The sequence below is a fragment of the Paramormyrops kingsleyae genome, chromosome 19, assembly GCF_048594095.1.
Source record: "Paramormyrops kingsleyae isolate MSU_618 chromosome 19, PKINGS_0.4, whole genome shotgun sequence".
Classification (NCBI taxonomy): Eukaryota; Metazoa; Chordata; class Actinopteri; order Osteoglossiformes; family Mormyridae; genus Paramormyrops; species Paramormyrops kingsleyae.
Window position 1 is genome coordinate 18,540,692 of NC_132815.1, and position 67,023 is coordinate 18,607,714.

The window sequence follows — 67,023 nt, forward strand, 5'->3', positions numbered from 1 at the left end:
TATAGTTAATTAAAGAAGCCGGCAGTTTGGGGACACAAAATCCAAACAGAGAATAAAACTAAAATGCATACGTTTGTTCACCCAATGACTGGTTATGGTCTATTAAGGGGCCAAGGGACAAATCCTTAAATGCCTTGATGAGACTGATGTCTTGATGTTCTGAGAAAAGATATTTAATTAGTTGCAGCCAGCTGGAGCAAAGGTTAGCATGGAGAGCTGCGACAGGCGGCACACAAACACCCGGTGACAGACAGACCTTTAGTATAAGAATGCGGTGACACTCATCACATCACACTTGACATGGAGTGCAGGTGCGAGGGCTGCTGGAGTAGTGCAGGCGACGTGAGTAAGAGGGCTCTGAATGAGAGCCGGAGCACGGCGCACGGAGCACGGCGTGGAGGCTTTCAGCGCCGTTCTGTGGGTCGTGCCCCCGCCGCCTCTGCCCCCGGCATACATCACGCGCCAGCGAATCGTTAACAGCAGCACCGAAAAAATGAGGTAGGGGTCAATCAGTTATTGATTGCGCAGCGTATTGTTTGAAGGAGACATTCGGAAATGAATTTGAAGCAGCAAATTTCGAGGAGCCATTTTTTTGCTACCTGGATATGTGTCTGGATGGATGGATGGATGGATGGATGGATGGATGGATGGATGGATGGATGGATGCACAGATCAATCGATTGATTGATCAATGCAGGAGCACCACTAGAGATTACGAGCCTCATAAAAGTATATCATATTGGGCCTGAACCCAGACCAATTCAATTGTGTTCCAAATTTTTTAGCGCTGCTTCGGCTCAAAGGCCCTTCAAATCTCCCCCCCCCACCCTCCCTTTACAGCACCCCTGGATGGAGGGACAGATGGATGGGTGTTTTAAACCCCTTGTCTAACCCCTGGCAGTTCAGTAAACCTGAATTCCTTCAGTAAGCAAACCCAGCTATACGAATGTTACACTACGAGCTGTAGCAGTTAGTACAGCAGTGGGCTTTCGCTTTGGTCGTTAGCTTTCCCACTAAGCTGGGTCTGCTTTGCTGGAGGGCCACAGGACCCATGTGCCGGTGGCGACCCACCCCCCCGCTCACCACATTCTCTTCCTTTCTTAGCACCCAAGGTAATCACGGGCCACTCTCTCTGCACGCGTCTCATTCCACATGCGCCTGATTAATAGCCAGGAACGGGGTCGGCCGCACCTCTGAAAGCCACGAGCATCCATTCAGCAGCCATGCTGGGGCCACATGGTCGCCAAGGACAAGATGGATACTGTGGCAATGGGTCGATGAGGAGGACTAAATACAGCCAGCGTCATAGTCTACAGTCCCCAGCCCCGTCACTGTGTCTGACACACCTACGTCACCGTCACTTAAGTCTTTGCTTTGTATTCAAAATACACGTGATTGTTTGGGGTCTAATTCATGGGTTTGTTTGGGGTCTGATGTGTGTGGTTATGTTGGCTTCTATTTCTGGTCTAGTATGTATGTTTGTTTGGGGTCTGATTTGTGCAATTAGCAGATTTCTCTCAGAAAGATAATTATGAGTTTCTTTCAGAGTCATGAGGGTGGTGCTTGGCTTGGCGGGTTAGGACGCCGTGCCCAGACTCAGAAGGCTGTTGTTTCTAATCTTTTGGCTGGCAGAGCAATTTCGTCTTTGGACCCTTTAACTGCAATTGTTGTAGGCACTGGCTGACCCTGCTATTACAAAAAAAAATGGATCTTGGCTTTGGATTAAAGTGTCTGCTTAATAAATAAATCAAATAATAGCCGAAATTGAAAGCCCATTCGTTTCCATGTATCCAAACTCAGGGTTACACTCTGTACGCGTTGGCTGTCTTTAATAAAGCTGGTAGACCCCCGCTGAATCTTTACATACGAACGGTGCACAAATGAAAGGGAGCCCAAGACAGTCCCTTCAAATGAGGAATTAATTCCACTTTTGACAGCCACACAGGAAAAGCAGATACATCCAGAAAAGCAGATCGAAGGAGGAGAGTTTGAGCTGTCTGTGGAAGCGGCCATGCTAGCTGAAGGCACAGACTCAGAAACCGAGCACGCACACACACATGCGCACACACACACGTGCACAAACACACGCATACAGGTAAGCACAGGTCGGGGGTGAACAAGAGGCCCAAAATCATCTCCAGGTGGGGGGGGTGGCACAGCAGCAGGAGCGGCTCACATGATTTTAAAGCATCATCTGATTTGCAGCAAAGAAGCCAGATCGTCTAGCAAATTATGACTTTAATAAAGACAGAGTTTCCGGCTGCATCATTTATGGGCGAAAGGCTGGACAGCTAAGTGATATAACCCTGCAATGGTGCTCTGTAAATTGCGATTGCACCCAGGGCCCTTCCGGTGCAGAGCAGCATGTGACGCAGGTCTGCACCGGGCAGCCATGACGGACAGCCCCGTGATTGGCATAGGAGATACATGTCGGTCTATCCCTGCCTTTTGTTTAATGGGGCAAGCCCCTCCCTCCTGTGTGTGTGTGTGTGTGTTTGTGTGTGTGTGTGTGTTGGGGGGGGGGATTTTCAACACCAAAAACTCACCCCCCCAGCACACTCCAGGCACACACTCCAGCGCCACTTTGCATATCTTTTCGCGTCCGTTCCTTTTCGATTTTCCCCGCTATTCATAAAAAAATGGAACTACTTCCACCCCCCACCCTCTTTCTCTCCCCCCGCCGGCACACTCCAGGACGAGCATCGCTGCAATTTCCGACGCTCAACTCGCACTTCCTGGCAAGCGAATTAGTGCGGCATTCTGCGCGGGCCCGTGCGCCGTTCTGCGGACCTTTCACGGGTGATTGTAGTGGGGGCTTGTCGCGACAAAGGCCTCCAGCTGGAAGTACTTCGCAACTTTTCCCGCGGCAAGGTCCCGGACGCGCAGGCACAACGGGCACCGGGGAGGGGGGGCCACCGTTTGATTAGCCGCCTTTTTTCCCGATGGCAGCTTGTCGCCGGCAATTCATCACCCCCAGTCCTTCGCGCAATTAATGCGACGCTCGTGATCAATGGTGCCCGCGCTCCGCTACGTCTCCCCGATCTATCGCGCCGCTTGTTTTTGTTTTTACTTTTTATTCCGCTTCTGTTCTTCGTCAGTCGAATATCCGCACGCTCTCTGCGGGTGACAGACGTGTTCGTGTGACGTTTGGGCTTTTACAATGAACGGCTGAATAACAGAACCCGTTTAATGCACCCGTCAGCAGCACCCGGTGCAGTGTGAGGACCCCTCCCTCGCGCCTCGGCTGCACCTCTGCAGGGATCTGCCTGAGTGAAGCACGGTGACACCAAAAACCCTCTCGTCATGCCAAAAAAACGACCACCTCTCACAAAGAGGCTAAGGGCCTCGCCGGGCTCCTCCCCCCGCTTATTACTTTGGCACGGGAGCGGTGACTTTTACCGCACGCACACATGCCCCCCCCCCATGCGGGAATGGGGAGGACGGCTAAAGAGGGAGAATCGCGGCCGCTGAAATTTACATGACGCTCAATTATGAATTAGCAAACATCACTTGGCAATCTGTTCGTTTGGGCTTAATTGGATTTTAATACCGCCTCTGATCTCGTTGTCTAATTACGGCAGCGGCTGGCAGCGGAGCGCGACCATGCAGCCGGCGCCACCTTTGATCTTGACCATATGCGGCTCGTCGGGACGAAAAGCAGCCACCTCGACGTAAGCGGGGGCGGCATGGCGGGGGGGGCGGCACGGCGGGGTGGGCGGGCCCTGGGCTGGTTCTACCAGCCACTGATTCATTCCTCCTCCTATTGGCTATGATCTCAGATAAATGAAACACAAGCTCCGGTTTCCCCACCCTGACTTGGAGGACCTGCTGGCTGCCTTATCGAGCACAGAGCTTCACGCCGTTGTGTAGCGCCAATTGGATGCAAGGTCTTCACTTTGTTTGCGCCGCTGCTAATGCTCTCTGCTATAAGGCGAGGATATCGTCCCAAATCAGTCATGGTTCGTTTCATCAAAATTAATTTAAAATGAATAACTACATATATTTCTACATATTTAGAGCCACTTCTATGTGTCTTTATATATATTCGTTTATCCCCATAATTTCCTCCTTCGTGAAGTCGGTTGTCTTTTCTGCAGGAACGCGCGTTCAGCACTGTCCTCCAGGAGACCATAGCCGGAATGTTCCGAGCCTGGGAGCAGAATGCACATGCGTAGCGGGGCAGGGGGCTGCCTGCCTCATGTGCTGCCCTGCCAGGGAGGGGCTCCACTCTCACGCTGACGCCTCGCAGGATAAACACCCCGCCCAGAGCACTACCACACCCATCCAGGTTATCCCTTCTGCAGCCCGCCCCCTACATGTATGTAGGCATGACATACAGCAGCCCCCCAGCCTCGGTGACCAGCCTTTCCACTCGTGTAATGTGAGACAGGTGAGAGAGGTGTCCCATGGCCTCCGGAGGTCTAATTTTCCAGACGATGGCTTAATTAGTCTGAATACCAGGAGACAGCTTTGTGGGGAAACAAAGGCAAAGGTTTAACGTGACGAGACTGGACAGCTCTCGTCCGTCAGCCTGAGCCCCATTTACTCTGTTATTCAATGACCAGCATTCAGCCTGCAGGCTCACTGAAACCCTATAGACTGTAAGAGCTTATTGGACGCATGCATGGGTGCATGGATATATGCATGGACTGATGCATGCATGAGTGGACGTTAGACTGTAAGAGCTTATTGGACGCATGTATTGGTGCATGCATACATGCATGGGTTTTACAGGTGAACCATTTGAGTAGTCAATTCTGTGAAAGTCTCTACCACGGTGAACATAAAAAGGGTACATTCACATGACACTGTTTTTGAAGCAGTTGTCTAAGTCTTATGTAAGATTGACTGTTTAGTTCAATACAGATAGTAGATAAGCTGTAAAAACGTTAAATGCAGAGGATGTGGCGATCTCTGGATGACAGCCATGCATGATGTGAGGTCACAGACATAAAAGGGCTGTCCTGCTTCAGCAGAATATGACACTGAATCACTGTCTGCCCCCCCAGGCTTCCCTAGTGCCTCCCTGCAACCCCCCCCCCCATGCAAAGTTTACATGCATCCATCCCCCCCAGCAAGGCAGGCTTTTTATGCAAAGTCAATTAAGGAGTGGGAGGTGTATGCGGGATGCGTGGGGGGGCTAAATGAAAGTTGGGCTTGGCAAAGTGGAGTTCGGGGGGGTCCTGTGATTGTTTCGCACACACACCGGGGCTCATTTTCCGACCCGCTTTCGAAGACTTCATTTCAAAGACGCCGCATAAATCTGCATCCCGATTCTGCCTGGATCGCTGCTCTCCGCGGCTCTTTCCGAGCGAAACGCTGCAAAAAAAAGGGAGAAAACCCCACGCTCCTCTCCCCAGGAAGACGGCACGCGCTCGGCAGGGCCGTCATTACTCAACGCAAACCGCATGGTGGAGATGTATTAGTCACCAGCATGATGGTCTTAGATAGAGGTGCTTTTCGAATGCGTAAGGCAATACCACTAACAGAAGCTCATAAAGGAACAAAGAGAGATTTAACATAATTGATTTTATTATTATATCATTATTATATTTTAATCTGAAGGTGTTTCAATCACACCGCAATGTGATTGGGTGGAAGACCTGTGTCTGATGCCAGAAAGCAGCAAAATAACCAATCAGATCGTTCGTAACATTACAGTCGAGTTTCTGGCCTGCCTGATGGCATCACTCTGAACACGTGGTTACAGTACTTCATGTTTGGTGCCTGTGTATGACTGAAGGTCGTTCAAATCAAATGTTTCCTTCGAGGCATAATTGTTTTATCTAATGTCTATTAACAAAGCCAAATTGTAGCCTACTTCTATGAATAAACAATTCTCTTGTGGCTCGTATGCTGAAAATTCTTTATGAGTGAAGTCGCATAGTTTGGGCGCTCAGAGAAGCCCCTTCTTTCGTATTCAATTTAGCAGTATAAAGAAATTGTAGTTTTTCATTTTCTCGATTTAAAATCTTTTCAATAGCAGAAAGGGGGGAAAATGAAACAGTCACATTAGCACTTTGAATTCCAGTGGTATAACATGTCAACAAGATTGATAGAAAACAAAGGGAGGCAGAATTTTAAAAAAAGTTTGAAATAATAAGGATATTTTCAAGAATAAAGAGGGATTGAGGAATAGCAAAAGCAAAGCAATTTAAAAAAGGGAAGCAAGAGTTTTTTCCGCGGATTAAAGGTCCATTGTATTCACAATTACGGATTCAGAGTGGCTTTCTTTTTCGAATAATTTAGGACATTATCATCGTAACTGACAATACACAGCTCACTCGAAATATACTTTCAAAAGGCGGAGGGTCTTTTTCCTGTGGAAACATGATGTCTGTTTATAATAAGGAGCTTGAGTTTATTGCGGTAATGTTTTTTGAATCCCTGCTCCTTGTACTTGTTGGTTCAATTCTCAGGAATGACCCAATGTTGCATAATATTTTAAGGTGCATCTGTAAAACCTCCTGTTTGGAGTAATAGGTGAATCATGAAACCTTTCTACACCATCTTGGATAATCAGATCAATGACAGAATGTCAGTGATTGCCAGGCGGTGTTTTGGGTGGAGTAGCAGTGTAGTCTTGGATGGGGGGGGGGGGTCCCTGCAACCCCCAGCATCCCACACTGCGCTCTGTCATCCCATTACAGAAACAAACTGAACGAGCTGCTCCCAAATAGCTCAGCGTTATCTTTATTTTTAGCAAAACTCATGCCGTTGGCCTGCGTCGCATTAAGGAAACCCAGTAATGAAGTTACTGCGTATGTGTTGGCACTGCATTGATGCATGCAGTGGAGCAGTGCAGTGTGGTAACATCATGCAAAGTGGCAAAGAATTCCCCACATCCCTGTTTCTTTTTCCTCTTGTTTTTTCACATTTTCTTCTACATTTGTTTGCTAGTTTGCTTTTTATGTTCATCTTTAAATTTGCAGCTTCGTTCCATCTTATTTTTACATTATTTGGGCCAGTAGGAGAAAAACAGGGGGCTGAAGTGGCGGTGAGATGGCCAGGCAGTGCAGAGAGACCCCTTGCAGTGTTAGGGTTAGGGACAGTGCTCTGTGCAGAATTCATTTATTCTGAATAGCAGTCATTTCCCTGGCTTCTGGTTTTGCATTTAGTTTATTTATGCAGCCAGACATTTATTATGGAACAAAATCTCTACCCCCCATCCAAGGCAAAGAGAAACTGCCAGGCAAGTCATTGTCCCCTCAGAAGTTAGTATGCTAGGCGGCTTCCTATGAATAAGACTGAACGGTCCGGAGACTCATACGGTAGAATTGCCTTTTTGCTTAATCTTGTCTGTATATGGATTATAGATCATTTGAAAATAAATCGATTACCAATCCTTAGCAACCAAAGGGCCATTTCTATTGGAGGGGGAGCTGAAGCCCAGTTGCTGTAGGTGGGAGCCCAAGAGCTTGAAAGCCTTGAGCAAAGGGGCGTTAGCGTCAGCGTGCTGAGAGAAGCGGAGCAGGACCCTGACAGGTGGAGATGCTTAGGGTGGGGAGGGGAGGGGAGGCTCTGCCACTGGAAAGGGGGGTGCTCCTTGTTCCCCAGACCATCCTTTGATAATCCCCAAAGCCCCCTTTTAGAAACCCGCCCCTGCCCGCCCCAGCTCAGTGCTGGGCTCCCACACCATGGAGGACAAGGGCCCCGCCCCGAGTCCTTTCAAAAGCGCATCGTAAATTGCCTTTGTTCCCCAGCCTTCCAGGCTTCTGGCCCTTTGTGGGGGCTGGGAGATCAAAAAAAAAAACCCTCTTACCTGCCCCCCACCACCCCATGCCCCTTGGCATTTCCCATCAAGTCATCCCTCCCCGGGACTGTCCCCCCCTCATGTCTGTCACGATAATTCGCTCTGGCCGTGCCCCATCCTTAAGAGGCCTCCTCCCCCTTTTCATTCACCAGTCATGTCATCCCTGAATCCCCCCCCCCCCCCCCCCCCCCCACAACACACACACACTTCAGTTCAGAGCCACCGTGTCGAGTTCTGTTGCTCCAGTGATATATTGTGTGTAATACACCATACATGTGTGGTACACACGGTAATAAAAACATGCTTTAAGAGGTTTATATTGAACTCTCTGGTGACAGCATTTTATTTCCTTTTTTTCAGAAATAAGCCACTACCACCAGACTGAAAAGAATATATAAATAATTATCATTCCATCCCGCAGCGTGCAGAACTCACGTCACAGGGTTAATGTACATGGATGACAAGCGCAGAGCGGCCTATTGCGTCGCGTGTAAACACACCAGCAAAATCGCCACTAAATCGAGTTCGCATCAGCCGGAAACCCGCGCTTGGTGGTGTGCCAGAGACGGACACGCCAGTCTGAGGGATTCAGGCTTCAAAGACGGACGACACGGTGGGGAGGCGGGATAAATGCCAGCAGGAAACCATATTCCACTGTCACGTCTTAATGGAGGCCTCGTCGATCTCGACGATGTCGAACGCTGCGAGGAAATGTCTCTCACTGCAGCGCGTGCCATCGTATCACCGTGAAAACACTTACGGCCGTTAAAGTCGCCAGCAACATTTCTGACTGCAAACGAACAGAATGCATCCGGAGGGTCGCCGAGGAAGTAGCAGACGTGAAACACACGCGGGATGAGGCTCTGGTTCGTTAGCGCCGTAATGAGAACATTTTGATAAAGGGGGAAGTCAGGAGTGAGCGAACGAAGAGTGTGTCCAAATGATCCCCGTCCTTTGCATCTCCATCTAATCCACACGATAGCGATCTAATCTCTCGCCGTGATGCGGGCAGATTCACGGTGTCGCAGGATAAGCCCAGCTCGCCAGCCCGGGAGGACTCGCGCGGCCCTGATTTTTTTTCCGAAACAGCTGCCAGAGGCCAGATGATTACAGTGCGGCAATTTTGTTAAAAAAAAAATGCATGGCTAAATCAGCTATGAGATAAGTCCATTTTCCAAGCGTGTGCAACCTCTCCACGGAGATAATGTTTTTCTTGTTCATTTGGTGTAACTGAAAGGGTAGAGTGGAGAAGTGTATCTGCATATCAATAATGCACAAACACACACACACACACATGTGTCCACGTGTACCTCAAACTCCCGCAACACACACAGACGCACATCCAGTATTTCTTAGGCTGAACTTCATTGCCTCCATCCATTCTTTCATCTTAAGACAATGATTTATGTAAATCTGGGGACCCTGGCATTAATGCGCGGCACGGTGTGAGGAGCAGCATTCCTAAATCGCGGCATTGTTGTTGGGAATGACAAGGCCGGCTCTTGATCCCACAATGCAATCATCCAAATGTGTCATAATGCCCCGTGTAGGCAGCCCAATCTGAATATCAAAGCGGATCCCACACACCTCAGAGCGCCTTCACTCTTTCCGGGTGCCGTTTTTCAATAAACCCAAAAAAAGGGGGGAAAAAAGCCAGCCTGAATGACTGTTACTGTTTGTAGTTGGAATAATAATAAAAAAATAAAATAACCTCGTTTTCATCTGCCGATGCCAAAAGCGGAAGAGCGGCTTGTGCGAGAGCGGCTCGAAATATGTCCCGATAATTGGCAGCTCTATGGGCTGAATGGTAAAAACAGAATAAAGCCGGAACAATTATCTTTGTTTGGAGAGGTGTCTTTATTGTCCGCCGAGGGAATAGCGTGTTTTGAAATAACGCTCGTCATTAGGACCACAATAAGAGATAAAAAAAAAATGCATGTCACATTATTCAAGATCAGGGCTACATTGATTACAGAATTAAGTTATTTCCTTTTCTCCCCCCTCCCCAATTTGCTGTGAATAGACCCCCTTTTCAGATGCATCTAGATTAGTATTAAATGGATTACCTAGTGAGAATTGAGCAGGGGGTGTCCTAAAAGAACAGGGGACCTCTATGGCCCCCCTACCCCCTACATGGAGTGACTCGCTGTAGCTCTCCGGCGCCTCGGATTCCTGAGGATACCTCACATTAGGAGCTGAGCTTTGTTTTCGTTTTCTTCCCCCCTTTTTCTGGGAGAGGAATTATAGTAAATGAGGAAGGTAAAGGATTGGGGCAAAACAAAGGGGGCAGTGAGATTTCAGCAGAATGAATTCCACATTGGAAATCAATCGGGCAAAGATGGAATTATAGCAGTCAGTTTGATGGAAAAATCTTGAGATTGACCATGACAACCTCATTAAGAGATCTATAGAGATTTCTTTTTTTTATTATCGCACTTAAAGGAAGCCTCTCTTTCTTCCAGGCTGCTAAAAGCACTGTAGGTAGGAGTTCCTTTGTTTATCTTCCAAAATTGCAGGAGAGCCTTGACGCGAGCGAGCGAGCGAGTCTCTGCCATCAGCAGTCTGCATCTCTCCCTGGTCGGCTACCTTCAGCAGCTCTGAGTGCCTGCAGATGTTGATGGCTGGTCAGATTCTGTGCAAAACGTTGGTGTGAGACACGTGACAGGAAAAAAAAAAATGCCCAAAAAGTAGTCAAGACCATGCTGCTGAATGGAAAGTGATTCCTTTGGAGAAAAATACAGAGATAAGTAGCATCATGTCATATGTCACATACAAAAGAAATGTTGTTATTTTTTAAAACCTGCATGTATGCTAACTTTTCAATTTCAATCTAATTAAATTTACTTAGGGTTAATTAATGGACCCAACGAACATTTGTTTATGTTGACAAAGAATTAGTAAACAGGAAACAAAGCACAGGAACTTGGAAAGATTGATAGTGTTTTTTTTTTAATTACAGAACTATAAATAAATAAACAACAGCAAACTATAGAACTTGTCCAGTGTCCAACGGGAAAAAACCCAGAGTGAGAAACCTGGGTATTCTGGGCTTTGGGGGCAGCACAGCAGCCCTATTGCATGACATACTATTGACAGGTAGGAAAGGAGGATATTTCTTACGTATCTGGGTGGGGTTTGAGCGTCAGAGATAGGTGATGGCTTGACTAGTCAAATTCCCGCAAGTAGTACAGAGGCAAGCCAAAAATGCAGGCCCCCATGCGTACCGATGTGAATGTCACACTCAAGTTTAACTGTCTTCTCATGGAATGTGGTAACACTGTGAATATACTGGATTTTTTTGGGTGCAATGTATTTTCTGGGTATTTAGGTGTAAGAGACGATAAGCACAGTAGTGGATGTAGATCGGTAGATTTATTTAAATTTTAATGTATTTTAAAAATAATTGTTTAAAGAAAGCTGACTAATAGTTTCAGGCTAGATATACCTTAACTGTGCTATCTCATATTATAAAAGCTGTAGGAAAACTTTCTTTATGGTGTTTTGTAAAAATCACATTTACTACCCGCACTTTTTGTCCTAGTTAGTTAAATCATCTATTAATTTTGTGTTTTTTTGGTTTTTTTTATCGTCTTGTCTATATTCACTGTCTGCAGGGACACATGCAAGTAAGAATTTCATTGTACATGGTACTTGTACTTGTACATATGACAATAAAAGAATTGAATTGAATTGAATTCATCTGCCTGTTAACCTAGTGCTACATCTGATTAATAATTTTTATAAAGCTCAACCCATCTCTTTACACTTATCATGTATTGGAGGTCACTGCAGAGTGTAAGGTCACCTTAATCCAATGATGTTCACTTCTCATTAGCTCAGGTGAATTCACTTTTTCTACCTCAAATTCTGCCTTTGCAGTTATTTTTACTTCAGTATTTTGAGCCGGCGCCCACAGACTGCCTTCAGCAGAGCCAAGTCACGCTGCCAAATGTCCTCTGTGGGTAACTGTACGCAAGCACACTTGCACTGAAAAGGAAATTTATTTCTTTGTTAAGTGTGAAAGTGTGGGACTCAGCATCTCATTCCGAATCTGGTCTGTAGGTGACGTATTCTAAATTTTACGAATGATCTGATAAATTTGTCTTCTTAATAGCAGTTTTACTAGTCATATTAAATGAGCTGCAATGAATCAATTGCCTTATTAACACTATGTGAAAAAGCAAATACCTTTTTTTTTAGTTTATTTATAATCATCCATCACCTGGGTCAGGGTGATCCTGGCACCCATCTCAGGAAGTCCAGGGCATGAAGCAGAGGACAATAGGTAATTCAGAGATAGTAGATGTCTGCGGGCCTTGGTAGGAGGACAAAGTCCCCCAAGGTAAAACACAAAAATATGAGGAAAGCAAGGAAATGGAGGACCAGCCCACAGAGCCCTGCAATTATTAAGAAGATTAGTTATCCTAGATTCAACTTGTCGATTAGTTGATATGCTTTCAGGACATGTCTACCATATAATCGCACATATCAAGCCCAGTACCCAGCATTGAAGTGTATCTATTTGTTTATTTGTCAAATTATTGCCTGCCTGAAATTACATGTACTGATTCATCAGTAATTATTTTTTGGTGAATAGTAATCGTAGCTGAAAAATTTTACAAATGACCTGAAGGGGAAAAAACTGTAAACAAGCAGTAATTCTCATTCTGTGAGATCATTAGCTAGCGAGTGGAATGTTGTGTGCTGTAACGTGATGTCTGACCTATTCGTGCGTGAGCTGCAGTGACCAAAGCCCTCAAAGTAAGGCAGATAAATGCGTAGTGGTTATATTTGAGCTCGTGCTGAAACTCTTCAAAGTGTTTCACCGTCCATCTGCCTCTCGACGTGTGACCACTCATACAACAGCCGCTGCTCATCCGGTTAGTGAAACTAACAGAAAACGTTAATATGCTTTAATGTCCTTTAGCTATTGCAGGCTTGTGGTGAGAGAGGTGAGCTGACTTCAGCCTTTATGTCTGAGTTTCAGTTGTTCAAAATAACTGTGAATGCTGTGTTACAGCTTCAGCAGTTCCAGAAAGAAAAGTGTCCTGAGAACTTGCTGCAGTAACTCATATTTTTACTATGAGGATTATGGTGACAATTATTATTATTATTATTGCAGTGATAATTATTATCATAATAACATTTCTTAATAGTACTAACTTTTTTCCTTGCTCAGTACTGAGAGCAAACTAAAACCCTTTCTCTTGTATCTGATTTAATAGCTGTAAATCGTTTTTGCTTCTATGGTTTCCTGTTGTCGGGTGTAGTGCACAAGCAAATTCCCCGGTGTGATTTTGAGAGGCCTAATACCCCTTGACTTTGAGCTGACTGTTAGCGCTCTGTAGCAGCGCCCGGCACACAGCACCAGAACTGCGTTATCAGCGGAGCCGAACTGGACAGGGTAAGTAACCCAGCCACAGCCCCCCTACCAATCTTTAAAGATCAGCCCACAGGTAAAACACGTGTGGACACATGCTAGGCGTTCACTGGATGTAGAGCTCAGCGCCCACCTGTACCTCAAGCAGGGAGACCTCCCAGCAGAGCCTCCTGGTGGTATTCTATGTCACTGGTGGCCCCCCTCCCTCTCTGCCTCCCTGAAAGCTGCTTCCCTCAGCCAAAAAAATAAAACACACACACTCTAAAAATGGTAGCTTGTGTGACCGTGTGAATAAAGAGAAGAGAAGAGATGGCCTTGGAGTCCGTATGCATTGTTTACTATCGGGAGTCGATGTGGGCCGACTCTGCCCTGAGAACAGCGACATCACACACTGTATGCAAAACAACCCCACTCAACCCCCCCTCCCCCCCATCCCCCGCCCCGAAGCCCACCCCGGATCCCACTCCCAAACATCATATTACGGCATGTAAAAAAAACAACAGCTTTACTTTTCATCCCAACCCTGCATAATCATTAAATACAAAAAAATTAAGGAAACGACGACGAGGATCGGTATGGAATGTCAAAACCGAAGAGCGGACAGCAGCAAAGCACGTTTTTAAAACTAAAGAGTCGTTAGACCAGTGGGCCAGAGTTATCTCATTCCGTCATTCAGGTCAGGACTGTGTCCTCTTAATGCTCAACCCCCCCCCCCCCCCCCCAACCCCAGCTCCTCGACAAAAATACAACAAGGAAGTTAAACAAAAAGTAAACGTTTTTCTTTTGGGTCTCTGAACAGCGTGAACGTTGCTTGGGGTCCGGGAAAAACTTCACGAGGGGGGAACAGCTGTACGCATGGATCAAAACATTGCTCCACTAGGAAGCCGTCGATTTTTTTTTTCCTTTTTTAAACGTTTACGGCTGCACCATAAAATGAAAAAGTCACTGAAGCTTAATGAGCGTGTCCCAAATGTTTCAGAAACATTTTTTTCTTCTTTTAATGGTTGATCCTATAGGCCATGTCTGGAGGAGCGAGGCAAAGGTTTGTTTCTCCAGTTCCTGGAAGGTCTCGCTCGTCCATCTGGCAGGCCTTCCAGACACGCTGCGTCTCTGCGAGCTCTGCCGCACCAGGCCAGCCTTCCAGCCTCTTCTGCTTCCTCATCCGTTCGGCAGACTTAAAAAAAATATATATGGACGATATACAGATGTATATCTGTGATTGTGTCAGCATGCATAGTGCATAGCGCATCGACGTGCCGAGCCACACTGTCTCACTGTCGCGCCGCTGTCCCGGGGTTTACAGGGGATTGGGCCGGCGTGCCAGAAAGGGGCGATGGCGAGAGCCGGATCTCAGCTCGTGCTCTCGTCATGCTGAGGAGAACAGGAGGCAGGTGCTAACAAAAAAAAATAAAACAAAAAAATTTTAAAAGAACATGACAACAGCAACAAAAACATTTTCACACATTAGTGATGACAATGGACAGCGGTCGCACAGAGCATAAAGGCTGCACTCAGTGCTGTCAGGAATCCAGAATGTGAAATCAAAACAAGGCAATCATAAAGTTACAAAAATATTTTAAACGAATATACTAGTAAAACAAAGACATATTACTTTGCATTTTGCAAGAGGTTGTTAAACAATAGCTTTCTGTACAGTAGGAATCTTTTCAAGAATACAAAGTCACTTTTTGCACAATTTCATCATGCCAAATAGAAAAAAAAAAGTCTTTTTTAAGATTTTAAATTATGTGCGCTCCTTTCAGAAAGAAAATGACAGAAAAGGTACTTTCAGTACCATCTTTACAAAGGATGTGCAAGGTAAAAAATACATACTCCAAAAAAAATTAAACCAATGGTTGAGAAAATCCATTCTAAGTGAAGAAACATAAGGGAATTTATAGTCTGGCAGTGTTTTTTTCTGCAAAGAAGTAAGTCGGATTTTTATTGTGTGGTTTATATGCAGTTGGCCCTCTTTCCCGTGTTTTTTTTTCTTTTTACAGCTATGATTTAATTTTTTTTACACCCATGGCAGAATAAATGTTTTACTGAAACCCAAAACTTTTACAATTACAGTGACAAATAAATCAATAGTCCCACAATTTTAAAGAAATAAAGAAAAGAATAAAGAAATGAAAAAAAAAACTTTTGACGTTTTTTCTCTGCTTTTCAAAAATGCCCCTGGCATCAATCGATATTACAAATACTGGTATCCTTTTACAGTAAACGAGGACATTATTATATTTACTATAATTACAGACACCCTTGTCACCAAAAACAGAACAAAAATGTACAAAAAACAATGTACACATAGCTATTACGGCGTTCAAAAAAATTATAAGCAAATCTGGAAAAGAATACTTGATTTTTTTTAACACAAATACATGTATCGTTTCACCGTTGTACTTGTTTCAATACTGTAAACGTATTTTAAGACAGAGTGCACTATTTCCTAAAGTTTTTGCAGTTTTTCTCTAGAATATCTATCCTCTCCGGTAACATTTCTACAGAGGGATGCAGTCTTTCCTGAAGTGAGGAATACAGTACCGCTTTACGCGCCTTGTCACGTGCCTGCTCTCGCGCAGACACACGCGCAGTCACGCGCGTACTTCTCCCGCAGCGTGTCTCGCGCATACACTCTTACCGAGCTTAAAAAACTTGCATGCAAATTAGATTTACGTGGATTTCTTGACTACTCATTTCCTTTCTTAAAAAGAAATATATATATAAACTTGGCACAAATTTGTGTCGTGAGACAATTTAAAGAAAGTTCAGCAGGTTGTGCAGAGACTGTACAGGTAAATTTACTGTATTTTATAGTGCCAGGATAGAGAAAGTCGCGCCTAGTGATACTGGCACTTGAGTCCCTGTCGTCTTTCCCTTTCCAGGGCCCGTTTGCAAGACTACCGAATGTAATTTCTTACTCAGCCGTACTCAGCAAATTATAAAGTGCGAGTCTTCTTTTCAATTAGAACTTTGTTCCGCTATTATATAGGGCGACCGGTCAGGTAAGGAATAAACGTGGTGAAATGCATTATTTTTTTAAATAATGCATTTTTATCTTGAATTAGGCAAAGTGGTGCTCGCTAAAGTCAATCTTTAATAAACTCAAAATATTTAGCAGTGCATCGTTCACGTCATTAATTATCTACGTTTAACTCACATCACAGAAAATATCAACTGAAAAAAAGGAAAATACTTTTTAGAACCAAATTATTCTGTCGAATACTGCTACTGTGCAAATTCTGAGACTGCATAAATGATGCCAACTCAATTACTCACTCAGTAAAACGGAATGTCAGAAACATTTTACTGTCGTATCAATTAATTATATGTATATATTTTGTATATGCATACACTTTTACTAAAAATTATATAAACGGGAAAAAAGAGTGGAGGCCAATATATTTCGGTGCTACATATCAACTGTCACCACTCTTTTCCACAAAAGGGCGGTTATACTAGGGTAGAATAAATATTGCGTTGCAAGTTTACTGATTTTGTATTTTTTTTTTTGTTCTTTTTAAAATCTTGACTGGTCAATTTTTAAAGTGGGATCTGCACTTAGGCTACATCTTTTTTCTTTTTTTAAATGTAATATATAAATGCTGCCATAGGACCATTTTTCACTAAACACCTTTTCACTTTTTCTCAGACGGAACAGAAATATTTATATGTATATATAAAAATACACACTGAGGATAAAATGAAAAATGTGTCACTGAATGGTAGGGCCAGACTGCTTTCATTTCCATCCCGATTATATTATAAAGGGGGCCAGAAGACACTGAAAAGTCAGTGAGTGTCAAAATGGTGACATCGTACAAACAATTTAGAAATGAGGAAGATACTTCAGGTGAGTCTGTCACATCCTTCGCAAGGCTTCCGGTTTTGCTGGCCAGTTTGTCTAGCTTTCCCACAATAGGGGCGGTTTTACTGTAACACAACATACAGAAAACTCAGGTATGTCGTCTCTATGAGGAACACAAAGTGCAGCTGTGTATGGCAGCATAGCGTGGGAGCATGTCGTCACGAGTCTTCGACAGCCACTAACCTGACACAGGGTTGCGGAGAGCCCAGAACCTATCCTGGGAATAATGGTACACCCCATGGACAGAGTCAGGGGCGAGAAACGAACCCATAACACTGGAAAAGGGGGGCTAGCGGGCTACCCATAATCGATGCCCATTAGACGCACATTTAATTTTAACGTAAACAGTCTGTAAATAACCTACTGTACTGCCAGGATCAAGACAACATGCTAAATACGGATGAGTATTTTGTACCTGAAATCATCTACCCTTGTAATGATCAGTTATCTAAATTCTGGTCTGCAATTTCAGTTAACAAAAATTAAATATTATTTTATTGACCCTCAAAATATCCAATTATACTGATATATTTAAGATTCCCACAGAAATACAGCTTTCAAAGATTGTTATTCGCTCATACATCTACCAGGTATAAAAGCAAAAAAGAACACATAGCTTTCTAAGATTGAATTTGGCTTCTCTTCAAGAAATCATCCACACAGCTCGAATATACTATTTTCTCAAAGTTGCGGACTACAGTATCGTTTCAAGACAATAGTATTCTGTTTTTGCTAAATGAAAATCTCAGGATGTCACCTGGGTTTTTCCAAACAAAACCCTGGGAATTGTGAAACAAAGGAAATGAAAAAAAAGAAATACAATAAATGTACCAGCACATGCCAAACATTATTACAGAAATCCAATAAATAGAAATTATTGCACAGTTAAAGGCTCCATATATTCACCACTGCTTAATCCTCAGATTGACGGTTTGAAAAGGAGACGCCAATTCAATTTTCCTGCTATTATTTCTCAGTTGGCAGTTTCTTAGACAAAAAGAAAAAACATCAAAACACTCAAAAAACCAATTAACTAGGAAAGGATCATCCAGCTAACCAGCTTATCCAGCTGTTGGAAAAATGGCGCGGAGGACTTGGGCTCTAGCCTAACTTCTCTCTGCTTGTTCGATTTTGACCTCGTTCGTCATCAAGTGTTCCCCGTGCCACTTCTTCATGTGTTTTTCCAGAGTACTGTACACGCTGAAGGGCATGTGGCAGATGTCGCAGCGGTACACCTCCTTGCCGAACTGGCCATGCGTCTTCATGTGGCGCGTTAGCTTGCTGCTCTGAGCACAGGCGTAGCTGCACAGGTCACACTTGTAGGGCCGTTCCCCTGTATGGCTGCGCCGGTGTACTGTCAAGTTGCTGCAGTTCTTGAACACCTTGCCGCAATACTCGCATGTATCGCTCCGCCGGCCTTCCTTGGAACTGGGCCTCCCGGGACCGGGGCCACCCCGCAGGTGCGGTGTGCTGCTGCCACTAGCCGTGCCGCTGCGGCCTGAGAAGGCGCCGTCGAGCGTGTCGCCGGGAGGCGTGGAGAAGCGCAGGCTGCCGTTCTCTGAGGAGTGCTCAGACGAGGTGGCGAAGGGCGACTGCCGAGCGTCAGGGAAGCCCAGGAAGGAGTCCTTGATGAAGTGCCGTGAGGTGGCGTAGCCCACTAACCACTGGGAGTAGACATTCTCAGACGGGATGAGTGGGGCTGGAGGGAGGTCCAGGTCCTTTTCGACCTTTATCCGTTTGGCAGAGGAGTTGGACAGGCTAGGGCTGGTGATTGGGGTGGGCTTCCGATGAAACAGGCCTGAGAAAGAGTCCCCTGAGCCACAGTTTCTGCCATTCACTGTAGCCTGCTCTACTCGGTCCATCTCCCCCACTACTGAGTCCTCGTCCCCGGTGTCCCGTTGCAAATCTGGGCCCCCCTTGGGGAAGGGGAGCCTTTTCCGATTGTCGACCATGAAGTCATTGTACTGGTGCACTCCGCCGAGGCCCATGTTCTCCTCCGTCTTGCCCGTAGAGAGATCCTTTTCACGTGTGGGAAGCTTGGAGCCATTTTCACGGTTGCGACTCAGTTCTGAATCCAGACTGAAGTTGGACTCTGGCCTGCTCTCATTCTCAGGGTCCTCCTCCTCTTCCTCCTCTTCCTCTTCCTCCTCCTCATTGTCTGGACCCAGCCCCTCGCCCCGGAAGTCCTCCTCGCGGCCCTTGGCCCGCTCGCCTGTAGAGTCACCGGCCCGGGGTTCTGGGGAGCTTGTAGAGGACAGGCCATCCTCTGAGCGGCCGGTGGTGGACCCAGCCTTGTGCATGTGCGTTTTCATGTGCCTCTTCAGCTTGCTGGCCTGGGAGCAGGCATGGTCACACAGCTGGCACTTGTAGGGCTTCTCGCCCGTGTGGCTCCGCCGGTGTACCACTAGGTTGCTCTGGAACTTGAACGTCTTGCCACAGAACTCGCAGGACTTGCTCTTCACCTGGGGCTGTGGAGGGGTGGTGCTGCCGGGGGGCATAGGTGGCAGCGGTGGCGTGCTGAGGAATGGAGGCTTGGGGCCAGGGGGGAAGAGGCCCGGGTTAAGCAGGCGGTGCATAGGGTTGATGCGGCTGGGCGAGAGTGGCGGAGTGGGCCCGCTGTTGCCCGCTAGCTCCCGAAGCCTCCGGGAGAAATCCATGGACTGGGACTCGACGGCCATGGGCGTCAGGCGCATCACCCTTTCGAAGGCACTGGGGTGCTGGGAGATCAGGCCCATTTCCTCGGTGCTAAGGCGGTCCAGGTGGTGGCGTGGTGGAGGGCTGACGAAGGGGGGCGTGCCAGGTAGCCGGTTCTCCAGGAAGGGTGGTGGCTCACGAAGGATTGGGGCTGCCATGCGCAACAGGTGGAAGGGATTGGTATCACTGATGAAGCTGTTGAGAGGCGACTGTGGAATAGACTCGGCTCCTAGAGGTGGGGGGATGTTGATCCGGGGGGTCAGGGCGCAGCTGGAGGGCCCAGTTTCCAGGTAGATGCGGATCCCGTGGGTGTTCTGAGCATGCTGGAGGAGGAACCAGGCGCTGGGAAACGGCTGCTTGCACGTCGTGCAAATGTAGCTTGAAGGCTCATCTCTTCCTGTGAGGAAGTGAAAGGAGAGAGGAGTAAACACCTGGCACTTCAACTGTTCCTAATCAGCCAAAGGCTGAAATAATGGACTATATTTGACAAGTATTATTTGTGGGAAATCAACACAACTTGTGTTCACTGTAACAATGTGCTTGGATGCAAAAAATAACAAAAATGTACAGTCACATAAGAAACCCGTTCTAACAATAGTAATTAAATGAAATGATAGTCATACTAATGGGTGGTTCTTTGCATTAACTATTACAACATCTCACTGCCCTCCATCACCCACACACCACTAACACTGCAAAGCCTGCCTCACTGTCTTGTCAGGTTTCAGATATGCTGAAATGTGCCTGAATGACCACATTACTTGAGCCATGCTAGAGATGGGGGTACTTCATTTTTAAGGTGAAGTGTGCAGCTAGGTGTCCATTTGCTGTGCATGAGTGCATGATGCTCACAGAGGAGAAGCGTCTTCAAAAAGCTTCTTTGTTCACATGGTACACGCTCCTCGAGAGATTTATGGGGGTGTGTGGAGGGCGTGCAAGCGTCGTGCAGCATTGCTGGGGGGAGATTTGAACAAATAACGGAAAACGCGTTGAAATCGGTAAGCCTGCACCCAGAAACAAGCTGCATTTATTTATCAAATGGAAGCTTGCTGTTTCTGACCCGATGCGGCAATTCAGAGATGAAGGTAAACATCTGGCGTGGTAATTGCCTGGTTGTTTGGCTGGGCTGCGCGTTTGCACGCTGTCAGATCTACGTGACCGTGGGCGGCTGTGGAGATAAGAGGAGCTGGCGTGGGGATGTACCTGCCTTAATTGCTTTTGCCAGAGAGTATTAGTGCGGACGCAAGGATGGATCAGTTTCAGTCAATCGTATACATATCCCCTTTAAAATGGCCTCCTTTGTAGAGCGGTTGGAGTACTATAACATATATAATCATACTGTCACATATTGGAAGAATATGATTACAACAATGATATTTCAGTCTTGACACAAATAGAGATAGTTCTGGATGTCTATATAAATTTAATATGATTTAAATGAACATAAGCATGGATCTGGCTTAGCTTAAAGTCATAATAGATTCTTCTCAGTTGTTTTTTTTTTTTTTTAATTCTCATCCGTAATGCAGAATTACAGAGAAAGGCTTAAACACAGAGACCAGTTGATAGGTTCTGTGTTTGGCTTGTCGGTTTGTCAGCCATATAGAACACATACTTTACAGCCTCAGCACCCTCTTGTTAGACATAGAGAAATGCTCTCTTCAAACCATTTCTCATTTTAAAGAAAGAAAGCAGGGCACACGCCGACAAGAAGAATCTCGGGCAACAGGTGAATTGTTAAATTCAGATTTGTTGTATAACAAGAGTGGAGGGTGAAGACACGGGAAGTGGTAGCACTTCTGGTTGTAGGTACAGCCTTGTCTGCTGACTCTTTAGATCTAATCTGGGATGCATGGATGAGATTTTCTGTTCTCATGGCACATTGTCAAGCAGGTCCTCAAATTCAATGGTGACTTTGGAGGAAGTAGCCAAGCCCTAACCTGAAAGATAGTTCCATACTATTGCATTATTTATATTAGTAGGTGCCGTCTACTTGATGTTGACTCTTGGTGAACATAAAAATGGGGTTCCTCCAGAATGTCCTGTCTTCTGTCGTGGTCTTCAGACTTCCCAATGGTATGCTCATGGTCATGATGACTGAGTCCATTTCGTTGTTGACCATCCTCCTCCTCTTATACCATCAAGCTCTCTGGGTGATGCATTCCATTACAGAAAGAATGCAATACAGTGGCTCCCTGGACAGCACCACCACCCACCTCACATTTCCAGGGCTATGGGTTTGATTCCTGCCCCTGAATCTCACTCGATGGAGTGTTTACATCTTCCCTCTGCCTGTGTTGCTTTCCTCCCACACTCCAAAATCATATACTTATGTGAACTGGGATAGAAGCCATTAATGTGCGAGTGTATGCCCAGTGTCCATGGTGTCCCATGACTTATGCCTGCCATTGCACAGGCACGGGCTCCAGACTCACTAAGTGGCTCACTAATCGAAAATGGAAGAACGGACCAGACCAGCGCTACATCTGGATCAGTGAGCAAGGAGCTCTGTTTCCACGCTCCAGGTGGAAAACAGGGGATTCTCAGCTGAGGACAAGAGCCGCGCTGAGCCTTATTTTGTTTATGGCTGATGAGAACCCCCAGGAATGATGAAGTGATGGCGTGTCGCCAAACATAAGGTACCAGTATATTGAAAGTCAAGCCCCGACATCACTCCCTCTTTCTGATTTGTTGGTGAGGATTTTTGTGGGTAAAACAGCAGCCTGGCTTCCTGCTAGGCCCTGTGCTTCTCTGACCTGGTTTATGGCACTTTCTGCCCATTGAGTTAAAGAGAAGCCAATGTTCTTGGTCACCTGAGAGGACCAAGCTAGCCACCCGTGTGATCCCTGGGGATGGGACGGCTGCAGACAGGTAGAGCTCACAATGAGCGCAATAATTAATTCAAATATTCCCCCAACAGACTGTGAGTCTCAACAAATAGGGGCCTAACGAGGTCATTGCGTATGCATCGGTCGTTAATGGGATTATAGGAATGGGAAATAAAACACTAATTGGCTTGGAAGCCTGAGAATAATTCACGGACCGTATAAACACGTATCATTACACAATTCTACACATTTGCCGTTAAACCATTTCTTGGCTTATCGTTATGTCCTCTGGTCACCTCTCACAATATATTTTCCCATTCATTAGTTGTGATATGGACAATACGTATCTTCTTTTTTCCTTTTGTAAATTGTTACAAAAGCAGGAATTTGGAGTATGAAGCTATCATATGTGTAAATGCCACATTATCATTAATTAAATAATGATTATAAGATTAACAATAAAAGGGAACTAAACTAAACATCCTGGGAATACTTTGCAAGATAGGAGAATATCTACATTTAATGTACTGAAAGAACCATGTGATTCTGTAGTACGCATAATGGAATTTGCGGGGAAACCGGGGTCTGTGGGACGTCCCGCACAGTCATAATGCCCCCTCAAATGCTTATAACTGCCTGCCATGCGACGTCTGCACAGTATAGCCCTCTGCTCGCAAAACCACTTGCATAATTGCACTCTTACTTTTGCCGTTTCAAGTACCCTCAAGGTATTTTTGCTGACTGAGTTTTAGAATATATTACCCTAATTCGCCTAAAAAAAAGATATTTGCTCAAGCAGAGAAAATGCTTTAATGACAAATTTGTTTAGATAATTAAAATGTAAAAGCTAATTTAAATTGGCCTGAAACAATTCATATGAAATCTTTGCAAATTAACCCACTCCAAGAACAGAACATTGCTGTCTTTGTTTTGGCTGGTTACCTGTGGGTTGCTTGCAGCCAGCTCACCATTGTTTCTGGTTACCTGTAGGGTTTGAGTTAGCCAGCAGCCTGCTTGTTGTAGCACCTAGTTATCTGTGGGTTTGAGTTAGCCAGCAGCCTGCTTGTTGTAGCACCTAGTTATCTGTGTGTTTGAGTTAGCTAGCAGCCTGCTTGTTGTAGCACCTAGTTATCTGTGTGTTTGAGTTAGCTAGCAGCCTGCTTGTTGTAGCACCTAGTTATTGCATATGGTTACCTGCTCATTGGACATCCCTCTATCCTATAAATGGTAGCTTGGGGTCACCCCATTTACCGGAACACCAGAATCATGTGAATGCCCCGTGTGACTCTGTTGGCTGGACCTTGCCATCTGAAAGCCCTCAGATAATCCATTTTATTCTGCTTCACCCCCTGGCCCCCCAACACCTTTTGAGCCCTTTGCTGAGGCGGTATGGACTGAGCCCCCCTAACCCTGCAGCCTGTCTCTGGCACTCCCGCTGGGGTGATATGGCAGAGTGGTGTATTAATGAGCGTCTGTACCAACCGTGTCCCTTACACAGTGTCGGCGTCCTGAGACCAAAAAAAAAAAAACAACAGAGAGCGGGACGGTGGGGGGGGGGCTGCATACTTGCAGTCGTCCTTTTAACCCTTCGGCTTAATTACAGTGAACCAAGCATACGGTGCTGGGTAATGGGCCCCATTTGTGCTTCACAAGCCTTCAGAGGCCTGTTGTTGTTTAGCGTCCAGGGTTTTAAGAGGAACAGCATTCCATTAAACACACACACACACACAAAACTCAGGAAAATAACGACACCAATTTTACCGAACGGCATGCCTTCACCGCCCTTCTCTGGTCTATCCAGCATGCTCACATACTTAATATCTAAAGGAGCCCACTGAGGACGTGGGGGCGGTTAACATCCATGTAATTAAGGCGGCTGAGCATGGTGCTTTACCCTCCAACCCCTCCCAAGTCCCTACTGCCCTGGGAGGCGCAGGGCACAGGGGGCGCTGAGAACGCCGGGCGCCTGGCCCGTCCATGGGGCCGTGAGATGGACGCAGATGGCAGACTAAATGTGCAGCCCCAGGCCAGGCCGCATTATGCTAATGCTAATGTCAGCTGTACTTTAATATACAGCTCTATTTAATCACCCCATTATTTCCCATTTCCATAAGAAAAAAAAAACCTGCAGCACTTCTCTCTGCTGCAGCTGGGTCGGGGGATGGGGGGAGTCCTCTCCCGTGTGTCACGGTGCCGCTCTTTGTCGTTCAGCACACGCACACGTGCAAGGGTACACACAGGAATCGGATCCCTCAGCGTTTCGCGGCAAATGCATCAGGCCTGTTTTCTATAGCTCAGAAATGCTCATGTGTTTCAAATTGGGTTTTCTGTGCCAAATATTAAGCTAGGACCAAACATACGTGCACCACACACAGACTCACACACCCACACACACAGGTTTGTAATTATATCTTAGTGGAGACTCTCCAACCATTTCTATGGGGGAAACTGTAATCCCAACATGACGACCTTAACCCCTACCCAGCCCTAACCTAATTCAAACAAAATATGAGACTTTTGGCATTTTTAGTTTTTTGATTGCAGTCACAGATCTTTGTGGGGACCTGAAAAATGGTCCCCAGAACGTCAAAATGACAGGTTTTTATGACATTGTGGGGGACAGCCACACACACGCGCGCACACACATTCAGCGGACAGCAGCCCTACCCATAGTACTGTCCCGATTCAGTCACACAGCTCTTGTGAGGATCTGCAGTCTGAAATATCGGTAGCGACTTAAATTGTGGGAATTGCTGAAATGGGGGGTGGGGGGGGCAGCCTAATGTCAAAGACACACAGATTCCTGTAGAAGTTGCTGTTGTAACCTAGGGATAGGTGTGTATACCGCACTGCCCCAGTGAAATACCCCATTATAGACATGAAGAGAGTATAAAACACTTAGTAGCAGATAGTGGCATTTGTCATATAGGAATATATTTATATGTTTTACAGTTATGCAATGGAGTATATATTTCCCCTCTCTGTGAGTGGCTGTGTTAATGCTTTTTATCCAAACGGATCAGCCCCCCCCCCCCCCCCCCCTCCTGTCCATGCGGGATGCACATCGTATAAAGATCTGTGATTAATAACATCAGGTTGGCCTTCAGAAGAGCTCTTACCCAAACACCCCCCACCCCCTACGTGCGCACACACACACATGTTGGCTAAACATATCTTTATGGGGACTGCTCATTCATTTTTATGGGAAAAATGCTAACGCTAACTATGACAACCTTAACCTCTACCCAGCCCTAACCGTAACCATAAGTAACCAAGCAAAATACAAGAATTTTTGCATTTTTAGCTTTTTCATTGCAGTCACAGACTTTTATTAAATTGAGTTTTCCCTTATGGAGGGAAAAGGGAAAAAACGGGTATTCATCAAATTGTGGGGACATTGTGTCCCCATAAGGTAAGGTATACCTGCTCACACACACACACACATGTTATAGCACATACTTTGTGATTTGCCTGTTATTCATGTCACCAAGATCAAACTGGCACCTCAGATCCACTAAGCCAAATAATTTTCCATCCCAAAGTGAAACGGGAAGAAAGCACTGAAGAGAAACTGCCTGAATACTGGTGCACGCATCAAAGTGCGCCAGCCAGGCGGCACGGCGTACCTTACAGTGCACAACGTTTAATCCCACACTTTGCTTATTTATTTCTTTATTTGTGCCTAAATGGATACTTCACTCAGTCTGACAGGACGCCAGCCTCCCTGCTTTACATCTGGAAGCCGGCCGCCCGCTCTATCAGTGTAAGCGCGCCGTGTCGGCCTGGAAGCTCGCCTGTGTTTTGTTTGGCTGTTGTTCACACGGAGCCTCGGCGGGAACAGACTTGGACGGCTTTCAGAGGGAGGGAGGGAGCGGGGGGGGGGGGGTGGGGGGCAAAATGGCTTTGAGGACGGTAGCGGGCCCCACGCGTTCTGATGGGAGCCCGACACGGATTGTTTTGTAACGTAGATCCGTGTTTCCCCAGAACCAGCGCCGACCACCATCACCATAGTTTTTCTTCTTGTTTTCTGGTGGGAAACATTCAGACTGAATGGGAAATGCTTCCAAGACATTCTCCTAACCTTCCTTAGCAAGTTGATGCACCCAGCTAGCTCTGTAAATCGCTAATAGGAAAACAATCATACATACACATGTGAACAAGTAGGGTGTCCCACACACCCTCCATAGTCCATGAACTTGCCGTACTAATAGACAAAACAGCTATAAAACACTCTTAAAAATATGTGTTTTTCATTTGAGGGGCCACGATTAAAGGCCAAGGTAAAAGAGGCATGCAGACACAAGTAGTGAGCACCATTACCTAGTGAAAGGATCACCACAGCAATCGCGCTGCGCTTAGTCGGCGCCAGGCAAGGCGTGCAAGCGAAGCTCAGATACGATGCATCCTGACAGCACGGCAGTAAAGTGCACTGACCAATAAAAATGCTCATTATAGAATGATTTCAGTTTTCACTGTGATTCAATTTGCAGTAATTACTATGGTCAGTGCTAATAAAAAAATAAAAAAAACCTGCAACACACGAAGGTCAACTACCAGTTATGAGTGTTCGTTTTCATCTTGCTGTATTCATCGCCTGCGCCTAATGGCCCAATTTTCTCTCCTCACTTTTCAATAAATATTCCTGGAATTACTGGTTAAATAGCTCAATTGAATCGTAGCCTATTACCGCGGGCTGCATCACTCCGTGCTACAAGAGATACAGGTTTAAACCCCTCCACCCCCCCACCCCCGTTCAATTAAGGGGGAGGCAGCGATGGCCACGGCGTTAACGATTAATGGCACGAGTATAGAAGCGATCAAATTATGAAATACCCCCCCCCTCCACCCTCTACGAGCTCTCCTGAAAGTAAGACAAATGCATGCGCAGGCTTTGTTATTGCGAAACCTCACCGCCCAATTTGTTATGCATAAAATGAAATCGCAAACAAAAAGACTCGCGCAAAGCTGATTGCGGACAAAAAAAAGGGAAAGTGCTCAGCACTTCCATTCAGAATGCAATTTACTTAATTATTCGGGGCGATTTATCACATGCCGCAGTCAAGTAGCAGATTTAGCTGGGTGAAAACAGGAAATGCATGAAGCCCGTCTCATCACCCCGCTCGCAGGGCACCTTTGACAAATTACTTGTGTGCAAAGCCTTAAGTTCTATTCCCACAACCGTGTTCTGTTTTTTTTTTTTTTTTTTTTTTTGCAAAGAATAATTCTGCTTCTAATGGGACTGAGCAGCTACATGCAAATGAGGCTGTTATTTTAGCCTTTGCTGGTTTTTCTTGAAGGAGCCGGGAGATGCAGACATGAAGCAAAACAGAACAAGAAGCACACACAGTCCTGAAACTCTCTGGAATACACACACTTATTGGGTATGTGTACAGAAACATAGCGCAGTTTCGTTTGCATGGGCGCTGACAATCGTTACAATTCAAAATTAGACTAAATTTTACTAAATAATTAAAGCTAAATTAAAGCCCAAAACCCTGACTCACTGGATTCTACTTTCTTCTGAAATTGTACGTAAAATCTCCTGTTGGTGTATGTATAACATATTGCTATTTGATTAGTTGGTAGTATTATGTTTGTGCTCTATTGACACCTCCGTCATTTCTACCCATAGCAAAACCTTCCATTTCACTCATGAGCATCCTTATCGTTTTTACATTTCACATTTTTCGTATTTCATTTCCTAGCACCTTAAATGACAGTTCTGTGTAGGCTTTTGTAGGTTCTTTTTGATGGAAGGTGAGGGAGTCACATGGGAAGTCAAATCCCTCTTCAAACTGGACATCCTGCTAACTAGGGCTTAATCAGATAACCTTGGAATTTCGCGGGATGTTAAAACCGTGCTCCTTTTAGGCCGAGCTGTCTCCTTTGAACTGCCTGAATTTCTCACACCGTGGTGCTTAAATGATTAAGAGTAGGATTAGATCTTCCTTCCCATCACACCACATTTCTATGCTCTGCGACATGCTATTCCTCTAGCTATCTCCCCCTTCTCCTCAAATTCAGTGAAAAAATATATGGCAGGCCACATCCCGGGACACGCCACAGGGAAGGCCAGGCTACCTCCATTCCAAGCCCACGCTCCACCGGGGCCGTATCATTCGCACGTCATTCAGAGGGGCGCAAATCTTTCACCACATCCAACAAGCTCTTTAGCCTCCCTTTTGACCCCGACCCTCAGAGATTTTGAGATGCCTCCGTGTCACTTAAGCTGTCAGGCGAGAATGCCCAGTGCTAGTGCTCCCAGGAACATCATTCATCCGCTCAGTTCACGTCAACAATTTCATAAGCACGGTAAATAAGGAAGCATCTACGTAAATAAATCAGGAATCCGACAAATAAACACATGCGTCCTGCTCAGAATCACTCCAGTCAGTTCCATTCACAGCCCCTTAAATTAATACCAGTTATCTTAAATCTGATTTAGGATGTAAACTTCTGAGGAACGCAAGCTGGTACCGTGGTCGGAATTAGGCACTATCTCACTGCTTCTCGGCCTGGGGACGTGAACAGCATTTGTGCCGCAGAGCCGAAGTCCCCGACACCTGATTTGCATTTGGAACAAAGGCGGCATGAGCCACCGGCCCGGGGTCCCACCTCCCCTCCGCCGAAGGTGTCCCTGACATTTCTCGCGCTGTTAAGCCTGGCCTCATTACCATGCCTGTGATCTGGAGGGACCCCCAAGCACCAGGGCCCCCACCTTGCATCACTAATGTCCTGCTCATGACTATCATAGCGGATCGGCAGCAGCAATGGCATGCAAATGGGGCTGTGTGGCAGCCGGGACGAGGAGGGGTGCGGGGTGGATCGGGGACGCACGTCCGCGCGCTCTCTAACGCCACGTTGTTGCACAATTTGCCGGGCGGCCCGAAGTCTTTCCGGGATCCCCACCGCAGTGACTTTGGCCCACGTGAGGATGCGACAGAACATCGCGCACAGCTGTACAGGGCATCGTGGGGACTTACTATGCAGAGCAGAGGGGGCGGGCTCCGCTCCGCAGCCCGTCAGAAATGCTGTCAGATTTTGAGATAGGACAGGCCACGCCAAGGTGCCCCAACCTGGCACCATCTGCTCTCAGTCCCGCCCCCCCACAACTCCCCAGGCTGCCCACAAAACAGGGGAAATAATCATTAGTTATTTATTTGTTTTTATGGCTGCCAGACACTTTAATGCCATGTTAGCATACCGTCTTACACCCTGCCCATTAGTTCAGCTGGATATTTACACCTTGAACGATTCGGGTCAACAGCATTACTTAAGGGCGTAGCAACTGATCCTGTCCAAGTCCCGCCCCCTAACCACTGTGTTACCAGCTGCCCTGACACACAGCCTTAGCCTGCGCCCTGTGTTTGCCCTCCCTGCATCATTTAATTACTCGAAGCCCCCCCATGCCAGTTAATAAAAAGTTGCCTATTCTAATATCAACTGAAGCAACGATTTAGCCGCTTCAACGGATTTAAATCACTGATCTCCAAAAATGTGTTACAAATTAAAAAAATGCAGACACAAGTAGCGGGATGCGATGAAAGAATAATAAAAAATGAAAATGAACATGTGCTACACACAGCACATTTACAGCAAATTACCCTGAGCCCGATGACAAATTTTAACAACTGCTTCTGTTGCACATGGCTGCTAACCGCCATTCTGCAGTGAAAAGAGAGGGAAGCGCATGTGTTTGTCCTCACGTTTAACATACACGCGGCGGTTAGGGTTACACCGCACTCGCACCGTTACACACCATCCCGGTGCTGGATACGACACCCTTGTTTTCATATCCATTTAGTCTTACATATTATATTTTAAATTCTAGGCTGCCTTTTAATTCACTTAATGTTTTGAATAAAAAAGAGCATATCCTTAAATATATTTTAAAGAAAGTATCAAGAAAAGCTGAAATATATACATATATATATATATATATATATATATATATATATATATAATCATTTTATTTATTTATTTTGATATGACTCGTCACACCTTGCCTGGGAAAGTTTTTATTTATTTTTTTTTCACCCCAGGAACCTGTTAATGGTGCATGACAAGGCAATATTACTGATTAAAGCGAAGCCGCATTCGGCCACGCAGGGCTGAGGGCATCCATTTCGGAGAGAAGCTACGAAGGCTGACAGGATCTGTGAGAGTCAGGGCGGCATCATTAAGGTGCGAGAGAGAGTGAGAGCGCGTTTCCCGGAGTGTGCACTGCAGCCGTGCAGTTATGCGCTGACAGAGGGTGGCTTCGCACGCTTATCTGATGGCCCTTTCCCCAGAAACTCGGACGGCCTTCATGTCAGCGTGCAAATGGCCACAACAAACGCGTCCGAGGCGGCTGGCAGCATCCTGCCGTTAGGTGTGACTCGCACCTGCCGGCGTGTTTTAGGACAGAGGGAGCACCTGCAAGCCCGAAGCTCGGCATTCACCAAACGTGTCAGCGGTGCACTGGTGCTTTCCGGCGGCCGGAAGCGTGCTCGCTGCTCTGCTGGGGTGTCCTCTCCCCGGCCCGGGGCTTCACGGGGGATGTTTGCAAATTTGAAAGATTAGGAGGCATAAGAGAAGCACTTCACTATGCTTCAGTCCACTCTGCCAGCAATTGGAGGGGGGAACCTTTCACAGCTCGTTGACCCACCCCGGGGCCTGCTGAACAGATTCCGCTGCTACCTCGCTCCGGGGGCTCTCTGTAATCTTTTCCATCTGTTTGAGCCCCCCCGCCCCACATAATGGGACAGTTCTGTCTGGTGCACATGCAAACACATACACTAGAGGAGCAGACACGCTCATCCACCGTGATGTGCACATTCGGAGCGTGAACCCGGATTCTGTCTTTTGTCTGCCTCACTGTGCCGATGAGCCCTAGGTATTAAAAAGTAACACTTTTGCAAATAAACATTACAGGATGAATAGAGGTAATGCAGGGGGTATCGTGGGTATCTATAAGTAAATAATTATGGGTGGTTTAGAAAAGCGGTCAAGGTTAAGGGGTCCACAGTTACGGGCATTTAAATGCTGACTTAATATAAATGTGAAGCCTTAGATGCACTGGTTCCACAAAGATGTGCTGGAATTCTGCCTCCTACTGTCCATATTCAGCCACTTCCAGTAAAGCTGTGATGAGGATGATCAGGAGGATCACAGGACGGAGAAAGACAGCGAGCACTCAGAACAAACCATAAGTCATTATCCATTTTCACCACATTCTATGCTGTAGCGTTGCATCAAAACCATGGTGGTCAATGATACTTGAGTAAAATTGTAGGTTAGTTACGAGGCACACAAAACCAGCTTACAACCTGCCACATCACCCCTCACATCACACCCCTGCCCTGCGCCACAGCGGTACCGGGGAGGTCTAAGGCACCCAGAGAGCTCCCATTCCAGCGAGCCGATAGCCCCGCAGCCCCAACGTCGGCAGAAATGGAGGCAGGCAGCGGGAAGCAGGCGCAGGCAGGCGTCGGTGACGTCACCCTCCTCAGGAACAGGAGGCCACCGTCGTCTCGGAAATGCAGGGGAAGAAAGAGGAGGAGGAGGGCAGGCGGGGCGGCCACCTACTCTTATCGTTTTCGGGAAATTTACGATAATTTCTGTAAGGAGTCAGAGGGCGAGGTGGTAGTGGGGGGGTGGGGGGTGAAGTGCAGAGAAAACAGCTGCCAGCAGCACCATCCAAGAGGCCCCAGTGTGCCAGTCCAGAGCATACGGGGGGGTCACTGTGGCCAGCGGGCCGTCGATCCGCTCTGGCAGGCCTTATAAGGGACTCCCCACCGGGATGGGAACAAGCCCCATGCGGGGGGGGTGGGGGGGAAGCAGTGGCCTCTGTCCAGACAGCCCCTCCTCCGAGAAGTCGCTTCTCGCAGGGCCGGGGAGAATGCGGGTGCGGCGACGGCCGGCGAGAGCGTGCCCCCCCCCCCCCCCCCCCCCCTTTTAACAAGCCCCTGTAAAGCGTAACCAGCCGTAGCTGATGCTTCCCACTAATCACCCCCGCCCCTTTTCATCCAGGCCCGTTACAGCGCGCTGACTGGCTGGAGGAGAAACAGACGGCGAGCTAATCACAGGGGGGCTTAGAGCAGCGGGGCCAGTGGCGCGTTAGGGGGAGCCTGGGAAAGGTGCGCGCGTCCCCCGTAAGCCCCCGTAAGCAGATTTGGGGCTGTGAAGATTTATGGCGCCACGCAGAGTGACAAGGCAGGCCGGCTCTGTAGGGTTTAGCAAGGACCCAGGGCCTCTGGGGGGAGCCACTGAGCAGGGAGACAGGGTGACAATCATAGCATTAACATAACGGCCGGCAGCCGACGCAGAATAAACGGTTGTGATTAATATAAGGGGGTGAGGGGGTGCTGGGCCGGGCGACAGCACGGCCAGATTACACGCTGCTGTTCAGCTTCATCTCCAAGCCAAAAAAAGGAACAAGAAAGGGGGAAAAATATCTGAAAGGGCTCCTGAAAGCAGCTCTGGAAAAAGTGTCTTGGGGGGAGGCAGGTCGGAGTGTGGCACTGGTGGGGGGTATGGCGTCCACACAGCACGACTGGCTCCGGCGTAACTGGAACCAGCCCCGTCCCCATAACCACTCCAATCTGTTTTCTTTCGCAAGAAATACGTGGGGGTGGGGGGGGTGAGCTCTGGAGGTGGGGGCACAGCTGTGCCCCTTAAAGGGACGGCGTCTGCGTTCCCGGTGCACGTTGGCAGCCGCAGGCCCACGTGGCAGGAGTGGGATTACGTCACTTCCTGCCTGTGAGCACGTCCGTACTGCAAGATTCATCCCCCACCCCAACAAAAAGGAGAAGAGGAGGCTATAAATTTCAGGCGGGTGCCATAGGAGTGGGAGGAAGAGCACAATCTCCCCCCCCCCCCCCCCCCACCAACACTGAAGACAGAGCGACCAACTACACAGTAATACTGTCTGACCCCCCCCCCCCCTTTGGCCACTTCCATGCCAGCCTTCCATCAGACTAGATATGGACTGGGGTGGGATTAGGTGCCACCTACTGCGTTGGGGAGGGGTGGTGTGGGAATGAAAAAAGACTGGAAAAAGTACTTTGTCAGTAAGAGCTACGATCACTGGCACGGCTTCTGTGGAATGAAGCTCAGACGTCACATTAGCCAAGTGTCCTGTTTCGCTCCGGCGGACTGCAGGCACAGCTGCCGGGAGACAGAGAGCCGACGGTCATGTTTAAAGAGACGAGGAGGCATGGCGGCACAGGGGAGCCGCCCTCCAACCGGGAAGCTACTGCTTAGAGCCAAAGGAAAAGCCCATTTCATAACCTTGGGCATGGCACCCCACCCTGAAGAGCACACCCATCTGAATTAATGAGTACAAAGTGTGAAACTGTCAGCTGTGTAATGCCGCTTTTCCACTGGAATACAGGAACCGAGCTGTATCACAAAGAGACGGTTCCAGCTCGCTTCGGTTTTCCACTGCTGGGTTTGAACAGCGACAGTGTTATAGGGAATGCATTCATACATTGTGCAATGTGCAATACTACTAATAATGAATAATATGTAAAACATGCCATTTTTTCCTTCAGATAATCCTTGAATATCGATGCAGATCACTGGTATATCCGTGCATGCCATTCCTTTAATCAGATGGTGGCGATGAAACCAGCTCGGGTCAGTCGTGCTTTCAGCCCTGCTTGGAAGCAGGGCCGTGTCACCATGGGTACAGCTTGGGTACAGCTCGCATACTTTGCAATGGAAAACCATCCATTCGCGGTGCCGGTTCAGTGCGGCTCGGTTCCTGGTGGCTGTGTGTAAGCGCCATAAGTCACTTGTGCATATAGTCATCTGCTAAGCAACCTGATTAATAATTCCCCTCCCTTCGTAATACAGGAGACCTAAATCATATTCCCCCTATCTGTTGATGTCTCTCTATCTCTCTCTCTCTCCCTCCCTCCCTCTCTCTCTCTTTTCATTTGCATTTAGACTCAAGGCATATGCCTCTGTCATTACCCATGAGGCCATGTGCCAAACTCTAAGCAAGGCTCCTGGGGTGTCCAGAGAGGCTCCTATAGGCCTCTGGGAGAGGGGCAGGCAGGGCCCGAGAGCTGGGCTCCATGGGAATTAATGACACGTGCGTTGGGGGGGCATGTGCCCTAACGAGACTCAGCTGTGCTAGGCATGCCCCCCCCCCCCTGCATTTGAACATGGATATGTAAGGGCTGTGGGTTCGGCATGCCTTCAGGAATAACAGGGGTGCGGTGAAGAGGCTCTGTGGCGGTATCTAGGACAGCCGCAGGTACCGTGTGTTAAGGAGCCGAATTATGATGGGGGAGGGGGATTACTGTAGCCAGAGTCAGTCTGGGTCACACGCAATCACACGATAAGGGGTGGGGGCCACATCCACAACTCATCAAGCTCACTACAAGGCCCTGCCACTGTCACTGTCACCTGTCACAGTCAGTCACCTCGCCTCTCGTCTGGGGACTTGTCCAGTCACGGTCAGTGCCTGATGTTAACAAATATGCGGAGGACATGGTCCCAGACCCGCTCAGGGGGACCTGAGGCCTGGGCTGATTCTCTCTAGACACTGACTTCCCCTGTTCTTTTTTTTAAATGGTACCCTGATCTCATGCACAGAGAATCGCAGGGTCATCGCAGCCATTAAAGGAAATGTTAATGACATTGCAGAACTGTAACTCAGCGTGTGTCTGAGTGCGGCTCTGAAACGGCCTACATGTTGGGTCACAGTCAGAAGGCCTAGCAGATTACTGCTGGGGGGGCACTCCATTGAGCACTTTCCGGTTAGGTTTTACGGGATACCTTTACTCCTTGATGACTCCCTGCCCCCCCCTCCGCACATGCCTGCTGTGCTATGTGTGTGTGTGTGTGGTCCCGTGGGCTGTCCCATTCAGAACTAAAGGCCACCTGATATAATTAAGAGGCGGACTCGGGGTGGGTTAGTGGAGCAGTTCTCAGCTTTGCGATCACCTGTGAAGTCAGGAGCTCTGGAGGTGTGTCTGTCTTTATGTGTCCCCTAAAGCCAGGTGTGTGTAACGCCTGTTTGCTGAGGCAGCTGTGCCGCAAGCTTAAAATAACAAGGCTCTCCTCTCACAACCCCCCCCCCCAAGACTGAGATGTGCAATTTCATCAGATTAGGCTCCAGGTTTCTCTTGCGGTCGCCCATAGGCCGTCCATAGGGCGATGGGCCGTTAGGGGCCCCGAGCGTTTGAAGTCGGGCGGGTGAGCACCCAGGGTGGGGCCCCTGCGGCCCCCAAAGCCGGTGGGAAGCTGACGCGGCACCACAGGTCACAACAAGTCGGCTCCACATGAAAGGAAACGAAAGCGTCTGCGTCGGCCTTCGTCGGCCTGCGTCGGCCTGCATCCGCAGCCGCAGCCGCAGCTCACAGCGTCCAGCGGGCTGCATTACTAAGGTATCAATGGCCTTCCATCAACGCCAGGGGGGCTCAACGCTGACCATGTTTTTCAAATCAGCTTTAAAAAAAAAATACCCAAGGGGCAACTCTTCACCATTGCCCCCCCCCCCCGGCCCCCAGCCTTCGTACACACAGTCCAATCCTCCAGAGAGCATGCTATTTTCTTATGGTAGTTATTTTTAAAGGGACATCATAGGGGGACATCCCCCCCCCACCCCACCTGGGGTCTCAGGCCAGCCAGCAGTGAATGCAGAATCCCCCCCATGACAGAACGGCAGTGGTGCCTGGGCTCGGGCTGCGTGACAGCAGTGCGTGGGGGGGGGCGTCTGAACAAGCCCGACTGAGTCCCCCCCTCCCCCCCGCGCAGAGGTTTCGTGCTGGCCTGTCCCTGGCCGCTAATCTGCCCGTTTGCCCGTGGGAGACGTCGCTGTGCTTTGGCTGTGTGGTGATTCATCATCCTAAATACCGACACCCCCCCCCCCCCCCGCCCACCCCCCCACCAGACGTGCTCTGGGCGGACAGACCCCCTTCGCCAAGAAGATTTTATATAAAGAGGAGAGAGACGGGATAATCCCCCAGGAATTCAGCAGAAACCTGCTCGACCCGGTCGGGACCAAAACAGCGGAAAGGCTGTCCAATCCAGTCGGGACTGGTGGTAGGCCGCAAGCCCGGTGGGCTCGGGCAGGACCGCTGGGGAGGGGAAAGGCCGCCCGGCCCGGACAGGACAGGACTCTCTCACCCCTGTGACGGGGCCTCCAGCCAGCCTGCTGCAGGAGACTCCATATAAACAATGATCGTTTCCAATTTCTGCCACGAGACTTAACAGTGCGGCCCGATCTCTGGGCCTGGAGAGCGGGGAACCCTGGACAGAGTCAGACAGGCATCGCGTGCGCCTCCTACCTTCTGGGGCAATTAAGCAGGAAAAAAAAAACATGAGCTCCACTAAAAAGCGCTGCAGCCTTTGCAGCTCAAATTAGTGGTGAGTCCGTCCCCTGCTGTGGGAGGAAAATATCAGCCCGGGTGCCATGTGACTCGCATTAAGTGGTATGTGCCCTGCTTGGTGCTGCCATATGGGATCCTTTAGCTCCCCGCTGGCAGATGCATCCCGACGGGGACCAATGAGGGCTCCATTCCCACAGCAGTCTGGTCAACAGCGCCCGCCCCCCCACACCCGCCCCCCCGCACCCGCCCCCCCGCGCCGCACCTGGATGCCTTCCGGCTGATCCCAACGATTCACTTCTTATTGTCGGTATAGACAGCCAGTGCCATGACGCCAACACGGGGACCCGCCTATGGTGACGCGGAAGGTGAAAGTCAGCCGTCTCGGGCTCACGTAACAAGCCGTGTTTTTCTGCGAAGGCGTTGTCAAGAACATGCTCGTGACGCGGCCTGGGTTTTCCGGCAGGGAGGGCTGGGGGCCCTGAGGGGAAGTGGGGCTTTAGGGCCTGTGCAGGGCGGCCCAGGTTGCCGACCCCCCCCCCAAAAGCGTACGGCGGCAGTGCAGCAGCAGGCAGGGTATTGGACACGGTGCCCAGATGGAGGTGAGAGGTGAAGCGTGATTCTGAATGGCTGACTGTGACTGACATGCGCCGGAGGATAATGACTGCGGTCGGTCTCCACCTGTACCACACCTCACATTATTGTGGGATGTCCAGCCTGGCCTAAGACCCATTCATATAGACACAATGCAGCTGAATAAACACTGCATGAATGTACCTGTACAGTGCGCGCACTGTGTATGTGTGAGTGAGCATGTATTCTACCCTGAGCTACCTGGGATAGGGTACAGGCTCACTGTGACTATGTACTGGGTAAGCAGTTGAGAGATGGATGGATGGATGGATGGATATCAACAAAATATAACTGGATTATTTGAAAAACAAAAAAGTGATGGTCACTTAGCAACAGTGTATTCAGGAGCCTAGTTACTTTCTACCAACAGGAAGAATAAATACTCAGAGCAGAATACAAAGTAAAAGTCATCTTCTGAATTATCTCTGTGATGAGTGTTTATAAAAATCCAGGGTCTTTCCATTCGGAGGCGATTTCTCTGCTTTGCCAGATCCCTTTGCTTCGAGGGGTGCGATAACATCTTGAACTCTGTAAGTTCCCTCCATAATGTTTCACAACGGTTTCACTGCAGATGCCGGGTGATTACCGCACTGCCAGCCTGCACTTACCTCTCGGCGGAACCAGTATCTCCAGTCACATCTTTCGGCATGTGTGGCATACGCGCGGGGTGTGGATCATGTTTATAATACATTGTGGGGACCAAATGTTCCCCACAATGTAATAAAAACCTGACATTTTGACATTGTGGGGACCATCTTTCAGGTCCCCACAAAGATCTGAGAATGCAATCAAAAAACTAAAAATGCCGAAAAGTCTCCTGTTTAGTTTGGCTATGGCTGGGTTGGGGTTAAGGTCATCATGTTGGAATTAGGGTTTTCCCCATAGAAATGAATGGAGCGTCCCCACTAAGATATAATTACAAACCTGTGTGTGTGTGCATGCACTCCAGCGGCAGCACTCACTGCCTGGAAGCTGTCCCAGCTTCTTCGCGTCTCTAATGTTAGTTTAAGCGGCGGGAAGACCACCGCTGCATGTGCACACAAACACGCCCACACCACCCCACACGCGCACACGCACGCACACGTGAAGCGACTGCCAAAACCACAAGTGAGGGGCCGAAATTCCTCCAGTTACTGCACAGACTTCAAGGGCTTTCAAATGAAAAGCTGCCTTTTTAAAGAGGTATGGGCTTAATTGCGAATCGGCGCAGAGCCCCCCACCCCTCCATCCCCTCCCCCAGCAACATAACCGAAACACTAATGCTAAAAAAACGGCGCTGCGCTACCCCACCGTGGAGCGAGGCCACTGATCAAAGTACGCAGGCTCCGAGGGGTAATCCAGCACAGAGGATCTCCGTGTCTGCTCAACACATGTACAGGCTCGTCTAGGCCGTAGTCGCTGGGGTCGGGGGCATGTGGCTCCCCTTGAAAACGCAGACGCAGCCACTGGGCCCTGCCTGTGCCTGAACGCAGTGTGTGGCAGCCGCTTCCTTAAAGTCACCAGCAGAACAGGGAGGCACGTTCGGAGGCCATGCTGGCGCGGGAACGCAGAAGGCCAGAGAACGAAAAGAGTTGCGGATTTCTTATCGCCAAAGTCGCCAAACTGCTTATGGCTCCCTAAAGTAACTATATCGTGGAGAATATGGAGGGTTTGGCTTGCAGTAAAGCTGTGCTGTGGTGTCGCAGACAGGGGGGCGCTATCTGACATCATCTGGCCAGCGGAATGATGCCGAAAAATAACAGTATGATGAAAAGACAGGCATGCGCCTTATAGAACTCTTACCTGGTCACCTAGCACCCCTCTACAGTCACCTCATGCTCCTCTTCAGTCCTTAATGCCCCTCTGCGGTCACCAAATGCCCCTTGGCGTTCCCGATTGCCCTTCTGTGGTCCTTAACGGTCCATAACTCCCATCTGCATCCCTCATGCCCCTCTGCAGTCTGTAACACCCCTCTGTGGTCACCTAATGCCCCTCGGCGGTCCCTAATGCCCCTCAGCGGTCCCTAATGCCCCTCGGCGGTCCCTAATGCCCCTCGGCGGTCCCTAATGCCCCTCAGCGGTCCCTAATGCGCCTCTGCGGTCCCTAGCACCCCTTTGTGGTAACCTAATGCCCCTCTGCAGTTACCTAACATCCCTACTGTATTTTGTCTCTAGTGCCGCTCTAGAGTCCCTAATGCCCCTCTGCAGTCCCTAATGCCCCTCTGCAGTCCCTAATGCCCCTCTGTGGTCCTTAATGCTCTCTGTGGTCCCTAATGCCCCATTGTGATCTATAAGGCATCTCTGCGGTTCATATTGCCCTCTGCAGTCCATACTGCCCTCTGCGGTCTCTAATGCCCTCTGCGGTCTCTAATGCCCTCTGCGGTCTCTAATGCCCCTCTGCAGTCCCTAATGCCCCTCTGCAGTCCATACTGCCCTCTGCGGTCTCTAATGCCCTCTGCGGTCTCTAATGCCCCTCTGCAGTCCCTAATGCCCCTCTGCAGTCCCTAATGCCCCTCTGCAGTCCCTAATGCCCCTCTGTGGTCCTTAATGCTCTCTGTGGTCCCTAATGCCCCATTGTGATCTATAAGGCATCTCTGCGGTTCATATTGCCCTCTGCGGTCTCTAATGCCCTCTGCGGTCCCTAATGCCCCTCTGCAGTCCCTAATGCCCCTCTGTGGTCCTTAATGCTCTCTGTGGTCCTTAATGCTCTCTGTGGTCCCAATACCCCATTGTGGTCCCTAACATCCCTCTGCAGTCCCAAATACTTCAACTACCATGGTAACTAAAAACAAAAAATAAAATACCAAAGATCAGCTTCCATTGTGATGGAGCTGCCTGGACAGCCTTTCTCGCAGGTCACCTAAAATGGCTGTGTGGCTGCGTGTGGATGCAGGGGACCTGAGCCGGAGTAATTAGTGTGGCTTCATATGCAGATGTGATTACAAACTCGTTATGCTGCTGGACCGATGCAGCAGCCTCTCCACAAATACTCAGCACAAGCTACGGAAGTCTCTCGGTTCCCCCCTGTCTCTTTCACACTCTCTCTCTCTATCTTTCTTCCTGGTTCCCTTGTTTCTCCCAGAGACCAGAGATAAGGTTTATTAAGTTATGTTAAAACCCGAAAAACACAAAAAAGTAAACAGTTACTTTATAATGGCACGGCATCAGCAAGTAAGAGAGGCGATAATGAGAGCTTTGCTTTAGAGGGAAACAGAATAACCTGTAAGACTGGGGGAAACTGCATATGAATATGCATTAGGATGACTGCCTTTGATGATTAAAGAAATTTCAATATTTAAATGAGTCCATGAAAAGTGATTAACAACAAAAAAAGAAACGGGCAGAAATTAAGGGGGGAAAAGAGATTTGATGTTTATACACGTCAGTGCAGATTTCCTTTTCCCATGGCCTAGAAAATGAGTAAAACTGTGCTGGACTCAACCCAAAAAAACGAGTCTGGGGAGACGAAGACGGTGCAATCGCAGGAGACCAGAGGGGCTGTGACACGGCAGCCCACTGAGCTACGCTAAACACTGGACCATGCTTTTGCCACACAGTGCCCTCTACAGGGCACCTGCAATAAATATTCTGCAAAATCCTGGCTGTCTAGTCGACAAATGTGTGTCACATGATCAAATCTCAGGATGGATCAAGATGTCTTTTCCAGTGTATGTCCAACGGCGCAGGAACTCACTAGCGCCATCCTATGCGTGGCTCTGAGCACGCAGGTCACCGCAGGAGGCTCTATCTAGACTAAGGGACACCGGATGCAAGTCCATATGTCAGCCGCGCCGGGGCTACGGAACTGATCAGCAGAAATCAGAAATAAAGCCATTAACTGGAATGCTGCCTGCTTCGTCTCATCGTGTCGCTGTGCATCTCACAGAAGCATGGAGGATATTACAGGAAGAGCACGGCAGGCTATGGGCCCCAACTCAAAACCCAGCAGGACTGAGCCGTCGCTAGACCTGACAGGGACATACACACAGACACACACACACACACAGACCGTGTGAGCTTTGATCAGAACGCACTCGGCCTCACGTCGCACACGGTCCTCTGAGCAACAGTCCGCCACGGCAAGAAATGCACGTACGTTATTGTGAAATCCGTGGGGATCTGCTCCACCGCAGCAAAGCCCCAGGGGACAGCCGCAGGTGCAGATCAACAGATAACAGGGCGCAGCCCGTCAGACACAGCCTCTGCCGGACCGGCGAGTCGGCCCGGTTCACGCACCCCAGCACCTTCCCCCCCCCCACGTTCACCGAGGCCAAGTCCCCACCGACTAAATGGTTCCATCCAAATACATATGTGAAAATAATCCAGCCCTTGTCGGAACTTGCCCACACAGATGGATACGACTACTGAAGAAGAAAATAAACGCTTTACTGCAATAACTGAATTTTGGGTGACATGAACGAGGGGTCACACAGCACACATCAGGGCCACCTTGGCTATAAGGATCAGGGCCTAATGTACTATTTCTTAAAGTGGGGGGCATAGGAGGGGCCATAATTCATACAGAAGGGCCAACCTTATTTTTAGCCAATGGCATTTTTTAAATTGGTAAGTGACAGGGGAGGGAGTTCTCTGGGAGCCAATCATAAGCAGTGAGTGCTTACGCCGTCTCCAAATGCTGCAATTGCTGACTTAGAAGCCCCTCATGTAAGAGACGACAGCCACGATGGGGACGGAGATGGTGTGTACCTCCGCAACTCCTTCTATTGATCCTCTCTTACGTGTGTATGCGCATGCGCAAGGGCAGACTCACACGCACGAAGAAAAACGGCACCAGAAGACTAATCTGGCAGGCTGGGGTGTCACATGGTGCGGTAGATAATTCTGGTTTCGAGTTCTCAAAAGCAGAGAAGTGGGGAAGGCATACAGATGGGGGGGGGGGGGGTCCCATTCAATGAGCCTGAATCATGGGGGAGGGGTAAATATCAGTGTAGGCTTCCCTGATTTACCACATGCGTGATGCCGATATGTGTGTGAAACACAGTGTTCTGGCTCCATGAGGATAAGGACAGCCAGTCCTCCAAATGGCTCATGTTTTAAGGGGCATGAGAAAAGTTACATATTAAGAACTTCAATCCTGATCCAGAAAGTCAGCTTAAACCCCAGTGATCCACACCTTACTAGTCAATCTGAATATGCTAACCAGCTAACTAAACCAGCAACCCAGGCAGCACACAATGTTACACCTTCTCAGGAGACCAACTTCAAAGCTTCGGTCTGATCGATCATTACAAATACTTTAATAATTTTAATCAAATCCACATGCAGTAAGTTATGAAAAGGAGCGCGGGCAGAGTTTTCTGTTTTACGGCCATGGGCACCATCTCGTGTGTAATAAAAGCACCCACTACATGGTGACCCCACTTAAATAAACCAAATATAATTCTGAGTCCTGGTTCTGCTCATGGGCTCACAGGCTTTTGAAAGTGCACAACAGGCTAATTCCACCTTTTAACGAGCGCCTCCAATTCGGGAAAAACCAGCAGTGGCGTCGGGAAAACGGTCAGAGCAAGGACACCTTCCGAACGAACAGGAGATGGCGGCAGCTGTTTGCTAATTAACGTCATCCGTCGAGCTGCGGTTCCCCCCCGCCGCCATGCCACGCCGGTCGAGGCGGCATCCTGGAAGCCCGCTGAGGGTCGGTGAAACGTGAGAAGGCGAGGTGAGAGGCGGGAAGGCGGTCGTCGAGGAGCTCGTCTGGGGAAAACGTCGCAGCACAGCCTCCGCCTCCGCCATCAGCACCCCCGTTTCCGTCGTACACGGTTTCGTAGAGAGCCGAGACTCGGATGTCACGTCCCCTCGGTGGATCCAGGCGTGCCGGCCAACAGGGACAGAAGAATCAAGGTGTCACTCGTTTTCTGTGTTTTAATTTTCTCGGGGCCTGGCCCTTGCGAGCTCCCCGGCAGTGAGCCAAGCCACGCGCGGACCCTCCTAACGCCCACTGTCAAATTTACGACCGCTGTGATTTACCGGCCTTTTCGTTTTTTTTTTTCTTCCCCTCGCGCTGTTGACGGAGAGCAGGGCACCACAAGCGCGGCATAAACACCGCCGAACAAGTTTAAACAGGGGGGGTCAGACAGCGTCTGTTTCGCTCCGGGCCACTGTGGGCAGTGGCGGCGAGCCCCACCCCCCACACCTCTCGCCCGCGGGTTCCCCAGAGAAGGTATGCTGGGACGAGGCCAGCTCTTAAAGCACGGCCCCCCCCTTGGTTTCAAGTTCCAACAAAGGCCCTCTCCAGCCCCCAGAGTCCCTCTGGTTCCTCACCTGATGTTACCCTACAGAACAGGTCTGACCAAAAGTTAACCCTTTTTCACCTGGAACCTAAAACAGAGGCCACCTTGGGGATAAGAGGTACAGACCCAGGAAGGCTGTAAATATTATTTCAGTTGCTTAGCAAGCCAGCCCTCCTTTCCCTGTTAACCCACACAGCTGCAGGCTACCCTCTTCCCACTTACACACACACAAACTCTGCTTTAACTGCTCAGGGGTTCTGGGACATTCAGGGCACGATGTGGACAAGACACTCATCCGTCACGGGGTTCGCTGAACCGGTGCAGCGTATTAGCTTGGGAGAGTCCCGCCCCTAACCGTAAAGCACAGCACTACCTGCATTAGCATCACAGGGAAAGCCTGTGCCAGTGATCGTGTTGTAGATGGCGCTCTTCGCAATGCATTCAGGACTGCTTTTTCCTGTCTTGCATGCAATGCTGCAACTTTTCACATCTATTGCATTTTTCGCCTAGAAAGTCAGTTCAAAACCTCCTCCTTAACAGTTAATGAACAATTAAATGCAAAAGATAGTCCAGATAAAGAATATCGTTTTTAGATATCAGCGCCCTTTAGTTTGTTGAACATCGAAGTAAAACAAACAAAGAGGATCCAGCTCCCTAAAATTACCTTTTACGTAAAGGAGCCCCCCACCCCCCCATTTTCAAGCTCCAGCGTTTCTGTCACACTGCGCATCTTCAGGTCCAGAAAGTAAAAATACAAACCAAGACTGTATTTCAACCAACCAGTTGAGTACTCTACGGCTGTAACTCTTTATACTCAATTGGCTGGTTGAAACAAAATCCTGGTCTGGATTTATACTTTCTGAACCTGAAATGTCCACCTCCGTGCCTCGCTGTTACCACGCAGTGGGTACGAGCGAAAGGCCAGAGATGCACCGGGGAGGGACGTGGTGGGTGGGTGGGTGGGGGATGAGCTCTGCAGGATCGCGGGCGGTTTTTCCGAGCAGTCGCGCTGAGCTGCATTCACTCTCTCTCTCTAGCAATCCCATTTGTGGGGCCCCATATTAACCCTGGCTGGCATCTCTGAGGCCTTTAACACAGCAGATCGCCCGTGCCCACAGCAGTTGTTCCTCTTGCCTGAGGGCATGCTGAATGTCATATTGTGTTTAATTAGGGCCATTAAATATAATTTAATTTGGCTGAAACTTCAGACCTCTAAGTGGCAATATAATGCATTGAAAAAGCCCGTGTCCTGCTGAAATATTTAATTCAACCCTCAAGTGGTTTTCAGGGACCGTCCTGCATACTCGAAGGTAACCTTGACTTTTCTTGCTGTGAAAGCAGAGTGATTCGGCACCAGGGGGGCTGAAGCCGGAACGAGGAGTCATTCTCACATAGGAACCTTCTCAGAAAGTGGCATTTTCACTATCTCTGCTCTTTTCAACCCAGAATCATTCAAGGCTTCTCCGCAGACAGTGGCAGGGATCAGTGACTGGTCATGTGACTTTTATTTATTTCTGTTGGCTTTCTTAGCATAGCGATACCAGCCAACAATGCCAGAGAACAGCGTGCCAGCGGGATCATTCCTCTCACCGTATAAGCAACCCATCCAAAAACACAAACAGACAAACAAACAGAATGACATGCCATCAAACTGGCTGTCAGCTAGGGCGGAGCAGGAAGTGAGCGTGTCTGTCTCCGTCACGGGACCGACCGATTCAGTAACTCTAGTACACGTCTGTAGAGACGATGATAAACAGGCACTCAAAAGTGGGGAAACTATTACAAATAATGTAAGCCAGCGATTATCTGCCTTCTCTGACAGCACCCTAAATGTTCTCACCTAAGTAAATGTGTCATGAAAAACAAAGATGTAATCATATATATATATATATATATATATAAAAACCAAAAGGTTTCTAAAGAGCAAGGGTAATCCTAATTTATTTACATATAATTTTGTCTTATTCAAAGAGACTTGATGGCTTAGAGAGGTATCCATTTATAAGACAGATATTTTTACTGAGGTAATTAAGAATATTTTGTTCTAGAATAAAACAGCTAAAGCGTCATGGTTATGAGCCGAGGATCTTAACCTTCATCTTATTGCTGCCCGTTAGGTACTAACTCTCAATTTAGAACCACGATCCATTTTGTTTTTCTTATTTTTATGCTTGTATGCTTGTATTTTTATGCTTTTATGCTGTGAGATATGGAGCCGGGCAGGATTATATAGGAATGGAGGGCGTACTGGGGATGGTGCTCGGTGCGCGAGGTGCACGGCCCGGCATCCGCGCTTAATCCGCTGCTGCATTTCTCACCCACCGACCTCCGCAAAAGAAATTGTAAAATATGCACATAATAAGTCCTGCGCTGTCTTAAACCGCCATTGCGGCGGAAATAAGCAACTGTGCAGACGATCAGCCTCTCGCCTCCTAGGCCGTCGTACCTGCAGCTGTTTTCGCTTCTCTCCTGAACTTTTCCTCCACTGTATTTTATAAATGCATTGATAAAAGAGATGCGATAAAGACGTACCCTGACCTCAGAACATATGTGTTTACTATTACTACTGTTGCATACTGTTAACTGATTAATTAGTTTGTTTATTTTTATTTACACATACATTTAATAGGGTGAAACGGACAGGTGCTCCCTTGATGCAGATTGGTTTGCGAATGATTTTATTAAAGACATTATTTGGGTGAGTCTCATACAGCCTTTGCATCCCCGGACTTAAGGCTAGTTGCGCGGTATTTGAGATGTTTGCCAAAGCCTGAATGGCGCGGAGTGTCAGATCCCACTGAATAAATCCCGTCCCCTCAATGCAAAGCAGCCCCGATGAGAGTGTGAGGTAAAGCTGCTGAGGACTTTATTAAGACTGTGTGCTGATTTTATATGCCACTTCCTTGCAGTTTCCTGGTAAGTTTGTCCAACCCCGAATATTATTTTATGAGACCAATTTTATAAGTTCCCCCTGGGTTCTGAGCAGAGGACTTGACTGAACTGTTTCGCAAGATAACTATGAGTGTTCTTTCCCTGCAGCTGCTGCAGTCTAAATGGCCTCTTTACCCTATTGAATAGGAAACTGGCTTTTTAATCCCCCTCTTTTTCAGAGTGTTTGAATTTTAATGAGCTTTTCACCTTTTAAGCAGATGGCTCAGGCTGGATTTCTTCATGACCGTTGGGTGAGTTTTCTGTCACATTTTTCACAATTAGTTTCAGCTGCCACAGTCCTTCAGGGTTTTAAAGCTTTGAGCCTGTGATGTGATGTTTCACTCTGCACGACACACACATAATGAAATCAGCTAAAGGGCAACAATCTCTCTTGAAGGTCTGTGTTGAACAGCGGTGACGTTTTGGCGGGGCGTACCTCAGCAGAGTGCACATGCGTGTTTGTGTGCGTGTGTGTGTGCCTGTTTTCGTCCGTGTCCAGAGGCAAGTCTAGAGGCTCAGGTTCTCAGGCGCTAGGCAAATGACGACTGGGCCCGTGAGCGCCCCCTACCTGCGTGGAGGCTTTCCTGCTTCGGGCAGATCCCCTTGGCAGGTGTCAGTCGTCCCTCCTCGTCCTCATCCTCGGGCATCACCTGGATACCGACCTCCACAGGCTCGGCCGGCCTCCGGAGCTCCGGCCGCGGCGACGACGGGCTACCGCGACCCGCCATCTTGTCATAGCAGGCTGGGCCGCCGCTCGAGCCCTGACAGAGGCGCCGCTTGTGCTCGATGAAGATCAGGATATCCCCCAGGGGGAAGTTGGTCTGGCACTGTCCGCAGGTGAGCATGTCGTGGGCGGGGGGCTCCAGCTCATGACGGGCCTCAGACACATGGCCGGTCTCAGCTGTCGGGGGGGAAGGGAGGGGGCACAAGCTGTCAGTCACAGCGACAAGCCCGCCTCTAACAAACATCTCACCGTCACCATGGCGAAATCCTGCTCCCCAGCATTCTACCCTGTTTATTCTTTAACGGAGAGTTTAATCTTTGTTTTGACGTCCTTCTACCCTCCTACTGGCTCAGCAGCCGGCAGTATCCAGTAAGGCCTTCTGCAGGATTACTGCAGAGCCGGGTTTTACAGTGGCTTCTTACCATCCAGGCCCTTTATCACGCCTGATAACATGATGGGCTGTGGGCGTCTTCCGACATGCATGACTCATAACTTCTGTCAAGAAAGAGCCCTTCTCTTCCAAACATAATGGTCTTAGATTCAGCATGGTTTTTTTTTTTTTTTTTTTTTTTTTAAACACACGCTACAGTGTAAAAAGGTCATTGCTTTCATAAACATACCTATAGCATGGAGAAAACTGTTTTCTGTACCATGAAGGGCTTTTGTCACAGCACAATCTGGCATTTGTGTTAGGAGTGAAAATTCTTCAGATGCAGTATTTCATAAATCCATCCATTCAAAGTCTAACTGCTTTCCCGTACAGAGCTATGGTAAATCTAGCATTAAAAACAACAAAAACATCAGTGCATGCCAGGTGATCACCAGCATAGTTTTCTTATCATCGACGGCAGTGATGTCAGTAACTTCATCACTGCTGAGGCTGTTCAGTAATGCGTGGATCGCTAATGACGTCTTTGAGCAAACTCGTTTTAGCACAGACTGAAAACTGCAGCCAACGATCCCATTCGCAGATGTACCTTTTTGGCTACAATGTCTATAAACCATACCCCAGAACTAACTTCTGAAATAATTTCTAGAAACCAAACCCTAAAAATAGCTGAACGTTTTCTCACACGCACATGCTTGTTAGTAACACACAGCACACATGCAGATAACCTCTTTCCATACAGCTTTTTTGGTTTAATTTCACAGTGATATGTTTAATACCCCCCCCCCCACCTGGATAACTCATGAACTGCCTGAAAAGACAGAAAGGAGTGCTTACCCAACTCCTGCCCCACCCCCCCACCCCCACCCCCACCAGAAGCATCAATGCAAGTTTTCTGCTTTGTGACCGCAGGATGGACACTTCAAATTCCAGGTGAGTGCAGTAAGACCCAATACACCATGAAGACAAGGCCGAAGTGTCATCGCCGGGCCTGAGCACATAGTATGAGGGTATCAGACAGGAAAGAGAGTCTTTCCCAGCACTGTAACTGACATGACGAGCCCTGGTTCTCAGAAAGGGGCGTCAGTCGGGCAAGCTTACAATCATCGACTGTGATGTAAATGACCAAACTTGGCAGGTGATTTGTGTGTTGCACAACAATTCATAAGGTACCACCACTGTACAGAAACCACACCTTAAACAGGTTATATGCAATGTAGGCATTACAAGCATAAGTCTGTAAATGTTAGTTTAAAAAGTTGAGCAGGCTATTATGCTAAAAGGTAAAAAGTCAAATGACAGACAGCTACCTTATGCTGCCATTTAGATTTTTATACCAAGTTTTTAAGTAAATTCTATTGAAACTGATAAAAGGAGCAACTGTGGCTCAATCCCACCCCCTTTGGAAAATTTCTAAAGTATATTTAGCTTGTACAGTCAAATTCCACAGGAAAGAGAAATTATAATGATCAAAGTGCTCATTTGAAAAAATAAAACTATATAATTTTTTATCGTTACAGGCTGAATTTTCTGGCTGCAGCAGCAGACGCAGTTTGTAAGTGTGATGCACAGGGATTTAAGGAGCTACAGGGTTTACACTGCAGTACAGTGCAAGGTGGAGAAGGCACATGTCTATCAGCTTCCATCAGGAGATATAATAGTGGGAGGTGCAGCTCGTCTTTTCATCTGTTTACGACACAAAGTTTTGTTTTCTGTCAGCACCTCTGAAGCGCATTCAGCCGTATGGCTCCGTAAAAGAGAGACAGAATGACAAAAAAAAGACTTTTATCTCGTCGAGTTTGCAGCACAGGTGCTGCGCGTTTCGGGTCGGAAGCGGCACGTAAGAGGACGTTAATCGCGGCGAAGGAGCTCCCGCCGCCCCTGAGCCCTTTCCTGTTCCGGAGGCTTCTCAAAGAGCACGGGCGACGGGCGCCTTTATTGCTGTTTATGAATATTCACTAGAAGATCACCGTCTGGGTCTGTGGATCTTTATCCCGTTTCAATGGCAGGCGGCCGGCTCACGTGTGTGGGATGAGATTCATACAGGAACCCCGCTGAACAAGTAGTGGAAAACATGGGCGGTCACATGACTGAGTGGGTACGTTATATTCTGCGTGGGGACGCAAAGGTTTATGGGAAGAATCTCTAAATCTAATTTCAGCACGAGGAGGCGCAGACGACAGAAAAGCCAGAGAAGCCTAGAGACTCATGAAGACCGCTGGACTTGTGAGAGAAGACGAGGTTGATATATGATGGATGGATGGATGGATGAAAAGTATATGACATTTGTGGTCTCACATTCCTGTCCTTGTGATCATATTGTTAGGCTTTGGCTATACTGCGTCATTTTTTTTCCTCGATATTGATACTCCATACAGTATATTATCTAATCACATTAAAACTGTTCACATTAATGTAAAAATAATGAAACTTGGGGGAGGGGGGCTGATGCTTCAGGGAAGCTGTTCTGTGGGTGTGCAAACTGTCTGATCAGCCCCAAAATCTAGCAGGGTCAACTTGTTTTTCTCACATTTCCCTAATTTGTAAGGTTCGCTTTGGCTGAGGGGAAAAGCCCACACCCACAGCATTTGAAACCACCCGCCCCAAGCCACCCCACCCCGAATCTGTCTGCTATGCCCCCACATCCCCACCCACCATCACCGTAAAACCCAAAATCCCCCGGGGCCGTAAAATCTGCATGTGACCAAGGAACCAGGGCAGAGAATGGCCCAAACCGTGTGGTGTGACCCCGCAAATCAGTACGCGGCACCTCCCCAGTCCCAAGATCCTTCATGGCGGACCATGGAAAATCCCACATGAAGCAGAGCCTCCCGACAGCAGTCCTGTCACCAAGGAAACGTCAACATCTCTCTGATCCCTTGACAAATACTTCATGTCTAAGTTAGTGCCCAGAAATGTCAAATGCTATTTGCCATCATCCAGCAACCACTGGAAAAAAAAAGAGAAGGAACCAAGATATTTCCATTTGTGCATTTTACGCTGATTTTAAAATCTCTGTCTCCTTGCCCCTGCAAAACCAAATCTACTAGATCTGTTTTGTGTCTTACAGGACCTCCTGAGGTGTGTCTCAGTGGAAAAAAAAAATGTCTGTGGTCTCCCCCTCCTCGTCACCCCAAAGCAGGCCGTGCTGCACTCTCCATCACAAGCATCAGCCTTGACTCTCACACCTAAAGCAGCAAGACCGACACAGCCTTCCCGCCCCACTCAAAAAAAAATCAACCAGCTGAAGACATCACCATTCTGGAAATGCACTCTGGCATGGTGCTGGGTAACAAATGCTCCTGGGTGTCACTACAAGGTCACTGACCTTGGAAAACATAACTCTCTCAGTTTATCAGGGCTGTTAGTGCAATATAAATGTCAGCACAGGGTCACGCTCTATAATTCGAAACCCCAATTCTGGCAAAATGGTTAGACCGAGCGAAACCATTGAAATCTTTATGCTTTTTTTTTTCTCAGGGTGAATGTAAGGTAGCTCACTTTTCAGTTACGTTATTTTAGTTTGAACCCTGGACGTGTATTTAGGTGGCTGTTATGTAACGTCATCATTAACCGGCTGGATTCTTGACCATAGAATTTCAGGGTCAGATTCTCGACTAAGGGAGCTCTTATGGTATAAACGTGGCTCCACGTGATGCACTCAGAGCATCCTGCTCAGGTCCTGTTGATAGGCTCCTAGGCCATGCTGTTCCTGCTGGATCGTGGTCCTCGAGTCACAGTGGGTACTGTATTGCCACTCACAGATAATCCGCTCACAGATAACTGGCATCATTTGGCCTAGCGTGGTTTCTGTGAAAAGGCCTGTATTTTGCCTCCCATAAAGCACATCCATGATAAAAGTGGTCCCCCGCCCCCGTAACCGTGCCACATGTGGTGGGGGGGTGGGGCCCGCAGGACCCCAGTTTGTTCTGGGCACCAGTGCATGGAAGTGGTAAAAATCTCACAGTTTAACTGATATGAGATAACATCAACCTCGACTCTGAGACACAAAAACATTTCTTAAAAAAACACCCCATTGGTACAATTTTTCCATCTTAAGATTATTAGCAGATGATTTAGAAGAAAACTATAGTAAGGTGAAAATGTCTGTTTTTACAACACCATTCGGGATTGAAAATGCACTCCTCTTTGTCTGTCTCATGGCACACCAAGAGAAGAGGACGGCTTAAACTTCCTGTCCCCAGCCTTCCCAAACACTCGGGGGCTGGCAGGGACGTCACGGTGCACAGATGACAACGCCACCTGTGCTGACGTTCTGCACCATCTCCACATTGGGAATTATTTATGCGTTTTTTGTGGGGGGAAAAAAAAACTGAATTTCCATGTCATGGCGCAGAGAGCAGGGTGTCAGGCTGGGGGGTGAGGGGGCAGAGAGCCGGTCCGTTAAGGGCCCAGCATACGTCACATAGGGGCCCCTGCCTCACCCGTGCTGGATGGTCAGTCTAACGGGGGCTCCGGCTGCGACGGGCTGCAGTGTAATTAAAGAATGAGTGAGACGATTCCCCTGGAAGGTAAAATAAGATTGGTGGGGGGGGGGGGAGCGTCATGGGCTCTCTATCAGAACATCTCATCGGGGAAACGTAACCTAATATTTTCGCTGGCGAGGTGGTGGTGGGGGAGTCGGGGGGGCTGTGTTAATCTCCTCCCTCCGTGAACCTGGCTTCAGCAGCTGCATTATTCTAATGCAAGGTGTTCAATCTGCGCTCAGCGCTAAATCCCACCCCCCATCCCCGGCGTCGCAAGTACTCTTTGTCCCAGAGGGTGAAACGATTTTCGCCTGTGAGAAACACACACAGATGTGCTACGGACACCCCCCCCCCCCCCCCCACCACCCCCCCCACCCCCCCCCCCACCACCTCAACACACCTGAAAACCGTTTAACTGGTACCTCAGAAGCACATGCTCCGGAGAGCCTGTGCGGCGCAGCCGCGTGTCGAGGCCAGCGCGCTCCCAGTGAGGCCCCCGAGTCGCCAGGATCTCGTAAATCATGCTGTAAACAGCGACGGGGCCTGACATGGAGGAGTCCCCCCCCCCCCCTGACGGTCCACAAGGATCTGTCTCCAATGGCTTCTCTCTGACCGCCGCTCTGCTTACGCGGAGCTACACGGGAGCTGAACGTCCCCCTTCCGGAGATGCCAAAGAGCATGGGGACCACGAGGAACACCAGGCAAAGCAAGCAGGGTGTTGCGGGGGTCACAGCGACCCCATAAGAGCGCTCGCCTCTCCCCTCCGCAGTTCAGCCGGGACCCGCTGTCCCATAACCAGGCCGGGCGTCTCACTGCTGACGGGCGGCTCAGACTGTCAGACCATTCACTCTGAGCGCCGGCTACCCGCTAACACGCTTTCACCTCTTTGAGAGAAACTTCATTTATAAGTGTAAAAGTCCATCAAATTACTGTCACCGGCGTAGGTGCAGGCAGGCCTAAAAATGGCTGTTTTTCACGACGAGGTTATTTATGGCTCCGAAGTGTTCGCTCTGGCTCCCGGGTGCGCCACCAATCACGCCGCGCACACCGCCCCATCCAGCCCGCCGGCTGTTACGGGGACTCGATCGGACGGCTCTGATCGCCGGTTTGGAGCTCGACGCGGCCGGATCGCGCCGTGGCACGCCGTGTTGTCAGCCTTCATGTATGAGGCCCGTGTACTGACAACAGCGTCAAACGCTGGGCATGGACTCCTTTCGTCTGCGCGGGGGGACGCCCCGGGCGATATCGCCGGGAAGACGTAACCACCAACCTGAGAGAAATGACTGCCTAGAAGCTCCTGTACCCCTAACCCATGATGACATAAATTTGGGGAAGGCTGTTCTTCTTCTACTTTTTTAAGCAGCAGCAAACTCCCACCAACTAATAGGCTAAGAGCTCCCCCTAGCAGGTTAAAAGCGGCATGTCGAGAACAAGCCTGTGCAGACGGGGCAGCCTCAGACTGAAGCGGTTTATGGGTGTCTGGGAGAGCACTCCCACTCCTGATCAGGACGGACTGAGGCCTGCTGGACCCCTTCAGAGCCCAGACCACCATTCTGCTCCGGCCATATCCGGGTTCCTCTACTCCGTCACCACAAAACAGTGACAGGGCTTTGACGGCCGATCCCACACAATTTGTGTGTTTTCCATACAATGACAGGCATTTCTCCACATGGCTCATGCATAAATACTGCAGACAACATGCGGCAGGTCATGCGTGACTCATATAAAAAGTGCTGAATGAATGTGAACAATTTAACAAAAAAGCCAATGACACGGTAACTTCAACATGGTTATAAAAATAAATTCTTGTGTAGTTCTTATTAGATAAACACAGGTTAAAGCCATAATTGCTCAATATATATAACAAAATAATGTTGAGATGACTAAACTATGTCCATGTATATTTTTTCCTGTTATGTAGATTAAAATTAAGATGCAACATAATCTAAACCTATAAAGAATTCTGTGGTGTATCTAAGGCTAAGGGCCTTAATCCCCGTATTCCAAACCAAGAACACATTCATACGATCCCATTCTTATTTCACAGAATGAATCCATCACGCATCCAGAACACAGCGCCTAATCTCCAGGAGGAATCTGTATTTCTGTCATCATCGCGTACACTAGCGACTATAAATTTATAAACAATTTAGAGGAAGCGTAATTTAATGTTCTGTCAAAACATCCCGGTGGGTACTTTATACTCAGCGATACCGCCGGAAAATTTCAGGTATCGCAGAGCTGGAGGAACCGAATGGGCCGGAGAATCATTTTGAAAAAGAGAAAGTAAAAATCGCCTGTAAATGTGCAGGGAAAGAAGGGGGCTTTGTGCAGCTTCTTCTGTTTTTTTTTTCGTCTGTGAATCTCCTGAATTTGGAGCTGTGCTGGTGAACCTTCAGAGAAGCTCCCACAAACCTGACTGACTCACACACTAATGGAGCCTGCTGAAGGTTGACGAGACCAAAATACGGCGGGCGCCATGTTCATGTGCATACACACACAAGCACTCACACACACACACACACACACGCACACACACACATACACACACACGTGCACTCACACACACACACACACTCACACACATACACACACACACACATACACACACACGTGCACTCACACACACATACACACACAAACATACACACACACACGCACTCACACACACACACACACACGCACTCACACACACACACACACGCACTCACACACATACACAAGCACGCATACATACACACATGCACACATGCACACACGGCCTCTCTCGGCCCCCTGCCTGCACTTTCTAATCTTAACGCATTTATGGGAATCCCAACAAGAACCAAAGACTGTATTAAAAACAGACTGGCAATCACTGCGCCATTATACCCCTGTTCCTTTTCTTTTTTTTCTGCATGAGTTGAAAACTGCAAAAGATGCCTTTTAAATCCGCTCTGGCTCTTAGTGGCACATATTCATGCAAACGAACACGCGGCTGCCTGTCTGCTGGTGCATGCATGCTTGTGCATGTATGTGTGTGTGTGTGTGTGTGTGTGTGTGTGTGTGTGTGTGTGTGTGTGCGCGCGCGCCCCGGCAGTGCAATCCGTATCCGTTGCAAAACCTCAGCCATGAAATATGCAGATATTCTCGTTTGCTCCTCTCACACACCGAATCCCACTCACAGACCCATCACCTCAGGTGAAATATCTCCGCAGAGCAGACCTGTAATTCACCAAGGCGAGACCCCGCATTGTTCCGTACCCTGCCAAAGCAGCACTTTTAATCAAATGTGACAGACCGGTTTTCCCCTGACACTAGATCCATGAGCCTACAATTTTTTATAACGCTGGGTATGAGTTTCTGCCTATTGGCCTGACCCGAAGGGCTCCATGTACTTTTACGCACTGTGTTTCATCGCCGTTTACCCACACACGCCCATTCTCATAAACACGTACACGCATGTATGCATGCACGGGCACAGGAAGACATATATGTAGGGCCGATGGGTAATTGTTTCATACGGTGTTTGTACGTTCATGTGCTCTTTACTGTCATCCCTTAATATAAACCGCAGCACCCCCCCGCACCCCCCCCCCATAATCCCTCAGAGCATCACAGAACACACCATGGGTTCAGCCAAGAAGCCCAGAACACTTCCTGTCATTAGAAGGATGACAGACTTTAATTTAATTTTTTAAACTGTAACCGTGAATTAATCTTGCGCCATCTTGCATAACCGCTACGGCTCTGGGTGCTTTTTTTTCTGCCAGCCACAGATCGTAGACAGTATGGCGGTGAGTGTGCAGGCCAGATTCATAGGAAGCCCCTTCAGCGCGGCACGAGTGACTCTAAGATGGGCGAGATGTTAAAGAAGAGGGATAAATGTCCACACACGAGGAAACAAGGTGGAAGTAAGCAAGAGCAGGCGAGAGAGATGCTCATGCTTTACCAACATGTGACATTTCTAATGACATGAGAGCTGTAATTGGGGGGGGGGGGGGGGGGAAATGACAGTTACGATGCTATAGTATTATAAGTCGAAACTATCTTCTCATAAAATGGTACATGAACAGAGAAATGTCTTGCAAATGTCTTTTGAAATATTTACTGAAATTTGTATATATAATTGCCTTTAGTTTTTATGTTTTGCTGTTTCTAGATACTCTTAAAAGAAGCGAGCTTGCTGTACACCACTGGGATGCATTAATCAGTTGCACTGATAAAAATGGATAATAATCATAAAATCTAAAATAAAAGGCAAAATTCTGAATTTAACAAAGGGGATCAACTTATAACTAGAAAAATTATACAGTCATTAGAAAGGCACACAAAAGAAAGTTACTAGCATGTAAATTAAAGGATAGTTTCTAGGTTATAATGGTCCAGACCATGTGGTGCATAAATAGATTGTGAATTAAGTAGCCAAATTATAGAGAAATTGCATCACATGACTGAATTAAACCAAAATAAAATTGCATTTTAGCTCAGCAGAATAACAAAAAAAAAATAAAGGATTAATGTGACTGATTTTAAGTCAATTTCTTAAAGAGCTGGATCAAACTGGCATGGTTGTGATTAATTAAATCACTAGCTAAACCGATATATGCAATCAATATACAAAACATTATTGCATTTATTTGAGCAATCTACTAAAAGACCAATCCTGCAATATGCATGCAAAAATAAACAAATCAAAAATGATAAATAATACATGACATATATTTCATCAGATGGTGGTGTCACGAAGAGTGGTGTATTATTTATCTCCATATGTTCTACTGCATCGTTTGTTGGAGAATTTATTTTTGCGCGAGCTTTTAACCCGCGTGCAAGGCCCACGCACAGGTACTTGCAAATGAGACACCGCGTGAGCCAAAAACTGCTATCGTTTCTGCAAATCAGTTCTATTTTTTCACTGCACACGTAACCCCTGGAGGGTAAATTAGCTTAATAATTACAAAATGCGTGTTTAATTTTTATATTAAATCTTCTTTTGTAAGCATCGCCTTCATACTTGACACAGGGTTTGATACGTGGGTCGTGTGTATACAGACAGTGGCACGGTGACCCCGCCGAAACTATCCACTCTAAAATAAGCATTGGATTTAAAGTAACTTTGAATGTAACTCATTAACAAGAGAATTACAAACATCATTAAAGACTTTATCCTGCTATTTACGTTTTTTTCTTTCATCGAAATTTCAGTTCACTTGAAAGTCCATTTAAGAGTATAAGGGCATATATCCAAATTCACTCTATTACCCTACCTTATGCACTGAATCTTACCATGCAACCTACCCGTTCCTCCTTGAACAGTTATTTTCAAGAATAAGAGAAGTGTAATGTTGAATAATATATTTTGATTTGTCTGTTTAAATTAAAATATTTATAGATATTGCAGACTCGCTTCGCCGAAACACTGGTGGCCAATACTGTTGTAACTAAATACACAAAGGCCTTTACGTTTAACCTTTTGCTCTTTTTGTAGTTTCTGTCTTATCGTGATTATGAAGAAGGGAAATAATACCACAAGAGAGGGGGAAAGTAACGTAGTTGTTGTATACTAATATAATGCATACTCTCCTACTGAAATAAAACAGGACATTTCAGTTATACGGATATTTCAGTCTTAAAGTGTAAAATGAGTCACGTCGGTATTCCGGTCACTCGTGTAACGGCGCATGGTGTCTGTATAGGGAACGGTGCAGCCCGGGCACATTTTCTATTATGCAAGCAGAAGGGCATCTTCATAATCAGCTCCGATCACCAGCTAAACCACGTCCATTTATCTTAATATCCGACGTGTGTCTCGCTCAATTTGGTACATTTTTACTTCATCTAATCCCACGTTGTATCGTGCAGCATTACTGTAGTGACAGACCTACGGGCTCCCACAGTTTTGATTATTTGGGCCCTTAAATGTCACGCCGAAGGAGCGATTATTCTCACATTTTACTGCCGTTGCAATTATACAAAACAAAATTATATATATATATAAGCATATGGGCTATAAGCAGAATGTGGATGCTGCATTCATTCGTTTACAGATTCGAACTTATGGTATTTTAATGAAATTAATTGCTATATTATAAATATTACAAACTATCAACGTCAGCTGTGTTTTTCATAATAAAAATGTACTTTAAGGATATTAAGTATACTGGTTATAATAGCTAATAATAATGCTCAAGACATGAGACTGCGAACACATTCGTAAACCGTGAGATACATGCATGTATATGACTGAATTTTAGGTAAGCAGAAATAATGTGAAAAGATACTTACGTCTTCGTATTTCTCTTTGCGACAGTGATAAGTGCTGTGGGTTTCCCTGCTTGCGACGGGACATTGCCCTGGCATCTACACTGGCATCGCCCGGAGACCAATACTTGGATGGAACTGGCTTGCTTCCCCCCTTTTCTTCTCCTTTTTTCTTTCAGTAACTTTTCCTCGGACTTCCAAAAAAAAAAAAAAAAAAAAAGAGTGAGAGCGAGAGAGGATAAGCCGGGGGCTGCTTCGCAGTCTGACAGCTGGACAAGCTGACTTTCGCGACGGTGTCGCGGTTCTGGCGCTGGGGTCCAAACTCCGCGTCCAAGTCCGCTCTGGTCTCGGAAGGTACCGGGACCTAAGATCGCCCGGCTTCAACACCGATAAGTAACACCTTCTGGCAGGGGCTCATGGTGAGTAAAAAATCTTCCCCGGTAAAAAAAAAAAAAAAAGCGCAGAAATACCATCACCGGCCCCACGCCCGTGGACTGACAGCTGGGAGCGAAGCGCCGTGAATAGACGCGCTTTACATATCTGAGCAGTCAAAATGCGGCGCCTCTGACAGCTGCGGGAGGCTGATTACCAGTCTTCGATGAATTTCTTATTTGCCTATCAATCTGGTGTCTTACTAGAAAAAACAGAAGTAACTGTTAATAAATAAGACAAAAATCATATTTTAAAAATCCATTGCGGCGGCAGCGGCGCTTTCCAGGTGATGGGCACCACGATGTGTATGCCCTGGCACTGGTATATACGGAATGCCAACTCTTGGCACTTGCTCTCCTTGTATGGTACGGACAAGATCGGGGACGTGGGCTGCCACCTTGTTTCCAAGCGAAACCCCTTGGCTTTAAAAATATATATATATATATAATAATAACAACAATACCAAAAAAAAATCTTTTTAAAAGTGAAGATGGCGGGGTGTCCTGCTTCTTCGAGAGCTCTCTCTGTGTCTGTGGCTGGGGCTGCCTTTGTACAATGGGATAAAATTCAAGTTCAAGTGCGGACGTGACGTTCAGTCTATGGTGAGAAAGGAAAACTGGAGGAAGGGAGACAGCAAGAGCACTGGGGGCGACTAGCGGTGGCTTTTCACATCTATCGGATCACCTGAACGCCGGCGCGGACTGGGAGCCGCAGCGCGGACGGACAGTGACCGCGGGCGCAGACGGGGACTGGCGCCGCTCCGGCGCAGTGCGCACCCCTGCTCTCGCTTCCCCAGTAATAGTTTCTGACCCCATTCCCCCGTTATAGTGACCACCAGAAGACCACCGTCTCGATTAAAGTCTAAACTCAGACCTTGGCCAAGTTCTCATTTTCGCCGTGCTTTGCTCACTGTGTGTTCCGGCGGAGCGCTGCTGTGACAGAGACCTTTCTGCGCCGCTCTTTAACAGTCAGGGATCGCATTGAAGGGCTTAACGTGCATTTTGGAGCGGGGGCTCAGCGGGTGGCAGCCGCTGTTTTCCGGCGACCCTGCTGTTGTTCAGGCTCCTCTGGGCGCCGGAGAGGTGGACCGGCGCAAGTCCCGGTCAATGGACGGGATCGCAGCGTTTAAATAACTTAAGCACTAAGCTATTTGTTGAATTATGACCCCCCCCCCACACACATCATACGCATATTATCATGATTTAGGCAACTTTTATGGGTTTTTCTCTTTTCATAAATCGACCTTTTGCCCCTTCAGACGCATGAAGGAAAGGTACTGAATTGTGTGACGGAAGCTTCTTAGGCGCCGCTCGCCGTGAGAAACGAGCGAATTATCTTTACATCAGCGATATGATAGCTGTGGTTACATTTCATAAATATTAAAGCTTGTTTTTTTTTTTGTATTTCCTACGTTAATATTTTCGTAGAAAACATTTCGAACGTTTTCTTCATCTCAAAGCATGTAATTGTGTTTTAAAAAGTGTTTTTAAAATGCAAAAGCGGGTTTAATTTAAATTCGAAATAACTACTTTTTCATAATCCGGCTAGAGAGTCTTATACGCGTTTATAAATGTTTGTTGTTGTACTCTAAGTTCTGGGGGAAAATAAAGCAACGATTGTCTCGGTTAGTGTTAATTATGATGTTAATTTTAAAACTTTTGAAACGAACGTAAAATAGACTCCAATACACATCATGGCTGGATTGAAAATTTTATTACGAACAGCTATCAGACAGAGTCCTTGGAGTCAGTATTTGGCGGGTGTTTTATGGTGGTAAAATCTAGGTCTGCAGAATGTATTAGAAGTTGCTTATAAATGTTCGTTTTTTTCATTCCATCAATATAATCAAAGAAGGAAATATTACATAGCTGTCAGTCACAGAAAGTAAGAGATTAGTGTGACCTGTACGGGTTGTGGAGAAGGAGCAAGCTTGCCACACTGAGCCCATCAGGCTGCCATTACCATCACGGGGTAGGTGCAGGTTTGCGTGGCGATGAAAGCTGATTGATTCTACAGGATGGAGCAGTCACTGCAGCTATCCGTCTTGCTGTGGCTGGCGAGGTGTGCCTGTCTCTCCCTTCCCCTCTACGAGGTCTCCCCCTCTTCTCGTCGCATGCCACTCCGCAGGCCAGATCTCCCTGCGTTCCGCCCACCTGTGCCCCCCCCACCGCCCTCCCACCCCTCAATAATCCACCTGCCACGCTCACCCTTCCTGACATTCACCCTTGGGTAGGTGAGACAAACTAGCTAACCCCTGACCTCAAGCCCAACGGGCCCGGCCATCTTCCTCTCCACTCTCACTGCTACTTTAACATCTTCCAAATCTGTGCATGTATTCAAATACACACTTTCAACTGGGCTTCTAATCGCCTTCTAGCAACTCAGGCAGAGTGTCACTCTGTGCTAAAATCCAAAGGCATTCCCATCTCTCTTCTGTGCAGCTGGAAATAAGGAAAACAACTGATTTAGTTTCCTTCAGGCTCAATCCCGATCGTAGAGGAAGACCTGCAAGATGGGCATGCTTGTCTTTGCTTGTGTTTGTATCTCAGTGAAGTGAATTTAAAGTGTATATTGCGCTGCATTAATTTGGACTGTCCTCTTAAAAGTGGAGTTTATTTTCAGGATACCCTCACAATAAGGAAATTGGTGCTTTTTATTTCTCCATAAACATGGGAAATAGTGCAGAGATGAATGGGATGGGATAGCAGAGGATTTGAAGAGTTAGAATCCTCCCTTTCCGATAACGGGGTCCTCTGCATTCGGTCGATATCATCCTCATTAGAGCCACAATTATGTGTTTTCACTGTCTTTCCAGGAGGGGATATCACAAAGGGAAAGGGGTAATGGTCACAGCCCCACGTCTCTGCCAACCCTGGGGTCCTGCCCAACAGAAGTTTTGCTGTGTTGTACGCGGGCGGCACTGCAGACGGACGCCTTCTCGTGCGGGCAGGGAGAGGGCGAGGCGGAGAATGGCAGAGCAAGCCTGCACAGGTGGTGACCCCAAACTCGCCTGGAACGCCTGGCCGGCAGATGCCGAGCAAACCTTACGCCCCCACCTTCGAGGGAGCCCGCGGCCGCAGAGAGCGGAGCGAGGGAATGCCGTTCTCCGAGGGGCTCGGCCGCTTGGCAACGCCGTCGCTCCGGCTTGGCCCAGGCCGCTGGGTCCTGTAACAGCTTGCAAATGTTTCGCGGATCTTCCACCCTATATATCCTTGGGTTACGAAATCCTTGGATCCGGTCCCACTCGTCCCCACTTGTCACGCCACATGCAGAGGATAAATCGCACCTTCCCCAGGCATCTCGTCTGCTTTTTGCTACTTGCATCATGCTCATCTGCATCTACCTGCCTAGCTGATCCCTCCATCGAAAGCAACTTACGCTCTTTACCCGTTAATGCCGCTGAATATATTCCGGTTAAGCGTCGCACTCACAGGTACCCTGAAAAGACCCCCCCCCCCGGGGAGTCGAACCAATGCCTGGGCTGCTGGCCCTCCAGTGGTGACACCCGCCGTCACCAGGGCCAGAGCATCCCTGACCAAGGGGCATATTTGTCTGAGAATCGGGGCTTTGTTTCTGTTCGATACCTGAACCCCCACCACCTTACTGGAAGCGCGCGCACACACACACACACACACACACACACGTGGCAGCATCAGCCAAACCAGATAAACAGGCTCCTCTCTGCCTTCGTAAGACAGCAGAATGAAAAGGGGCATTCCTTGGTCTGCATTGGTGTTTTTCATGTGTAAATAACGTCAACTTCAAATGTTGCTTCCTATGTATCCCATTTTACCGCACCGACAGTCAGAAATTGATGCTGAAATAAAACATCCAATATGCTAACATAAGCTGTATTTTTCATGTGTTATATTACTGTATATTTTGCATTTAGTTCTGTATTCTACCTACAGTTAATATATTAGCACATGAAGGCTGTTGGATTATAGTGGCACACAATCTCATGTAGTGCTGGTATCTTTAGGAGTGTAAACAAGTGCAACGAAGCTCTGATTTCACACAGTTTGCATTTCAAACACACACCTCTTCTCTGCCCCCTCCCTCTTCGCCTTCCTTTTGTCTATACTGGGGTAATTCCTCCTGTTTATCATCACCGTGTCCAGCGACATGTCATGTGCTACTGTCACAAACCTGGTGTGTTGTTATGTGCTCATTAACTTTTAAACAGGTTTCTGACAGATAGCACCGATTGCATTTACATTGATATTAAGATTTAAGTAAGAGGAATAATTTGATTATTTCGTTGTTCATTGTTTTTTTTAGTTAATTTTATTGATTTATAGTTGCATTTGGCACAGTGGTATTTCTTCTATAATGGTGTTTTCCTATTCAAATATTACATCCATTCCCTCAGTCTCAATAGTCCTGATTTTTTATCTAAAGCATTATACCGCTCCAAAATGAATCTTTAATACAACCGCATTATGTGGCAATCCATTTAAAGAAATCTATTAGATAAGAAATTATTTAAAACAGCATTTTACAAGACCAATTAATATATTCAATTCAAATCATATTTTTTTATTTTTTGTTTATTTTTTTAAGTCTAAAATACAAGACTGCCAAAACTATTTTAAAAATGTGTGTGTGTGTGCGTGTGTGTGTAGGGGGGGTGGTATGTATATATTACATTATGGGAACCAAATGTCCCCACAATGTAATGAAAACCTGTTATTTTTATATTGCGGGGCCTTTTTTTTTGTTCCCAAAAAGGAAAACTCATTTAAAAAAATCTGTGACTGTGCTGAAAAAACTAAAATGTCTTGTATTTTGTTTGGTTACTTATGGTTAAGGTTAGGACTGGGAATGGGTTTAGGCTGCCATTGTTGGGATTAATGTTTTTCCCATATAAATGAATGGACGGTCCCCACAAAGATATGAGTGCAAACATGTGTGTGTGTGTGTGTGTGTGTGTGTAACTGAATTTTGTATTTTTTAAAATCAAATATTTGTATCACTGGACTTATTTCCATTGCCTAATTTCACACTTGCAATGCAACAGTGCCCTCTATTGGCTATCAGGTTGGCCTGCAAAATACAGACATCGGTTTTGGCATCTCCCCGCTGTCCCACTTTCAACAGCAGATCTCGCTTCATTTATTTAGCAATAATGTTCTGTTTTATGCGCATTGCAGACTTGACAGAAACTCAACACTGAGTACGATAGATCAGCATCATAAACAAGCCACGTGTTTATTGGCAAGCGATTTTTCTCGACACTCCGTCTTATTCTTTTCAATGCAAGACAGTAACATGAAAAAACATCACGTAATGTTAAATGTTTTTCAAAAACCATATAGTTTTGTAATGCTTTGCAGATTTCAGGAAAGGTATTTTATATACCTCATATAACTGAAAAAAAATGTAACTTAAAAGTATAAAATAGAGTAATAATAACGTAAAGACAAGTCAATTTGTAAATCATTTATATATTAATATATATGATTAATTTATATATATATATATATATATATATATATATATATATATATATATATATATATATATATATAAACGCAAACCGCAAAGTTCTAACATTTAAGTTTACAGAGAAATATTTTGCATTCCATTCATTAGTCAGCCATTAATATATGCAAGTGCCGCATTTAAATTGCACATATTAACTGTAAAGCAATTTTACCTCTTCTGCCTTTAGGTTAACAGCTGTTTTCTAAATTTATTTTACTTTATCTAGCTTCATTAGAATTTGGGGACACATTAGAAGTCATTACATATATCCGGTCATTATGAGAATCTTTTTAAATATAATGAAGCATTTTTGAAAAATGCAAAACACAATAAAACAACTGAGCTTCAGCTCAAAGTTAATGAGTTTTGACTTGATAGCATATGTATCCAATTACACCGATACGCATGGAGAGATAACGCATAATTACCAAAAGACATATTGTAAACTGATGTTGTATCTTGTAAACCACTCTGTCACCTGCATTAGATTCTGTCACAATTAGTGATTTTTTTATTATTATTGAATGCAACCCCAACGAAGGTTAATTTATTTTATTAAGAAATAAATATGAATTAATTTTGGTGTCAGAGAGAGCGAGACCCACTTCCTTTTTCAATTAGGCTGTCCCGTCTCTGTGGGTATTAGGGCTGTTCATTCTGTTTATTCAGACTTCTACGGTATCTGCAACAAAAAAAGAAAAAAAGAAAAAGGGAAAAAATGTACGGGATGAGATACGGCAATTCACGCGCCAGGAAGGTAAATTTGAAGAACATCTGAATTTGCTGCCACGGTGATGCTAACGGTCGATAATAAAGTGTTACGAATCTAATCACGGAAAGTAAACGGGGACTTTGGGAATCGCGGAGACGGAGATTTAAGCTTCACCCGCATGCGATTTTTTTCCAAAAGCTGCTAGGATGCTTTGTCATTTTTTAATTTTCTTTAAATATGATTTTTTTTTTATGCAATTTTTCTCTTTTCGAGAAAATATTTTGTGCTTGTTTATTGCACATATCGTGGGCAGTGAAAAGAATAATTGTTGTGGTGCTGGTTTAAATTACTGGTATTTACAGTAGGGGGTTTATACTACAGAACCCGAAAATCACTCCGAGGAGCTCATTTGGTAACCTGGAGGAATGTCTTAAACTGGCATAGTTATGTCAGCTTTCTGGATATTAATGATTTAAGGAGCAAAGCTTGACTCTACTTACGAAGGCGGAGTTTTGTAATGATTAGATACTGACTGACTGTATTTGCGCTAAATTAAAGTAATACAGCGGAGGAGCAGCCGACAGGTTGAAAATGAGTAATCTTAGATACTAAACCCTCAGAACAGTAGGGTATATAGAAATACTCCCGATGTACATCATTAAAATTAATAATACTGAAAAAAATCAACATTTGTCTTTGCTGAAAATTTTGAGAAACGCGATAGAGATATAAATGAGCCATTATCTCAAAATATCTGTCCCCCCTCCCACCTAATCCCACCCCGCCAGTACCCCAGTGGGGGACAGGCACTTGTCCAACCCCCCTTGCTCCTGCAGATAGGGGCCCTGCTCCAAATGCGGCACCCCACCTCCCCAAACCGCTACTTCCACACCTGCTCCCCTCGCACCTCAGCACCAGCTCCGCAAACTGATTCCTACCGGGGGAGGGGGGCACTTCACACTGCAATTAATAACATCACAGGTAACCCATTGATATAAAAGGGTTTGATTCAACGAATACGAAATCGTGATCAAATATTAATTGCCTGATAAATAATAGACAAACAGCATCTGTGTAAATTTCAGAGGCCTCACTCATATAAGAGTATGTGCCTCTTTAATCAAATATTTATGAGAAGTCATTATTGGTTTAAACACTCGTATATACACATTAAAAACAAATACATGAACTGATTCTAGGTGTTTAGAGTTACAGTGAAAAAGATTCCTCATGGTACGTATGCACGGTTAATGATGGTGACATTTCCCAATTCCTCTGGTAAGACTGCCACCTAGTGGCAAAATAATGATACTTCTCATCACAGCTTTGCTGCGTTGAGGATCACTGGGAGAATATCAGAGTATAAGAGGTACGGGCGTAAATTATGGGATGATGAAGGGGTTGTAACCTCCCCTATAATCAAAACCAGCCAATACAACCCCCTGAACCTCCATAAATGGGTGGAGATCTCACCTCCCCCCAGTGCTCAACCCAAAGTTATGCCCTTGGTAAGAGGGCAGATGGCACTTATGATAAAGGCATAGATCTGGCAGGGAGAATTCACAGTCTCTTTTCATACAGTGGCACTTTAACACCCCATGGTGCAAAGAGCAAGGATAGCTCAGGAAAAAACTGAGCATCTGCGAGTCTCTGTCTCTCTCTAAGCGGATCACTGTTTCCTTATTCTCACTCTAAGGATGAAGTTATATGTCAGGTACATGCTCAGGTAAAAAAACCACACACTCTCAAGGAAAGTTCGAAGAACATTCTGGAACTCTTACATACGGTGCAAAGACATTGGACGTCACACGTATTGCCTGTTCTAAAATGCCACACTGCAATTCCCCCAATAAACCAATTTGTTTTTATTTCTCCTACTGTCTAAAAACTTCCTGGACTCTGCATATAGTCCA

General features: G+C 47.2%; 1 protein-coding gene across 1 annotated transcript; it reads right to left on the reverse strand.

Annotated features, from left to right (window-relative positions):
* Positions 1-13,890: 13,890 nt before the first annotated feature.
* On the reverse strand, positions 13,891-59,577 carry LOC111850952 (BAF chromatin remodeling complex subunit BCL11B). The gene is made up of 3 exons (XM_023825366.2): positions 58,504-59,577; positions 47,206-47,538; positions 13,891-20,092 (listed from the first exon to the last, which is right to left on the reverse strand). Exons 1-3 carry the CDS (start codon positions 58,565-58,567, stop codon positions 18,108-18,110), a joined length of 2,382 nt encoding a protein of 793 aa, XP_023681134.2. The 5' UTR covers positions 58,568-59,577; the 3' UTR covers positions 13,891-18,107.
* Between the last annotated feature and the right edge of the window lie 7,446 nt (positions 59,578-67,023).

Coding starts and splice junctions, on each gene's coding strand:
- LOC111850952 (XM_023825366.2), bottom strand. CDS start 58,567: ATGTCCCGTCGCAAGCAGGGAAACCCACAGCACTTATCACTGTCGCAA. Junction 47,539..58,503: donor GCAAAGAGAAATACGAAGAC/GTAAGTATCTTT, acceptor CCCCCCCGACAG/CTGAGACCGGCCATGTGTCT. Junction 20,093..47,205: donor GCAGGAAAGCCTCCACGCAG/GTAGGGGGCGCT, acceptor ACTTCCTCACAG/GAAGAGATGAGCCTTCAAGC.